Source organism: Coenobita brevimanus, chromosome 89 (assembly GCF_032717465.1).
Source record: "Coenobita brevimanus isolate Jiangsu-jjx chromosome 89, ASM3271746v2, whole genome shotgun sequence".
Classification (NCBI taxonomy): Eukaryota; Metazoa; Arthropoda; class Malacostraca; order Decapoda; family Coenobitidae; genus Coenobita; species Coenobita brevimanus.
In genome coordinates, this window is record NC_137042.1 from 20,285,658 (window position 1) to 20,356,778 (window position 71,121).

Sequence of the window (71,121 nt, forward strand, 5' to 3'; positions counted from 1 at the left end):
ATTAATGCTCAGCTATTCGTGACAGTCACCACCACACGTTCAAATTGGAATATTATTCTGTTGTTAATTGCTAGAATAGCCACTTGCTTATATAGCGATTTCAGCACGATGACATTAAGTTTATTCTGGCTACTACCAAAATATTTTTATTAGGCTTAGGAATTTATCGAAGGAATTAATGAAGACTCAAATATTTAACCCCTCCAGATCTTTAAAAAAGATAATCCCAAGGATTTTTATTCTTTTTTGGACACAGCAAGAATTTAACAAAGAAAAATGTCATTTAGGTGAGTGAGGGGGAGAAGTGTTGTTTGTATTGCTCTTGTCATCTCTGAACGATTTCATTTAGCTTTGACGTTACCTGTTATGGCGAATGGTGCCCAAAAGTCTTCATTACTCATTTCAAAACAATGACTTCTCTGAAAAGTTGTTCTTGTAAAAACTGACGATATTATTCTGGTTAAAGAAGACGTGTCCCAGTGAAATTTCATTATGCACTTCAGAACGATGACTTTTCTCAGTATATGTTCTTGTAAACGCCGGACGATTTTATTCAGATTAAGATATTGCTTCTCAGAGTAAAGGGGTTCGGAAGGCTTCAATGTCCCCTTCAGACGATTGCAATAAGCCTCGGGGAGACCTCTCGCTGTCAGAGGGTTTTATCTCAGCGTACGCCCGTTTCCTGTCACGTCCGAATTCGCGGCCGACTTATTTTATTCCTGCCATCGCTAGAGGATTTGGTTCAGCTTAGGAGAGACGTTTTTAGTGGGACGATTAATCTCACCACGCCCGTGTATTCCGTCTCGTCCGAATTCGCGCCCAATTTACGCCCAATCTCCAGTGAGCTTCTGTTGCTTGTCCATTAGCCCCTTCAGCACCAGGGCGCGATTTCTGTCTTCTTGCTTCAACCAGACGATTTTATTCAGTTTAAGGGAGATTCCGGAGTGATATGGGGTGTTTTTTTTTTTTGTTTTTTTTTCACTCCCTTTAGAATTTAGGCGTCAGACTGTGGACGGATCGAGAGAGAGAGAGAGAGAGAGAGAGAACGTAGAGTCAGCATTAACCCTTTCGTCACCAGGAGCTCTTGTTTTCCTACTAAATCGTCTCGTGGTAGAAAGAATTAGCAGGAAGCATTAGGTCATCGCGTTGAAATGGTTGTGTAGGTATTCCCAGGTACCATGTACGCCTCGTTGGGTATACAGGTACACTACGTTCAAAGCTACGCTCAAGTTTACGCACAGTGTTACGGCCGGGTTTAGTCTCTCTCTCTTTCTCTCTCTCTCTCTCTCTCTCTGCTTAAATCTTTTTACATGATCTTTGTTTATCTGTTTATATTTATCTGTATCTAGCTGTCTATCTTTTGTCTATCTCCATCTATCTCTTTATCTGTCTCTCCGTCTGTCTATCTTTCTGTCTGTCTATCTGTCTATCTATCTGGCCATCTATCCTTGTCTATCTTTCTATCTCTCTCTGTCTGTCTGTCTGTCTGTCTATCTTTCTATCTCTCTCTCTCTGTCTATCTATTTATATGTCAACTTATCCGTCTCTCTGTATATCTGTGTCTATCTGTTTATATCTTTCCGTCTTTCATTCTGTATATACTCGTACTCTCGACATGCTTTCTTCAGATTCGGATTCAGTAACAAAATACGAGAGCATGCTTTTTGGACACCCTGTATGTCTGTATCTGTTGCCTGACGCCGCATTCTGTAAGGGGTGATCTCGAGGGAAAGGACTTAAAGTTTTGTTATTTTAATAGTACCCAAGTAAACCCCACATAAATGAATAAATAAATAAAATACTGCTGAACTTACGACCAACTAATCTCACGTCCGAATATTACGCCCAGATTTACGCCCAACTCAGCCCAGGTCCGAATACTACGCCCAAGCCTACTGCCAACTCAGCCCAGGTTGGGAAATTTTACGCCCAGCCATATGCCGTAAAGTCACCCCCAAAAATAGTACCAAATTTGCGCCAAAGAATCCCACGCCCAGAACTTACACCAAAGAAACGCCAGAAAAATTGTCCCATATATTCTCATGCCCAGAAATTACGCCCAGATACTGTATGCCCACGTCCGAAAGTTACGCCTATATTTACCCATATTCAAAAGTTACGCCCAGTCTTACGAAGGAGCATGTTTTTTTCTTTTCCGAAAATCATCTCGTGCGTCCGAAAATTATTCCGTACGTTCGAAAATCATCACGTACGTCCGAAAATCATCACGTACGTCCGAAAATCATCACTTACCTCCGATAAGCATCACGAACATCCAAAAATCATCACGCCATCTCGATCGAGTCCAAATCACACCGAAGATCAGACATATAATTTGTTCCACCCTCCTGCACAATTTCTACCTGCCTCCACCCCCGTGCTCTCTCTCTCTCTCTCTCTCTCTCTCTCTCTCTCTCTCTCTCTCTCTCTCTCTCTCTCTCTCTCTCTCAGTAATTGGATAAACAAGGATAAAGAGTGCCACTGTTTCAATGGGGCTTTTACCCGCATCCTTTATCGCTCTCCAATTATCTACGTATTTGATGAGCGCTAAATCGTCCATACGCCCAATTACGCCCGATTATGCACGCCCAAGATTACGCCCATTTACAGTGGTTTTGTTGGGCTACATTTGAATATATATAGCCCCTTAAACACGAGGGGATTCTTCGCAAGCTGAGTAAAATGCAGAAGTCACTCCAAATCCTTCCCACCTATGCCCAAATTTCCGCCCACATGCGCCCAGTCTTCACTACCTCAGGCCAAAATATTCATCAGAGTACGCCCAGGCCCTCATCCAATTTCCCCCATATTCCACACACCCACTTATGCCCTAGTCTTTCATCTACCTACGCTCAAATCTTCGTCCACGCACACTCAGATCATCATCCACTTACGCTCAGATCTCCACCCACCAATGCCCAAATTTCCACACACTCACCTCCAAATTTCCATCTACTTCTCGCTAAATTTCAGTCTTGAACATCCACATTTCCACCCACTTCCACCCAAGATCACTTTCACATACGCCCGAAATTCCATCCACAAATTTCAAGTTTTTCGCCCGTGTTGCCCCTTTATGGGTTGATTCTTGCTACCTCTTGAAGATTTTATTCACATGAAGTAATGACCTCTCGTATTGTAGGGGGTAATGAAGGATATATCTAGCCCTTCCATTCGAAAATTCTCTCCCAATTCGAAAAAATCGCAGGAGATAAATAGAACAGTTTCAAAGCCGCCGCCATTGTAAAAAGTTTCATCCAATTGAGGTGGCGAGCAGTTGAATGGGTGACCGTCCAGTGTCTGTAGGCGATGCGACATTAACGTTTTGGTTTCCGGGATTATTTAAAGGCCTTAAATGAAAAAAAAAAAAATCTGGTGTTAGCCTGAACAAATTGCCTAATCGTGTCTAGACCAGTCAAAGTGGTTAAGAAAATATATTGTATCATAAATGAACCCTTTGACCGCTAGGGACACTCTAAACTGCATAAAACCATTCTAGATCGATATATAGCTTTCATGAGTGTCAGTATTACGCCCGTAAAAAGGCGTCAGGTTTTCCCAGATTTACGATACAGACAGACACACACACAATTATCTTCCCGTTCCGTCTGAAGAAAATATACAACTGCAGAAATACGAAGAAAATCCTATCTTTACTCATTTGTATTTTAGACGGTTCGACTCTGGCCTATTAACTAGTCGACGGATCTTCATTAATTGGTGTCCAGTTCGCAACTTCTTCTTAGAGGGATAAGTGGCAATTCTAGCTGCACGAGATTGAGCAATAACAGACAACGCTGGGTGATATCCATATATCCAAACCATACGTGCTCCCTACGTGCCAAATGGGTTGGTGGAGGATTAGTGCCCCTCCCTGTAAAACAAAAAACTCAGAGTTGCTGGCAGAGGGATTGGTGGAATTTCTTTCTCAACCGCCTGTAACAACAGGAATCACCTGCTTGTCCTTCCTCAAAGCCAAGAAACCATTTACAATGCTGGGTGGTATCCATATATTGAAACCATACATGCTCCCTACGTGTCACGTGGGTTGGTGGAGGATTAGTGCCACTCCCTGTAAAACAAATAACTCTAAGTCCTTGGCCACCCCGTGAGGGATTATGGCGTCTGGCAATGAATGAATGAAATGAGTTTTCCGCTATATATTCGTCAAATTTGGGGAAGATCCTTGTGTCTCTCTCTGTTCCTCTGTATTTAAACTGCTACCCACACTCACACTCACCCTCAACCTAACATCGTCATACCCACACTCATCCTCTCCGACACCCACCCTCACACCTACTCCCACACCCGGAACCTTATCCACCCTTATACCTATATCCACACCCACACCTGTCCTCACGCCCATACTCACTCCATTGCCAAGCTTTCTCTCGCGCTCACACCCACACCCATCCCCACCCTGACATCCATATCCACACCCACCTCATACATCCATACACACCCACACCCACACCTTCACCCGTACCCACCCATATCTCCAGCTTCCACCTTCACCCCCATACCCATCCTTGCGCCTACTCGGTCACAACTACATATTATCACACACACACACACACACACACACACACACACACACACACACACACACACACACACACACCGCTCGCTGGTGCAGTGGTAACGTTCCCGCTTGCCAACTGGTGGACGGGAGTTCGAGCCTCGCTCAGGTTGCGAAAAGTTTCACTGACGAAGTGGGTGGTTACTGTCCCCCTTGAGCAAGGGGACGGGTGTGTGCGTGTGTGAAGGTCACAGCCTTGCCCTTAGATCGGACTACATGAGCTTTCAGCTCCCTTCCGGGAGGGTAAAAGCTGACGATCACGACCATCAAGTGATCCTGACCGACCCGGTGAATTACACACACACACACACATTCTTTCCATTTTACGCGGCAACCTCTGTACTCCAACGCTCACATAATCCATCATCCACGCCCGAACTCACCCTGATAACCCCATACCGATGCCCAGATCCGCCCAGGCATCGTCTCACTAGCGGCCACACTCACCTTGTCATCCCTGTATACCTTATCATCTACGCCCGAATTCGCGTCCTTTGTACGCCTGAATCCGCCCACTTGTTACTCCAAATCCACTCACTCATTACGCCCAAATTCTCTCCCTAATTACTCCCGAACAGCCCCTTTATGTACTACGTTACCAAACCCGCCCATTTTTCCTTCGTTTACGCCCATACCTGTCCTCCCATCCAGCCCAAATACTCCTCTTGCACGCACAAACCGGCCCGCCCATCCCGCCCACCTGTTGACATTGACGCACAGAAAAGCCAGATTCATTTTAGATTTTGCTGTTTGCCACTATTTCTTGTTTGCTTGCCCGTTTCTGTGTTTGTTGTTTGTTTGTTTGCTCGTTTGCGTGAGTAATAGCTGGTTCCTTTTGGGAGTAGGAAGCTGGAATATTGGTGAGGAGGTAGCCAAGATAAATATATGGATGGATAGATACCGTAACCAGGGAGGGAGATAGATTGAGAGAGAGAGAGAGAGAGAGAGAAGAAAGAGAGAGAAGAGAGAGAGAGAGAGAGAGAGAATCCTATTTCGCGGGACTCAGATGCTCAAAAGTACCCACTTCTTCTTAGTAATATAATTTGCATACGATGATAAACTCTGACCTGTTACGTAAGTCCAGTTTAAATATCAACATAATTTACACGACTAACAAGCAAGGGAACTGGGACGTGCCATATTTTGCAAGAGTAAGTTAATTGGGTAGAGACGCTTGGGTCCTCTTTTTTCACGTGATGATGCAGTGTTTTGAATTTTTTAGTATGAGCAAATTTAGTAGTTTTCGAATGGTTATGGATTCTCCTCTCTCTCTCTCTCTCTCTCTCTCTCTCTCTCTCTCTCTCTCTCTCTCTCTCTCTCTCTCTCTCTCTCTCTCTCGTCAGTATTACTCACTCAGCCTGTTCGAGGAAAAAGACGCAAAAAAACAAAAAAAAAGGTGTTAGGTGAAATCCAAATTGGTTTAATCCATCAGTTCCTCATCATCTCCCCAATCGCCATATCAGGATCACAGAGGCCAGGGATTAGGGTATTGAATTCAGACGTTTGAGGAGAGAGTAACCAGTCACCTATCCCTGAGCCTCATTATGTAAGCTATTGTGTAAGAAATCTCAGCTGCCCCTTGGAATGAACCGTGATATATTTTAGTGTCTTAACCCGCTGTAAGTTTTGAGGTATATGTCTTCATTGTGGAGTTTGGTTTAGCCTTACTCTTTCTCTCTGTCTGTGTATCTGTTTGTTCGTCTGTTTGTCTCTGTCTGTCAGCCTTTCTCTGTCTGTTTGTCTGTTTGTCCTTTTTCATTATATCTAACTGTCTCTGTCTCTCCTTATAATTATGTGTTTATCTGTCTTTATCTGACTGGCTGTGTCTGTATGTCTCGTTGTTTTTATCTGTGTCCGTCCCTGTCTTTTTGTCTGTCATTATCTGTGTGTGTGTGTGTGTGTGTGTGTGTGTGTGTGTGTGTGTGTGTGTGTGTGTGTGTGTGTGATAAAAATATTTGAGGCTTACAGGCATCAGAGAAAGATGGCATTAAGTGTTATTGAGAGTACAGTACGCCAGTGTTCACTCGGGCTCCATAATTACACTTTTGACACGACATCACCATCATCATCATCACCACGTAAAGATCAAAACCAGTAACAGTGCTTCAGTCCATATTCATAGTGTTGGCATATTTCTTTACGTTTTGACACCAGTAACTTTGTAAAGGGACCAATGACCTCTCGTACTTAAACACTGTTTTATACCTTAATTCCACCCCTGAGACGTAGGAACCTGAGGCTAGGCACCCGTAGTCCAGAACACTTACGGGTGAGAGACCTACCTACGCTCCTTACAGTATTAAACGATTCTAGCATCCAGTCGCCTCTAGGAGAACCTAACCACAAGTATGAATTGCAAAGCGTGAAGGAGCTAGACGCTGGACTTGACCCTTTCACTACGATGATGTCTTTTAGTTATCTTTGCTACCTTCAAACATTTACATTCAGTTTAGAAGAAGCCTTTGGTTATGAGGGGAGTTTAAAAAAATCAAATATAAACCTGTTACACCAAGACACATACCTTAAGTTGCATAATGTTTTTTGACACCAGAAAAACAAAAAAAGAAAGAAAGAAAAAATGTCCTGTCAGTCCTTTACATTTCGTTTCATTTCTCAGATATCTACTAATTTGTTTATTTATTTAACTGTCAGTCTTAATCTGAACTTAGTTAATTTTTTACCATTTCTCTCTTTATCTTGTTTATTTTCTCCTCTCCCATGCTTTATCACTCCATCTTCCTTCCTGTTTCATCTCGCCCTCCTCATCGGTTATTTTTCCACTTCTCTTCATCTGTTTCATTTTGAATTATTTCCATTACATATTATTTCCTTTCTCATACCTCCTGCTTTCATCTCTCTCTCTCTCTTTTCCTTCTTTCTCCTTCCTTCTTTACTTCTTGTTAGTAAGTCCGTCTTTATTTCTCATCGCACCTTCTTTTATCAATCTTTCCCTCATCTAACTCTTCTTTCTCCTTCTTCCATCTGTCTTTCCATCTCATTCTTCCTTCATTCATTTCTGTTTCGCCTAATATCTTCCCTGTTTCCCTCCTCCCATTCTCTGTTTCTCATATCCTCTCATTTTCTTCCATATCCTGTCATTCCCTCTCTCACTTCATCTCCCCTTCGTCATCACTGTTTTCTCCCTTCTTCTCCCTTTTTTACATTTTCTTTATCTGTTCCTTCTGTATCTCTTCTCTGTCTTTTATCTTGCTTCTTTTATGTGTCTTCGTCTCTCATTTCTTTATTTTCCCATTCTCTTTCTTTGCTTTTTAATTATTCCTTCGTTTTTAATGTTCTCCCTCCCCCTCTTTTTTTTACCCTCTTTTCTTATATTTTTTCTTTCCCTACTGGCTCTCTCTCTCTCTCTCTCTGGTATTGTCAGACCGCCTTAACCCTTTGACAGCGAGAATTCCATTTGGCCAAACTTAAAAAACAGCGTTTGGTGTTAAAAGAAAAAAATATATATTCTGAGTTATTAGCCAAAATCGAGATGGACTTTTTTTCTTTTCCTTTTTAATAGTGAGATTCTCGGAGTTTTAAAAATCGTATGACACTAGACAGTGAAATGCTAAGTTCCTATATTACGTGATAATGATGCTTTATTCCCTGTCGTAAAGAAAAAAGGGAAAGAAAAAAGGAAAATCACATATACGTAGCCTTAACCCTTTCAGTAACGGTGTTGGACTTCGCACAGTATTCTTTTTGACACCAGACGATTTCATTTAGCGTAGAGAACATATGCTCTTCAGATTCTCATGGCAAGAGTACTGTATTGAAAGAATTAACCCCTTCAGTAAGAGAGGTCTCTCTGAAGCTGAATAGAATGGTTTGATGTCGGCAAGAAAATGATAAAAAAAGACGTCATTGTACCGGAGACATTTATGGTTCGTAGCAGTTACAACTTTAGGCTCGTTTGAGCCTGAACCCGGTGGACTGCAGGCTGGAACTACCCTTTTCCTGCAGTGCACCATCCTCCATTTGGAGAGATAGGGAAGGGAATGAGGGACGTCTATACCAAGATCTAAAGAATACAAATAGAAGGCATGTGGGAATGCAGTAGGTCATTTTGGAACGTTGGTACCCAGAGTATCGAAGGGGAGACGAGTAGGATCAAGGAATAATTATGGGGAAGGAGGTGAAAGAAAACACATGAAGTAGAGTTGGGCTTTATTCCTGACTCGCTTCGCCTCTGGGTTCTTTAGTTCCCCTGAAGAAGCCATTGGTAAAAATAAGTCGCGAAAACACTCGTATCTACTATTTAACTCGTGTTTTCCACCTCCTTCCCATACTTTTTTTTTTTTTTACGTGTCCGACTCTGGGCAAAGGCGTCAGGGCCTATTTCTCGGGGGCAGTGACCTATCCCAAGGCCCAGAAGTCCTCCTACACCTCCACATGTCACCACTTCGGCGCTAACACCCACCGTCCATATTGAATACATGCTAGGGCTGTCTCATACAGGACTGGTGCATTGGTATTAGGGGGGGTATTTTTACGACATGTCGGCGGGTCATCTGGTAGATCAGGAAAGTCTGCTTTTAGGAAATTCAAATCCTTAAACTGTTCCCTGCCCCAGCCGAGATTCGATCCTGGGTCCATTAAGACTGCAGGCCTGTCAGAAACGTCTCTATTAATGATTATAGGGTGATACAGATAGCCTATACTCTGTCCAGTTTAACCTGGCTTAAAATTACCGTCTGTACATAGAAAGCTGAATAGAAACAAGAGTTTAACACTAAAGTATGGTGCTAGTCACAAAGAATTGTTATGGAAAGAAAGTAGAGTGGTAGTAGTGTTAGCACTCTCATTAAGCCATGGAAATAAGCTCCGAAAGGGTTAAAATTTCCGCTAAATTAAAGTGAATGAGCTGAAGCAAAATATGTTGAATAAAAAATATACTTGGAAAGGCTGCTATGGCTCACCCTCAGCTGGAAGAGAATACTGAAGTTGTCTGACCATGTGAGTGTTCATGGTGACAGTATTAACACGCGGGTTCCTATTACTGACTCAGCTGAATAAAACTGTTGACCCATAGCTGGAATAGAATGTTAGAGTTGGCCCGACCATGCGAAGGTTAAAACTTTGGGAAATCAGATACATAAAGCCTACCAGTCGCAGTGCCAACTCTCATCAGTGGTTACGCTTTTTCCTCGAAACCTTTGACATTTGACAAACTTATTAAGGATGCCGTGAGCATGGACTTCGCTCTCCATCACACATTCCAAGAACAGTCGGTACGTCTGTAGGCCTCGGGAAGGAGAGAGAAGGACAGGCTTACTCTGAGAAGTCTGCCAGACTTTTCAACGGTAGGAGAGAAGGAAGTTGAGTTTATCAGTTAGAATAAATATTGTCAGTGGATGAAGCGGAGAACGACAGAACAAATGAACGAGAAAGGCACAAGCAATGATAGGTCAGACAACAGCTGAAGACGTAGGAAGCTGGAAAACCAAAAACAGCCTCGTTAATGACGTATGTGAAGCTCTTTGAAAAATTCTTGAAGTAAAGGAATTGTTTTGTTACGACAAGGAGAGACGAGACAAAAAACATTTGGTAAAGAAAATCGTCAAGAGAAGGAAGACTTTAAGTATGTGAAAGTTCATTATGTATAATTTCGAAGAAACTTTGATTATAATTACAATAAAACCCCTTAACCAAAGAGTGTATATCCCTCACAGAGACAGAGGGGCAAGAGAGACAGAGAAAATACCTAAACCCACAAGGAGCTATCCAACACCTCACGACTCTGTATCATTGGCCACGTCATCCACATTATCGACACTGGTTTTCACCTGTCTACCTGGCTGCTTACATTCCTCCCTATCTAACCTTATTGACAAGATTACCTAAAAGCTGAGTGCGTGAACAATCATGGGAAACAGAAGAGGAGGGAGAGTGGAAGGCAGGAGTCGTGTCCAGATAATTGGTGTAAACAGTGCATGAAAGGTTAACAGTTTGGTCAGTTTGGCGCGCGCTGCCTTGTACCCTGGTGACTTCAGAAGAGGCTGTGAATGCACAAAGATTTCAGCATTCGTACAGTCACTTGACGAAATAGACTTGAGTGTAATTTTGTATCTAAAGCAAAAGTTTCTGTTTATTTGCTCTGCGAAATCCACCTCTCTCTCTCTCTCTCTCTCTCTCTCTCTCTCTCTCTCTCTCTCTCTCTCTCTCTCTCTCTCTCATTCATTAGGTAAATTTATTCACTTTCCCTGCTTTTTGTCGGCTATGGCTCCACTGACTGCCTCTTCGTTAGCAAAAATTTCTTATCTGTGTAGGTCTCTCTCTCTCTCTCTCTCTCTCTCTCTCTCTCTCTCTCTCTCTCTCTCTCTCTCTCTCTCTCTCTCTCTCTCTCATTCCGTTATCTACCACTTAACTCCTGTAACTCTTCTCCATTTAGTTATCTACAAATCCCACTTCTCTCTGTCCTCTCCCGCTTCATGCACTCTCACTCATTTCATCAGTCTCACCTTCTCCCTCATCACTGACTCCCTCATTGCTTTCCCCTCTCCACCTTACCCTTACTTTCCAGTTCTCCTCCCAGCCTTACTCTCCTTATTCTCCGTCTCACCCTTCCTTAGTCCTCCCGTTCTTAAATTCCTCCTCTTCCCCCTGCTTTCCCTGCCTCACATTTCCCTCCCATCCTCTCATTTATCCCCTCCCGACTTACCTTGCCTTCCTCTGTCTTTTTACTTTCCCTTCCGTCTACCTGTTTTCCATTACATTTACCATTTTACCCTATCCCTGCCCTCCCTTCTTCTTTATTTACGTTCCTCCTTGTCCCTCTTGCCCTTCCTTTCCCTTTCTTACCCTACTCTCCTCCTCCTGCTCCTTGCTTCCTTCTTTCCCCCTCTACTCTAACTCCACCCTTTCTCCCTTCACCTTACATAACTTCCTTCCCCTTGCTCATCCTGCTGCCTGCCTCCATCATTCCTACTAGCTTTTCATCAACCTCACATTCCCCTGCCTGGCCTGTCTTCCATTATCTTGAGTCCCCCTCCCCTCCCCCCAGCACCACACCCACTCACACCACGCCCCGCCCCGACCCTGCCCCTCCGTCCTCTCCATCCCTCCATCCACCTCCTTCCTTCACCCAGTCCCACTCTCTCTACAGCCTTTCTCTTTTAACTGAAGTGATTGACGTGATTGTACTGACAGGATCTCTTGTAAGTGGTGGGGCAGAGGTGAGAGAAAGGTTATTTAGATAGATTGATAGATAAACCAGCGGTCATTAACAGGAACTAGTTTTATTTAGTCGAAGCATTTGGTCCCATTTTTGGGTGTCTGGCTTCATGGTCAGCAGTCTTGAAAATCAAATTCCAAATGGTTTAGCATGTGAGACGGAGCCAAGATTTTGAGGGACTGAATGATCTGTAATTATATACGCTCCTCATGGAGCAACACAGGATCGGATGATGATGGTGATGATTATATCATCATCATCATCATCAGCCGCTTGGGTGTCCACTGCAGGACCAGCCTATCCCTACCGAAGTGGGGACGATACAGCCAGTGTATCTCTACCCAGTGGCTTAGGCTGTCTGATTGAAGTTGTATGTAGGGTGAGAAGTGCCTATAAGTGTGATTGTAGTGTTGGAGTGGCTTTGGATGTATGTAGTCTGTGAACCAAGTGTAATCGGCCCGCGCAAGCCGACTGGGTGCAAGCATACTTTATAGTATGCGACACTGGTTCAACCACAGCACCCTTTATGTCCGCCAAAGCAGTGCGTGGCCAGAATAACGCTCCCAAAGTTTATTACCCTGGCGGGGCGCGAACCCTCGTTCTCCCATGTGCGAAAACGCACACTCACCACTGTACCACAGAGGCTCCGATGATTATATAGATAGATAGATAGATACGGTATATATATATATGTATGTATGTGTGTGTGTGTGTGTGTGTGTGTGTGTGTGTGTGTGTGTGTGAGAGAGAGAGAGAGAGAGAGAGAGAGAGAGAGATTGTTAAGCAGTTACAGAAATTGTATACAGTTTAAATAGTCACGTTAACTTCTAATGATGTCAGAAATACTATACCAGCGGTTAATGACCACTTTTATCAAGCTGCCATCTTTAAATTTCCCTGCATCCTATGATAGACTGCAACAGTTTTCCAATCATACTACATATAAAATTTTTACGGCTTTTTTTTACTTTTTGTGCATGGCTGGTAGACTTTTTTTCTCTCTCTCTCTCGCTTTGGTTGAAGGGGATGATGGGCGAGGGGGAGCCTTCTGATTTAATTGACAGCCTCTCTTGTATTCCTCAAAATTATCCTTTGCAGTACAATGGCGCCTTTTGTATTCTTTTCTACTTGCCCCCAGAGATCTGTATTCAGTTTTTAAAATAAACTCTTGGCTGAAGGGTGCAAGCTTCATTAACCCCTTCACGACCAAAGATCTCCCTTTAACCAAATATAAATCTGTTGGCAAGAGCAAGAAAAGAGAAATTAAAACGTCGGCGTGTTGAAGTTCTTAAGATTCATTCTGTGCTCTGTCATAGGTAACATCGTAAGAATCATTACATGTCTTCTTTTTCTTTTCTTTTTGGCCTTATTTAACTGTATTCATCTTTACGTCTTTGCCTCATGCCTGACTTACCTTCTTTTCTCTCATCTCTGTGTCCTTACTATTTGTCTCCTCTTTTCAGTGCCTCATTCTTTACAGCTCCAGTTCATCTGTCTGTATATTCCACTGTCATACATTCATGCTGTTTCTCTGTCTTACTTTCTTCCTAACCTCTCTTATTCTTTATCACACTGCAACCATCTGTGGTGTCCTCACTCTTTATCACACTTCCATTCTGCTTTTGTGTCTTTCAGTCTCCCTCTCTTCATGCCTCACCTTTTGCTCTTGTCACTGCCTTACCCTGTGCCCTTCATGGTGTCCTACTTGCTGTCTTACTCGTACTGCCTAGCTCTCTGCCTTCCCCTCTTCCTGCCTCACCCTTCGCAACCACCATTCCAACCTCTGTACCTCCCTTCCTCCCTGCCTCACCCTTCGCAACCACCATTCCTACCTCTCTACCTCCCTTCCTCCCTGCCTCACCCTTCGCAACCACCATTCCTACCTTTCTACCTCCCCTCCTCCCAGCCTCACCCTTTTCAGTCACTTTGCCGACCTTTGTCTACCTACCTACCTGCAAACTAGTCTAACTCCCATCGTCTGTCTGTCTGTATATCTGTCTGTCTTTCTGTATGTTGCAAGAGGCCTTAATCTCGTAAGGAGTGGCCACAAACAAATTGCCTCCACGTCACCCTGTCCTATTCCATTTGGCCCCCCTTCCTCCAGCTCACACACCCCTCTTTCGTTACATCTCTCCACTCCATCTCTCCAGCTCATTCTTGGTCTACCTCTCCTCCTCCCCCCATCCACCTCACCCTCATACACTCCTCTAGCCAGTCCTTCCATCTCCATCCTCTCCACATACATTTAAAAGTATTTTTCTTAACACTGTTTATCGCATCCACAGCAGCACCACAGCGCTTCTTCTCAATTTGTCGGTCTGTTTCTCTGTGTAATTCCCGTCATGCCTACCTTAATTCCTTACCTATATCCTCCACCTTGTTTATCTACAGTATGTTTTCTTCTGCCACTTAATGCCTCCGCCTTTATCTTGCGTCCTACCTTACTCCTGTTATCCAACTGGCCTACCACTCTCATTTTGTCTTTTCTTATACCTTCCTTCCCACGTCACCTTCATCCACCATGCTTACTTCTTCCTTCAGTCCTGCTTACTAATCATCCTTCCATTCTTCATTCCATTCCACCTCACCTTTATCATCCTGCCTACGCCTACCTGCCTCATCCTTCTGCCCTGCTCCCATCCTTCTCCCACTTTACCTCCCTTTAATCAGCTTCTCCACTTGCCTCACCCTTGTTAACCACTTTGCCCCCTTGCCTGCTTCACCCTTATCCGTCTTGCCTGCCTGTTTGCCTTACCTTCATCCATCATCCTCCCTGCCTGCTGTCACTTGCCTCACCCTCATCCATCTTGCCTGCCTACTGACCCTCATCATTATTTCCTCCTGCCTCACTCTCATCCCTCTTGCCTCTCTGCTTGCCTTAGCCTCATCCATCTTGCTTCCCTCCTGCCTCACCCTCATCCATCGTGACTGCCTACCTGTCTGCGTCACCCTTATCCATCATGCTGCCTGCCTGCCTCACCTTCATCCATCTTACCTGCCTGCTTCACCACTCTGCTTGGCCCTTACCTCAGTTCGCACAGGACACTCCAGCCTCCTCACCTCTGTGTATGTTAACCTGGCACACTTAAGGGTTGGCCCATCATGCTATATGCACACACACACCTTGTAACAATAATACCGACACCGCACACTGCCACTATCCCTCACACATTTCTCCTCCTCACATCCCCTCACACTTCCATTTCTCCGTTCTTCAGTTCCTCTCTCAGATCCCTTTCTCCCTCTCCTTTCACACACTTGTCTGTCCTCTTGTTTTCCCTCTCTCTCATCTCCTTTGTTCCTTTTCTTTCACACTCCTCCTGCATTCCCTCTCCTTCATTTCTCCTCCCTTCTCTTCCTCACTCCTCCCTCCAGTCCCTGTCTCCTCTGCTGCCCATCTCTCTGCTTATGGTGTATGTTATCCCTGCATACGTAAGGATTATATTATCATGCTATATACACACACACATTGTAACCTTAATGCCAACACCACACACTGCCTGTCATCTCTCTTTTGCATTTCTCCTTTGCTGTCCTTTTCACATTTCTCTCCCTCCGTACACTCTTCTCCCTCCTTTCTTCCTCTCTTCTCTCCTTCCTCTCTTCTTCCGCTCTCCCCTCTTCCTCATCCCCTTACATTTCTCCAGTTTTCTTGCTTTCCAATCTCCTTTTTCCTTCCTTTCTCGTCTCCCCATCCCTTCTCCTCCTCTCCTTCTTTCATCCTTACACCTCTCTGACCATTCTCAGTCTCCCTTTCCTTCAGTCCTCCTCCCCTTCTCCCTCAATTAGCTTTCGTTTCTCAGTTTTCCACTCTCTCTCTCTCTCTCTCTCTCTCTCTCTCTCTCTCTCTTTCACCTTCTCCTTCTCCTCCTCCTCCTCCTCCTCCTCCTCCTCCTCCTCCTCCTCCTCCTCCTCCTCCTCTTCTTCTTGTACTGTCAGTCAATGTCATTCCAGAGTCCTTCATCCTTTCTCAATCCTATCAGCGCTATAATGTCTTGTTTTTCAGCTTAAGGAAAATCTCTGGTAATGAAGAGGGTAATGAAGAAGTTACATAATCTTAAAGTTCGAAAAATGTCCCTTAAGGTAAACATGCTAAATTGGCGGTACTAAAACTTTAAGACGTCATCTTACTGAAAGGGTGAATATGTTGTTTAGCGCCTTTTTCTCCACTGGTCTACAAACTCTGTGTGTGTGTGTGTGTGTGTGTGTGTGTGTGTGTGTGTGTGTGTGTGTGTGTGTGTGTGTAAATGATGGCACGTTGATTTGAACACGATGCCTTTTTTTTATTATCTTTTCTCCACCATCATTTTCTTATACTCTGCCTTGGAGAGATTGTTTGAGCTTGTGGAGATCGATGTAGCCTTCCTTAACCCATCCATTTTGTTTATCCTGTATTATTTATTCATATCCATCACCCACTGTCACACCCGCGCCCACATCGGCAGACTGAGCCGTTCCCTCACAACACACAAGTTTCCAGTGGAGTGGTATTTAGGGTCTGTCCTGTACAACCGAGTGTAAAGCAAACCCTAATCTTGTCAGTGTTTGTGTAGTGTAGATTATACCCAGCCTCACCAAGGGGACGCATAGGACACGTGGACCAGAGTAGACGTAAGTGGGTTCATAGTTTGTTAGTCCGTTCAGTACGAGGATGTCCTTTTTCGTTTTATTGTTGCTACTTTCAGACGATTTTTTCCTGGTGATTGAGAGAGGGAGAGGAGGGGGAGACTGTAAACGAATTAATGAAGGCTGAGTCTGACTCCATCACCACAGACGATTTCTCCAAAGTTAACAAAATCGTCCGGAGGCAGCAAGAGTCAGCCAGGCCAAGCACCATTAGACGATTTTACTCAGCTTGAGAGAGGGATCTGTTCAACCCCTCCGTTCGAAAAGCCCATCACACACCGAATAAAATCGTCTGGCAGTTAACCCCCTCATCTACAGGACGCCATTTGGAGTACGTCTTATTCCTGCTGTAGTCAGACAGTTTTATGCAGCTTCAGACAAACCCCTTCTGCTGAATTTATTAGTAAAGGCTCTCCAGTTTGACAATCTCTCCTTGTCTAAGTATTAAAAACAGAAGTAAAATAAGTAAAGATGACTTACTAGGACTAGGCGGGTTTACAAGTGAGGAAGATGTGTTGACTTCTTGACTCTGGGATTTGTCTCGACTGAAGAAAATCGTCTGGTGTAGGCAAAATAAAGGTGATAATTCTTGCGTGCATTACTACCAAGGAAAGGGTTACTCAGGGTTCTGCTTTATGTCTTCTTCTGCCGGGAATTCTCACAGCACAACAAGTTCCTCTGGTGTAAACTTGAATACAGAAAGCAGCACTCAAACCATCCAAGCGCCAAGCTGTTGTATTAAGGGCCGAAAATTTGTCTTTACCCTCTAACGTTGCCTCTACACTGACTTTTCTCAAATTCCAGTTAAATCAGCTGACCCTCAAACCTTTCGCCAAGTTTGGTCCAAATCTGATCATAACTGGCTTACCTGATGTCCTTAACCCTTGACTTATTTTCTTCTAAATCGAATCTCTTTATTTTGGGCTGACCTTCAACCCTTCGATATACTTAGGTTCAGATAGAATGGAAATTATTTGTACGGTGGAATATTGGACCTTGATCTTTGACAGTTTGTTCTCAGAATTGAATTACTTCCTCCTTGACTTACACTCACCTGTTTCACAAAATCTAATCTAAATTAGATCAGAACTGTTATTAGCTGATTTCCCTCTGGTCCTTTTGTTCTCGAAAACTATAGGTAAACCCCAGGCAGACCCTCAAACTTTCCAACGCTTGGTCAGTATCAGATCAAAACTATTAGAATTATTTTGTTCACACACTAAAAGACTGACAGAATTGTACACACAGCATACACACACCGGGCAAAACATTACTCCTGCCAAACTATCGCGCGCGGGGGTGCTAAAAAAAAAAAATGCATTACCCGCAAGATGGGATTAAGTACGCAAACTAATGAAAATACTGCCACGTGGCCCAAGCAGGCGGTATCAGAACACAATGTGACGTAATTTTATTGACGTTAACCAAACCTCCGTGTTGTACGAGAAACAATATTGTCCCCCCGTGGTATATATAAAAGACTTCAAATCAGTCGGCTTCTTTCTTTTACTCCCTTTGCATTTTCCATTCAGTATCTTCCCCCTCCTTTCTCTTTCAGTCTCTCACCTCCTTTCTCTTTGTCCCTCCCTTCTGCCTCCTCTCACACTCTTCTCCATCCTCGCACTCATTCTTTCAGTCCCTATCACTCTCACATCACTCACATCCATTAACCTCACTCACTTTAACTCCTCGTCCTTTTCTTCCTCTCATTCTCTTTCCTGTAATAATTTTCCCCATCTAATTCTTCTCGATCTTCCTGACCTTCCTGATCTTCGTCTTAGTCATCCTCCTTCCTATCATCCCCCTTCCGCTTTTTCCGCTTAACTCCCTTCATAAGTATCGTATTCATTTCCCACTTCCTTCACCTGTCTCCAAACAAGAACTCGTGTGTGTGTGTGTGTGTGTGTGTGTGTGTGTGTGTTCAGCATATAGCGTTCTGTTAAATGGGAATCTAAAAAGGTCATCGGGCCATTTGACTATTTTATTATTTTATTTTCATTGTCGTTTTAGGGATGGGGGTTCAGCGTTAATAGTGCCAATTGTTGAAGCTCCTGATGCCTTGAAAATCTACCTTGAAATATGGTTTGGCTGAACGTAGAAAAAAAAAAAGTTTTGCATTATTTTGATAAGCAAATTTATTCATGAAATTAAGTTTTGCATTGACGTATAGAGGTCAGACTAGGCATGATTAGGTGGTAATATGGTGAGATGTGGTATAATAATCACGTATTATAATAAAGCACTTGTTTTTCTTCATAAATTTGTAGGTTTTAGGAAAAGTTGATGCGAGGCTTTGTTATCGTTCTCATTGTTTTATTATTTTCGGAATGAAGTGAGTTGGATGTTGAAAAGTTATGAAGAAGGAAAGGTTGATCACTTCACTTCGATTACGTATTTTTCACACTGTTCTTGCCTTCAGTCCCTTTTATTTAACTCAGGAGAGACTTCCCTTAATGAAGGAGTGAAATACAGCCTTCAGTCACCCTTTCACTACCAGGGTGTCATAATCTGAATACAGTCGTGTGGTGGTGGCAGTAGAAAAGTGTAAAATGAGATCCCTGGGCTGAACGGGTTAAGCCGGGTGATATAGCGGCTTTATGTTGATGGGAGAGTGAGCAGAGAAAGGCCGAGAACGAGGTGAAGGGGTAAAGGAAAGAAGAAGAGGGAGGGCAGCTTGAATAAGGCGGCAGAGAGGGAAGAGTTGTAGTGGAGTGGAGGTGAGGGAGAGATGAGGAGTGGTTGTAGAGTGAAGATTAGGGAGAGGAAATGAAGTGGTAGCAGAAGATGAGTGGCAGCCAGCTGGGAGGATTGCAAGTGTCATTGTCCATCGCAGCCTGAAGGAGCTCGGAGGTCTGAGGTAGTGGATAGATAGATTTGTAAGTAGATAGATAAAGATAGATAGACAGCCTTGTAGAAAAACAGAGGTTAATCAATACATGTGTGAGCAGACAAGCAGATAGAGAGAACAGATGTACAACAGATACATAAATAAATTTTAGACAGATATGCAACCATTTGTTGATAGATATACAAGGAGGAGCGCTCAGAGACTGCGGCACCCGCGACCACCAGCTTGTCTAAGGAGCAAATATTTGACTCGGCCAATGACCTTGGCCATTGACATATTGCCATCAGAATCGAATTTACTTATCCTTGCGAAACCTTTACCGTTTCCACCAACTGTGATTAAAATCAGATCAAAGCTGTGTGAGTTGACCTTGTCCAGTGACATTCCACTGCAGGTGGCTCGACGCTAAGTGACAAGCCTGATGGTTTCCTGTAACTCAGGAAGCAGTTTGCAGCGCTGGGTGGTACGGTGATGTGGAACCCACTGTGGTGCCTCTATTATCTGGATGTTCATCCGGGAACCAAACTTCCATAATCTTTCCATCTCCTCGCTGTCACGAGGCGCTGCCTACCACAAGGGAGCATCGGTTCACTGCACGAGGCGGCCCCGTTGGGGCGATTGTTTGCTTATGATTGATGGGTCTGCTCGACCAGACAAACCGGGGTAGCTCAACAACAGCAACAACAACATATTTCAACCTTTTCATCAACTTTGGTCTAAATTGGATAAAACTGTATAACTTTACCGTATATTACTAAGTCAGCGTTTGACCTAGTCATGTGACCTTAATCTTTGACCCAGGCTTCTCAAGAACAATAGACTTACTCATGGGATATCCCTTAACCAGCCACCAAGTATGGTTAACTTTGGGTAAAAAGTTTTGGGGATTAGTTCACACACACACACACACACACACACACACACACACACACACACACACACACACACACACACACACACAGACGCTCTAGCTTCGCGATTCGCGGATATAAAAAACATAGACATGTGAATGAAATGGGTAGACGCCATACCGACAGGCAGGTGGATGGATGGATATATGCTTGATGCATAATATAATCAGGACAGGCTGGTTGTCTTCATTTTTTCCCATTTTCTGTGTGTGTGTGTGTGTGTGTGTGTGTGTGTGTTATTTCATCATCTACAAACATGAAGTCATCTTATATGTATGCATTTATTCATTATTTCACTCACATGATTGTTCTTTCACTTCCAGAGAGAGGCGGGGGAGGAAAACAGCCACAGCCGCCTACGCACCCACACACACACCCACACGCACTCACACACGCACACACCAACCTCGCACCTTCCCTACAACGCACAGTAACTTTTAGCAATTAAGTAACCATCAACACACACCTATATACTCTTTCAGAAGCCCCTATTTCACGTCCCATTTTTGACAAGGAACCCAGCACAGTAAAGAATCGCTAACTTCCTTTCCCAAGCCAGGTTTATTAAAGCTTATATACTCACACGCACGCTCTCTCACATACACCTATTTCCTTTCAGTCTATACTCACGTCCATATCCACATTCCTATTCACTTTTCCCTGTCTTTCTCCATCCACTCCATCCAACTCGTCCCCACCCTATATCTCTCCATCCATCCTACCCTTTCCCTCCATCTCTCCCTCCCTCCCTCCCTGCGTGTGATGCGGTGTTGGGTAGCAGTTTGTGTGGTGGTGGTGGTGGCTGTGGTGGGTGTGGTGGTGGTGGAGCCGCTGCCGCATCACCACAAGAGGGGGATGCGCCTGTGTTCCGCCCGCGACGTGAAGCTGATCGCCACCTACGTGTGTAACCTGCACCGCCGCTCCGTGCGTTCCGTGGCGACGCAGGACGAGGACGAAGACGACGGCGACTACATGGTGCCAGGTACGTGAAATTAATGGATAGTATGTTATAAAATCTCATCTACGTGAAAATAAGGGTCAAATAGGTAGGCTAGTACGTTGGAAAATTGACAAGGACAACGTTAGCTACGTGGTACCAGGCACGAGAAATTAGTTGAGTGGAGGGTTGTAAATTTTATTGCACACAACATAACGTAAAGATAACAAGCAGAAAGCACACCAAGAACAGGACTGGACGTGAAATTGACAGAAGTGTTGAAAGGCTGTGAATTGTTTGATACATGAAGATAATACCAGTAAAATAATCTAGAAAGAGGGAGCGGGAGAGGAAATAGAATCTAAATTATCTTGTACATGAAGATAATTGCAGCCGTAATGAAGGTAGCAAGTAACAAGATTGAAAACAAGATTAGGACCCGGAATTACGTGGAGCGAGGTACGTGGGAATAACAGCTAGTAAGAGTGTAAACTGTCTTGTACAAGAAGAAAATAGCATTCGTTATAAAGATTTAGGAAAAAAGATTGATTAGGAACTGAACAGAACAAGGAATAAGACTACTTGGTGCCAGGTACTGTATGTGGACTTAATGGACAGTGGGATGCATGTTGTCTGGTACGTGAAGAAAATAACAGTCGTAACAAAAATAGGTAAGTAGACACAAATATAAATGAGGAATAGAGGAACGTGATGCCACGGGCGTGGTATTAATAGACAGAAATGTGTGAATTACCTGTTGCTGGAAGTTAAGAACAATTGCAACAAAAAGATTGGCTAGGTTGGAAGAAAAAAACAACGTGCGGGAAAGAGTGACGTAGAAATAATATAGCCTATATAGAATGATGTAAATTGCTGTCCGTGGCTATTTCCGTCCAAAATAGATCCACTACATTACTGGATCTTCTCGTCGGAGGGAGAGTGTTAGCCAGAATGAACCCTTCTCCTCATTGGCGAAGTAGAATGGGGAAGTATAGAGAGTGATGCATGTGAAAGTCGAAATGTTGTATTCCCTGTGTTTGTTGGAGTCACGAATCTGAATAAAAGAATCGACAGGGTGCTAACATATTAAAGGACAAATTACCAACGCCGTCCTTAAATGTCCCCCTCGGCGTGTGCTCGAACTCAAGACTAGGGACTCATGCATCACGAGACGGGTACGCTGACCACTGCTGCTGTACGTAAAGATGGCAACAATTATAGTGAAAATCTAAGCAGAAAACGAAGAAGTAGAGTGGCCGAGAAATGAAACTGCATGTTAATGGAATAAGTATGAAATGGTGAGAGCTTTAGTGACGGAGATGCGTGATGGGTTTAGGAAAGGGAAGAGGGGTGGACGGTTTATATTGTAACTGTGAAAGCAATGATTGACAACCACGTGAGAAACAAAGCAGAAGAATGGAAAGTTGCATGCGCCTTTTACAGATTCAGAAAAAAAAAAATCATAGCTTTTGAGTGAGTTTCCTGGCAGAACTGTGGCAGGTTATTCCCTTCGCCTCGATAGCGTCTTTTTCACTTAGTTCGTACTGACTTCAGACGATTTTCCTCAGCTCAGGAGAGGCTTTTCCATCTGCAGAGGTTAGGTATAGAGTTGCCCCTACACTGCTCGGGTGCTTTCGTAGGCCAGTGGTTCATGGCAATTTTCTCGGGAGTCCACGGGAACACTGTAATTGTACCTCGCTCGCGTACACACACACACACACACACACACACACACACACACACACACACACACACACACACACACACACACACACCATAAAGCGTAGAGTAGGAGGAACAGGTTGGAACGGTGCTCCACCACTGTTTATAGAGGTGGAATGTTGTTCCACTGATTTTCGAACCGAAACTGGTAAATTGTAGGGCGAGCATGAATTTCTTTGATCATCGCTCAAGGGTAATCGTGAAAATTTTACATACCATACCAAATGTACTGAGCTTTAAATAGTTAACTTGAAACGTGAAAAAAAAAATCATGGTTACATGTACTAACATTTATAAATATACAAAAAGAAAAAAAAGAAACCGCATCTGGATATCGACGCATTAACCCCGATGTGCAGCATCTTTGTTGCGTTACCTTCTGGCGGTAAATGATTCTCAAACCGGCATTATTATTTGATGTCTTCTTTCTGTATAGTATCTCAGATATAAAGTTGTCTACAGCACATTTTTTGTGGTCTGGTCCGTGGACTGAAACGAATTGAGAACCACTGCCTCACTGTCAGTAAAATCGTCTGGTAGCTGCAAAAATAAAATAATAATGACGTCCTCGGCTTGCAGGGGTTATACAGGAGCAAGTGTGGAGTGATTGTTGGTCAGATTGGTGGTGGTGCTTGGGTGTGCGTATGGAGGGGAACAAGGACGGCAATTAGAGTAGACGGGGAATCGGGGCATTTTTGTGTGAGCCGTGCTCCAGGTGGGCATGGTCCTTGTTCTCCTTTACTGCTTAATGTGTACATGGTGTGGGCGTCCTCGGGGAGGTTAAAGTGAGAGTGGAGAGATGGAGGGTGAGAGAGTGGATGTGGAAGGACAGTACACACCATCAAATAAGTATTGCGTAGAGGGGGTCCAATGTGGAGACCTTGCAACTCTTCTTTAATTATTTACTCTGCACATTATCCAACATCTCAGTACCCTCTTGCTTGTTACTGATTTAAACCATGTCGATATTAAAACGATTTATGTAACAGGCATGAGAATGTCAGAGCGTAATATGAAAAATAAATCGCTTAGAAAGAGGTACAACGAAGCTTCTTGTACCACCCGTGGTAGAATGCAGTCGATTCACATAAATAATCATTACCACTTCTTATGTCGCAAGAAGATTGGTCAATTTTAATGTGATTGTGTCTATGATAATAATACCGTACATACTATATACAGGGTAGGACATGCGACAAGCAAGCGATATAGCTAATCTTCATTAATGCAAAGCTGCCAGAGTAGGATACGTCCAACGTGCATTTACAATAGCCATCATTATTTATATCAAATTGTTTCATACAATATTTGCACTGATACAGTTTTTATCAGGTGAACAAAGGAAAGCAGACAGCAGCATATGTGTTGATCCTTTCTAGGCTGTTTGTTATAGGAAGGGTACAATTACCATATCTTTGTGAGGATGAACGATAAGGACAGAATATGAAGGCTTCTCTACAAACTGATCCCTCATGCCGAAGCTGGCTGGAAAAGGTAAGAATGATCACCATTCATTATAGGACAACTATCTCGGAAATATCACAGTAAATGGCTACTAGGAAAATAAAGTCTACCTTGTTTTAATCTGCAAGGGAAAAATAATATCAGGGTAACAGTAAGTGTCTAACTGTGTTGTGGCGTGGCTGTAGCATCCTTGATCTTGAATAGAGAAGAAATCGATGTCAGACAGATCATATAACACAATTTACTCGTTGACCTGGCGATTAGAATCTAGTTTATAAAAATCCAAGCTACTTTAGAGGGTAGTAGCGTATAATAGTCTTCCTAATTGGAAGACAGGTAGTTTTGTGTGTTCATCCATACATCGATCAACCAATCCTGCGTCGTCCCATGAGGAGCGTAGGGGCCTGGCAAGTTGGTCCTGACATTTAAGATGGGAGTGGCCAGCCTTACTCATCCCTGAGGGGCATTACCCCAACCACTCCTTGGATATAAACCCACACCGGCTCAATCCGATTGGGGCGCCGTAATTACCTACTAAACCACCAGGCGCCATGAGTAGTAAATGGTTTCCTGGTGTACAGGAAACCATTTGGCTTGTCACTTAGTGTAGAGTCACCCATAGGAAGAAGGAAGAGAAAAGAATGAAGGAAAGAAAGACAGAACAGGGAGTGTAAAGTCACCCGTAGGCAGAAGGAAGAGGAAAGAATGAAGGAAAGACGGAAGAAGAGGGAAAGGAAGAGAGGAAAGGGCAGACACCCAAAGCAGCACTACACTGAGTGAATGGATGATGAGCACCCCCCCCCTACAGTGTTTACAGTTCTATTAAAGATGTGCTTTGCTTCATGTGACTGGAAATGCATTCCAAGAAATTTAAAATCATTAACTCTGTCGTAAATCAGCTTGTTAACGGTAAAAGTACTATAGCTGTTTTGTGTACTTCCAGTAAGACACACCGATCCTCTTGACAACATTGCCACTTCAACAATGCTCTTTAAGTTTCTGGAGGAGTCTTTATTGAGGATTTTTCTAGATAGGCGTGAGAACTGTTATAAATTTACTGCTGACAAAAAAAAAAAAAATCTTTGAGAGGGTTTGAAGATACGGAGGGAATGGAGAATGTAATGAAGTGAGTGGGACAGCTGAAAGAAGAAAACCAAGAACAGTGTGGTGATAAGGAGGGAGGGTACATGAGGGAGGCTGGCGTGTCAGGGGAAGAAGTGTTACTGTTGCGTGGGGAGTGAAGTGCGTACGGTTATTTTGTCATTGCCACCTCTCACAGGAAGCAGCGGTGGGCGAAGGTGGATTGTTTGTTGACGATAGTGTGTGGCGAGAAAAGAGGAAGGGAAGAGAGGAGACTGTTATATAAGGAAGGAGGAAGAGATGAAGAAGGAAAAGAAGTCTGGTGGGTGAGGGAAGAGGAAGGGAAGAAGAAGAACGATATATGTGGGAAAAGGAGAGAAAGAGTAGGGGAGGGAGAGAGATTTATAGGTGCGGGAGAGGAAAGAGATTGAAATGGTAGGAGAGTTCTGGTGTGGAAAGAGGAAGAAAACTGAAAAAAGCGAAAAGAGGAAGGGAAGAGGAAGATGATTGGAAGATGAGGGAAGAGGAAGATGATTGGAAGATGAGGGAAGAGGAAGAAGACTGAAAGCTGAGAGAGGAGGAAAGGAAAAGGAAGAAGGCTAGAAGATGAGGGAAGAGGAAGACTGTTGAAAGATGAGGAAAGAGGAGGAACACTGAAAGGTGATGCACGAAAAAGGGAAGATATCAGACTAGTAGTAGATTAAGGAAGGGAAGTGAAAATGTGAGACTTGTAAATAAAGCGGAAGAGAACCCCATCACCATTTCAAAGTGGATGTGGGCAGTAGCAAAGAGGTGGTTTTTCAGAGACACCTTATATGGCTGTCAAATTGAATGGCCTGGAAATGGAGTGTGGAATGGAAATTTAAGCAGAGTTTAGGACGTAGAGAGGCGTAGGATGTAGTGGCGTAGGATGTACAGTAGAGGCGTAGGATTTAGAGACGTAAGATGTAGAGGCGTAGGATATAGAGGAGTAGGATGTTGTGGAGTAGGATGTAGAGGCGTAGGGTGTAGAGACGTAGGATGTAGGTGCGTAGGATATATAGACGTAAGATATAGAGGCGTAGGATGTAAGTAGGGACGTAGTATGTAGAGGTGCAGGATGTGGAGACGTAGGATTTAGAGGCGCAGGATGTTGTGGCGTAGGGTGTAGAGGCGTAGGATGTAGAGGCTTAACATGTAGAGGCATTGGGTACGTAGGAAGCAGAGAGGCGTAGGATGTAGAGAGGGGTAGGATGTAGAGTGGTGTAGGATGCAGAGAGGCGTAGGATGTAGAGAGGCGTAGGATGTGGTGGCGTAGGATGTAGAGACGTAGGATGTTGAGGCATGGGGTGTAGTGGCGTAGGATGTAGAGAGGCGCAGGATGTAGAGGCGTTGGATGTAGAGGCGTAGGATGTAGTGGCGCAGGATGTAGAGACGTAGGATGTAGAGAAGCCTAAGGTGAAGAAAGGTGTCACTGTATTCAGTCCTCGAGTGAGAAATTGTCACGTAGCGGCCAGGGAGGGACAAGTTAACATATTCAATACAGTGACGTCATTTTACTTTTATATTTCCTATCAGAGAACCATATTATTCAGTTTAAGAAAGTTATCTCGTAATGGCAGAGCTGCAAGTACTTATGAACCCTCTCAATACGATAATTTTTTTTCTTTTTTTTTCTTTTTTCTGGCTACCCCGAACGATTTTAAACGGCTTTGAAAAAGAAAATACTCTTAGTGAAGGGATCTAAAATAGAAAATCTGCCTTTTGGCTGACTCTGACAATGAAAAAGGATGACTACTCGACCAGGAGCCGGGGCTCGCATTCATAAACCTTCTTGAGCCGAACTTATGAATAAAATTACTTATTTACCCTTTAATTTTCTCTAATGAATCTACCAAACACATTACAACCAACCGAAAGTGAGTTATTAAAATGAGAAATATATGGCCAAACAAAACTATTTCTGATAACGATTAACTACTGTGAAGACTTGTTTATCGAAGCAATTGGCTACGATCTTTATGAATACGGCCAGATATAGAGCATCCCCACATCAAAAGAATGAAGGATGACGCACTCAGGGTGGATAAATAAAAGATCCATTTCGAAGTCGGTTATCAGGTTGAGTGACTGGGGTAGCGGGGAGAGAGTGTTGTGTTAGGGGGATTACGCCGATAAATGGTTTTTCGGATAACTTGATGCCTGTTAAGTGTAGTAGTTTAACGGACACGTAGTCTGAAGTAAGAGAGAGAGGCATGGGTTTAATAGCGACTGAGTTTTGTGATATAGAGTACATTTACCCTGGCACGGTCCAAACAACTCTATTATTCTATTTCAGCTAAACGACGATTAAGTCATCGTCTAATTCTTAAGTTGACATAAGCATCTGATCTGCTCAATACCTAATAAAATGTGAAGGACAGTAAACAAGACTGAGAACTTACATAACGATATCACATCAGTCGCCTTCTTGCTCATGAGTGGAACAACCATGTCCAGTCAGTATTTCCTGCCTACTCTCCTCTCTACCTCAGAAAATAATCTACCATTTAAGTTCATATCATCCTCATCCTTACCTTCATCCTTATCAATATCCTTCAGTTCCATTATTCATTGGTCTCTCTCATCGCTTCTAATTCATCCTTTCGCTAAGATACTGAACGTAGATATTTTAATTTCTTTATTCCCAAAGGATTTTATTGTACTATCATATTACCGACACGCTCATTCACTTTCCTGCTGAGAGTCGTAAAGGTGGCATGATAAATTTTTTAGATAAGGGCTCCGACGATATGTTGATAAATGAATATACAGATAACTAGACTGATAGATAATTAGATGGATAGGACTGGGAGGAGAAACAGCCCGAGTTAAACACACAAAATTTGCACCGATGGAGGCGATTTACACACACACACACACACACACACACACACACACACACACACACACACACACACACACACACACACACACACACACACACACACACACACACACACACACACACACACACACACACACACACACAGGACATGGATGCGACAGTCAGTTCCTTAAACCCTAGCAATCCCTCAGCGTGAATACAATGATAAAGCTGTTTCACGCACGACTAATATAGCGATATTAACGAGAGTGTTTTATGGCAGTCATTTGCTAGTGTGGAATATCAGTGAAGCCTGTTTATGAAATGCACAGTATCCGACTTCCCTATCCCAGTCTGTTATTGATTTGATGTCTTTGAGGTCGAGAGGCAACTTCTCCAACCACCTGACCACCGCCTACCCCTGCCGTGTGAGCTTAAAATTTCTAAACGTGAATGATGGATGGACGGGCAGGCATGGAGCAGGGGGAAGAGTGTAGTGATGGAGTAGGTAGAGTGAGTAGGGTGACTGAGTAGTAAGTAGGGTTGGGTGGGTGGGTTGGGTGATGGAGGGGTAGGTAGGGTAAGGTAGGGTGATGAAGTCGTAAGGGTACGGTGGATGGGTGATGGAGTAGGTAGGGTGAGTAGGTTGGGTAGGGTAAGATAGGGTGGGTGTTATTGAGATGGAGATATGATTTAGCTCAAAGGGGGTGTAGTGGTAGATAGAGGCGACAGGTGGCGTCTACCTGCGTTACCCTGCGTCTATCCTGCCATTTGACGTCCAACAGGTGCAGACACATGGCAGGTGTAGAGGCGTCCCTGTGTTGGCGTCATATATGCAGTATTTCATTCCCGATGCTGCTGGAGAGGGACTCCTTCACATGGTGGCATTGATATAACTGGGCGTCTTCATTGCCCGGTTATACTGTACAAACGACCCTCAACTCCCTTCCTATCCCCCCAAAAGAGGGTGGTAGGCAGCAGGATAAAGGTTCACGTTTCAGGCGAACCTTTGGGTATGACTACTACTACTACTATTACTACTACTACCACTACTACTAATACAAATACTACTACTCTACTACTACTAATAATAATAATTATAATAATAATAATAATACTTCTTCTTCTTCTTCTTCTTCTTCTTCTTCTTCTTCTACATTCCTAATACCGCCAGACGATATTGTTATCTAATTGAAGACATTACAATAAGATCCTAGTACAATGACGTCGTATTGTATACCGGGTACCCACAGATGATTTGATTCAGCTTAGCTAAGACCTCCCTTACCGAGGGGATCAGAAGTGATTCTCTCTCTCTCTCTCTCTCTCTCTCTCTCTCTCTCTCTCTCTCTCTCTCTCTCTCTCTCTCTCTCTCTCTCACCTTAATTCATTCTCGTACACTGTCGCTTAGCTTCTTGTCTCCGTTGTCAAATCACCTCCCGCTCCCTCTGTCCTCCCCTCCTCTCCTCTCCTCTCATCTCATTTCATCGCGTCTCGTCTCATCTCTCTACCTGTTTTAGCTGCTTTTCCGTCTCCTCTCTTCCCTCCATCTCTCCTGTCCCCTCTCCTCCTCTTTCTCATCTGTCTGCTTCTGTTATACCTGCTTTTCTCTCTCCTCTCCTCTCCCGTCCCCTCGCTTTTCCACTCCGTTGTTATATCACCTGACCGACCTTCTGCCCCCTGCTATCGCCTTACACTCAGCGTTAATCAGAGCACCAGTATGAATGTTGATGAGGCAGGAGGAGGGGACGTAGGAGGAATTAAGGCAGAGACAGGAATAGAAGTATGAGGATCGAGGAGTTGAAATCTAAAGATGAAGAGGCAGAGGTGTAGACGGCTGGATAGGTGGGGTATTGGGCTAATTAATGGTGAGATAGGTGGAGGGTTAAGGTAGGTTAGGTGGAAGGTGAGGTGAATAGAAGGTCAGGTAGGTAGAGAGTTACATGGAAGGCCAGGTGAATAGGTGGTTTGGTTAAATGGAGGGTTATCCGGATAGATGGTTAGTTGGATGGAGGATTGGATGGGTGGATGATTTGTTAAGTGTAAGATTAGGTTAGGTTGGGTGGAAAGCAAGATGGATAGATGGTTAGGTTAAGCGGATGATTAAATGAATGGAAAGTTAGGTTAGGCAGAGGGTTAGATGGATGGATAGGCTAAGCTAGGGAGTAGATGGGTAGATAGTTAGATTAGATGGACAGAAGGCTAGGTTAAGTGTAGAGTTAGATGGGTAGATGGTGAGGGAAGTGGAAAATTTAGGTGGATAAATGGATAGAGAAATAGAGGGATAGTGTATTGATAGTCAGGCCTGGTGGATAAGTGGTTAAGTTAGATCGATGGTCAGATGTATACATAGAAGGGTGGAGGATGAGGCTAGCTAATGGTAAGGTAGGTGGAGAGATACACCGATAAATGGTTAAGGAGGTGGAAGGTTACTGATTAGGTTAGGTTAGGTGGGAAGCTAGAGAGATAGATGGTACAAGGTAGATAGAAAGTTAGAGAAATTGATGATTAAGTACATGAATGGTGTAAGTCAAAGGTTAGAGAGAGAAAAAATAGTAGAGGGATGAAAAGTTAGGTTAGATTGATATTAATAGTCGATGGTTGGGTGTTGAAAAGTTAGATGGAGGAAAGACTAGCGAAATGAGAAGCTAGAATAATGAAATACTAGGAGAACTGAAGATTGATTGGTTGGAAGTGTGGAAGGGTAGGTGGGCAGAGGGTATGGTTAGTGGAATTACAGGATGATTCAAAAGTTATGGAGGTACAAGGGACATGGCGGGAATAATTTACCAACACGACATGGTTCGCTGTCAGTTTGATTCGTTCGTGGGGTGCTCTCTCTCTCTCTCTCTCTCTCTCTCTCTCTCTCTCTCTCTCTCTCTCTCTCTCTCTCTCTCTCTCTCTCTCTCTCTCTCTCTCTCTCTCTCTCTCTTACGTAATGAAGAATAGTGCTACTGATGTGGAGAAGGTTTAAAATATATGAATGTCCTTGCAGATCAATAAACCAACAGCGACAAACCTAACACATGTCGCCTTCACATCCATAGCCTCGAGCCACGCATACAAAAATGTAATGGCAAAGCAGCAGCATAAGGCCTGGAGAGTACGTGAAACTGGAGGCAACGTAGGAGGAACATAGATGGAAGAATACATAAGTGAATGGGTAGAGAGATGGAGTGTTGTATGGTTGGAAGAAGAGATGAATTAAAAACATAGAAAAAAAAAATGGAGAGATGGAAAATAAACTGAAAATTGGAAAGATAAAACGGTGGAAGACTATAAATATAAGGATGGCTAGGCAGGTGAAAAAAAAAAAAAAAAGAGTGATGCAAGAGTAGATTGATGTAAAATGAGACAGACAGACAGATAAATAAACAGATGAAAAGGTAGACGGAGGGGTTGAAAGACACACACACACACACACACACACACACACATGAACTGATAGAGAACTAGATGGTTAAAAAAATCAGTGGGAACCTAAGTGGAAAGAAATCTAGAGAAAAAAATAACAGACACGTGCAGTATTAGAAAAGTAAACAAGAGCAGCCGCACTAAACCAACACACAAACACAGCCAAAAAGTGTAATTTCTTTCCCACATCCACCCTACACCAGACGCTCACACCAACGGCAAATAAAAACGTTTCCCGTGTTTACGTTGTGACATCATACTGACGAAACGTTTGATGGACAAATACACAAATGGAGATGGGGATTGTTGCTATTATTTTTATCTGCCCCTCCAGCGGTTTGTTTTTGAGATCACTTTGTGTGTGTGTGTGTGTGTGTGTGTGTGTGTGTGTGTGTGTGTGTGTGTGTACGTCCTTTTTGATAATATTCTAGCGGCAGTTCCCAGTGGTTCAGGTAGGGCTAGGAATGGAAGAAAGGTGAGGAATGTACAGTGAGAGACAACCATCTTCCCAAAGTTTGACAGATACTTTACAGAAAACTCGAACTATTTGAAACACGCACTGGAAGAGATAGGGTTTTCAGTGCATTTCGCCGGTTGTAATTTTTTTTTTTTTTTTTCAGACGGAACTGGGAGGATAGTTGTTTCATTCTCTGTACCCCTTTAATACTGTAACGACTTTGTACATTAATTTTTTATTCTTGCTACTTTAGACATTTATATTCGGCGCGGGGGAGATCTTTGTTAATGGAGGGGTTAATGAAGGATGTGGCCTAATACTGATACAGACAGACATGCAGTATATATAATTTCTTCCGTTTTAAATGTCTTCCCTAAAATGCACAAACTCCTCTGGTGGAAGCACATGTAGGTTTTAAATGACGTCCTCGTAGTGAATGGGTTAAGAGGAGGTCCAATGCAGTTCTTGTCACTATCCCTGGGCCAACTCTGGGATGAGGCATATGGCATTTGATTCATTTTTCAGTCCTGACACCTTGATTATTTTTTTAAGGGGTGTTCCTTTTGTTAACGTGTGTGTGCGTGTGTGTGTGTGTGTGTGTGTGTGTGTGTGTGTGTGTGTGTGTGTGTGTGTGTGTGTGTGTGTGTTGATTACTTTGTCTCAGATGTGCGTGAGTTTATCATCAATTGTATTTGGTATTTTTGTTGTTTTTGTTATTGTATTAGTAGCAGTAGTAGTTGTTATGGTAGCAGTAGCAGTAAGAGTTGTTGATGTTGTTGTTGTTGTTGTTGTTTGTGCCTCTACATGTTGACAAGGGACAGCAACAGGTGGGATTCAGCAGCGTTTTCACACTACCTCGCTTGTTGCCTGTGTGTGTTTGCTAGAGGGAGGGGGAGGAAGGGTGGTGGGAAATACGGTGAATTTTGGAGGCAGAATATAAACTGAAAAAGAGACAGAAAGTGTTTGGTGTTAAGTATTGTTTGTTTGATTCTGTCCCTTAATTTATGTCCTTCTTTCCTTCTCTCCTCAAATATTCCTCTTTTGTTGCGTGGGTGTGTTTCATTGAGAGGGTGGGCAGAGACGAGGTAAAAAGATGTGTGATGCAGAAAATGTGTGGTGTTTTCTGTGTCATTTCCCTCTTTCTTCCTTGTCTGTGCCCTCATCTTCTTTCTCTTATTTTCTTCTCTGGCTATCTTCTTCATTCAGGTCTAAGTCATGTTTTTCATTTCATTTTTATTAGTTGCTTTCTCCCTGTCACGCAGTTTCCCATATTAACATTTTTGCAGTGAAGGACATACTTCAGTCTTTTATTCAGCCAAAGACCCAATGATTTTTTTAGCTGCGAGAAATCCTCTTAATCAGGGAGTTAAAGAAAAAAAAAATCTCTCTAATTCCTTTCCATTTACTAAACACGCGTAGGCATTTTATTCACCTCAACACCAAGCCATTTTATTTAGCTGTTTAGTGTACGTATCTGTTAAACTTTATAATTTTCTGCCCATCTTCTCTCCTTTCTCATTCATTCCCTTCTTTCTCTCATTCATTTTTCTTCAATATTTTCTCATATTTCTTGCTTCCCTCCCTCCCAATCTCTCATCCCTCCTGTTATTCTTCCATAGCTCATACTTTTCTTTCCCGAGTCCATGCACCCTAGTTCTAAATCCCATCACTTTTTATTTCCACTCCTCCTCTCTCTCCCCTTCCTCACCCACGCCCATGCCGGCTCTCCTCCCCACCGTTTCTCCTCTCCCCTTACCTACTGTGACCTTACACTCCCACTTTCTACCCCCACCACCACTCCCTCTCACTCGTCTCCTTCTCATCATTTACCGGGCCCTTGTCCATCCCTTTCCCCTTGTCCTCACTCGCTCACCTTCCACATCCTGACATCCCTTAGTCCACCCTCACTGCTGCCTACACATCCGCCCACTCTCACCCTTCCTCTCACCATGTAGCTACCCTTCCAAGACACTCCTCCATTTCCCCTTCGTTTCTCTTCTTCCTCCACCACATCCCCACCCTTTAATCCACCTTCACCACCGCACACCACAGTCCCTTTTTCACCACCCATCCCTTTTTCTTTCATATTTTCCTCGCTGCCCCTCTCTTTTTATTTCCTCTCCCTTCTCCACTTACAGCTCTCACTACCCTTTCTTCCTCTTTCTCTCTTCTCCCTCCCCCCCCCTTCTCTACCGTTCCTCCCTTCCCCCTTTCCCCTCTTTTCTCCCTCACCCACCCCCCACCCCTACATCTGGTGCCCTAGGGAAAGTTCGTCCTCAGCTACTTTATCCTATGCCAGAGGCGAATTTAAGATTATGGTAAGTCGAATGTTAAGAAAATTGTAAGATAATTTTTAAGTAATCTAATATATATTATTTAAGCACTCGTCCGTAGCAAATAAATACTGTACTGCTTTTCTTGTTATTATTCGTTTATATATATATATATATATATATATATATATATATATATATATATATATATATATATATATATGGTAATTTATTGGTTTTTAAAATCAGAATTTGGTAAGAGGGCTGTGTGTGTGTTTATGTGTGTATGTGTGTGTGTGTGTGTGTGTGTGTGTGTGTGTGTGTGTATTTGGAGTAATTAGAATATCACTTAAGTTTATGAATTACAGTTGTGCATAAAATCCCATGCAGATTCAATAACAGTGATTTACTTTAGCTTTCTCATAAAGGTGCGCCAACAGGGCAGCCATAGAGAGAGAGAGAGAGAAATACCTCAGAAATGGACGCCATTTTCCTACGTGGTGTATGTGTTTTACTGTACACCCACAAAAAAAATATTTGTTACCCTTGTGGTGTGATACAATATGACATAAGGACCAAGGGTTCTGAACTGCTACCAGTACCAAATGAACACAGTTTCACTTTTACAGATCATTTCAGTGTTCATCGCACCCAGAGGTAACGATAATGTTTTTGGTGGGTGTACCTGTGGGACGGCACCTTAAAAGCAGTTACTTACCTGTGGTCGACGGGTCTGCTTAGCCAGACAGACTAGGGTTAAAAAGCAACAACAGCAACTTTCGCAACGGGAGATTATTCCTAAAATGTATAAACTCGTATGGCGTTAGTACGAATATAATACACAAAACCTTTCGTCGACCGCATATACCAGCATCTAGCCGGCCTGAATGTTAGCCTCCATAACAGTCAGAAAAGATGCAATGCAAATGACCTATTGTGTTCATCCGTAACATAGATAAAAGCCTAATTAGCACACGGGAAAGTATAGCCTGTGCCGATGGGCGTTGTCGGATGGTGTGTAAGGTGTAAGCCATAAATTACTCCTGCAGTTTCTCTGGGACATCAAAAAGTGTGTAAGTACGGCGGGGAGGAGTGGTCGGGATGTGGGAAGTGGCTCAGTTTGATGTCATTAGAGATTATCCTGGAAAGCATAAAAGTTTGGCCTATTTATAAGACTAAGTAATTCCACGAATCGCTTTTGATATGTTCACAACCATATGTATATTAGACGTTGATTTTAACTATGAATATACCTCAAAAACACTAAAGAAGAGAGAACAAAGGCACCTTCTTCCCTTCCCCCCAGGTAAGTCATCAGCAGTTCGACCTGATCTTTTCGTGGGTTTTTTGCCACCGTACGTCATCCACAACACATTAACATGGTAATGAACCCGTCACAGCCACACCCAGTTTATTCACCACAACGAAATACGGACATGCGCTGGTGGAATTTCAGTGAGGTACATTAGGAGACAAAAGTTCGCCTTATCTTTCACTTCTGCCTCTCAATTTTCTCTGTGCGCTAATATTCCTAAGCTGAGAGAGGCTTGGCATATTCCCCTGCCCATAGATGATTTTTTCTAATATGATGCTTCAGGTTTAAAAGTGGCGGACATGTCTTGAGTGTAAAATAGACGCAGTAGATTACAAGGCGAACCTTTGTCTGTAACTGAATATAGAAGTCTTTGGATGAACTGTAGGATTAGGCGTTTGGGAATAGATAGGTAGATAGTTCATAGTAGTAACTCCTTCAGTATGACTACTTCTTGTTTACACAAATTTTGACTATTTTATTCAACTCGAGAGAACCTTTTAGTAGTGAAGGGATTAATGAAGACTGAGTTTAGTACCTCCAGCTCTAAAACTATCTCCCGGGCTGAAAAAAAAAATCGTCTGGAGGTAGGAAGAATAAATGATAGATGTCATCGAATTGAATGGAATGATCTATTTTTAACCAAGAATTAGGTGGAGAGATATGGTAAGAGACAGTATATGAGGGAGGATGTTGTGTTATATTCAGTGGAACAGAAATGCCTTAAAGGACTTGATGATATCGGGTAGTGATAAATACATACGTGCATAAACAGATTGACTGATTGACTGACTGGCTGATTGATGATACAGGTAGATATATAGATGCATAGACAGACAAATAGATATAGGCCAACAGACAGACAGATAGAAACGCGAGTGTATACATTCCCACACCCGGTTTAACCCATTTACTAAGAAAGATTCCCTCAACTTTAGTCATCTGCCGCTGGGAAGAATAAAATAAGAGAAGCTCTACACCAAGGGCCGTATTCTCTAACCTTACATCGCGAAGGGAATCACAAGTCTCCGGCATGTGACAGTCATTTATACGAGCCAGGAATTGGATGAAGAGTGTTTGGCTTTTCTGCCTGACTCCTTAATGCGTTCCGTATCATGACATGTAAACTGCACAAATCTAATACTCACACCGTTTCTATAAAAATAATGACCGTCGGGAATTATGGGCTGGTCAACACCTTCGCCCTTCCACTGTTGAGAATTTAGCCTTAAGAACCAACAGTGAAATAATATTACGCAGTGTCGAAGGGAGGCTGTGAGGACGAACCTAACCCCATCTCCTATAGTTTTTTTTTTTTTTTCGGGGGGGGAGCTAATGGCAAACATTTATTCAGCAACCGACTGATCTCTCAGGCTGTTTGAATTAGATGTTATCTCCGTTAGCCTTTTTTATCCCGAGGACGACTTTTGTACTTTATTCGGGATAACGTTATGTCATTTTATGCAATTTCAAAGAGAAGCCATTTGATTGAAAAGGTGTGGGGAAATGTGCAGTGACCGGGGATGTGACAGGCTGGAGGAAGGTTTAGCAAGTTCATCAAACATCTTTTTCTTGGCGATTTAATTTACACATAATCATCATTATCATCATCATCATCATCATCATCATCATCACCACCACCACCATCATCATCATCGACTTTTTTCCTCCCCGTGGATGGAGTAAGGATGCGTTTAACACCTACGTAGCAGACATCACCCAGAAATATGCTGGTACGGATGAGGCGAGCGAGAGAATCCCAGCTTAACCAGAAGGCGGCTCAAAGTGTGCTGTCTCATTTGTCGTCTTCAAGAGAAACTCATCAGCTGTTCCCTTGTGTGTGTGTGTGTGTGTGTGTGTGTGTGTGTGTGTGTGTGTGTGTGTGTGTGTTTTCATCATCTGGTTCTCGCAGCTCGGAGAGGAATGAATGGACATGAAACTGAAGAATTAGTTGATAGATGCGGCGCAAAGTACTCCACACACACTCACACACACACACACACACACACACACACACACACACACACACACACACACACACACACACACACACACACACACACACACACACACACACACACACACGGTAAGAAAAAAGAGGCGATATTCTCTTTATAATCATCCTTTCTGTTGGCTAAACCTATCAACTTTCTTTACACTTGTCTACATTTTGTCTTCCTCTCCTCCTCGTTCATATCACATCGCCATCTGTTCATGCCTTCGAGTTTTTATTCTTGACATCTTTGTGTGGATTTTTAAATATTACATCGTCCTTTCCCTCTATTATTATAAATTCTCTCACTGCTGTTGGCTTTTCATTAGTGGTAAGATAAATTAAATCTTTATATATTTTTTTTCTCTACTTAAACGTATGGAATTTATACTGAGCCCTCATCCTTTCAACCTTTTTTTTTTTTTAACTGCCTGCCGTCATTGTCTTTACCTTTCCTTTCGTAACACCTTGATGTGAAATTTACCACATTTTTCTGACTTCCTTTCCATCTTACTTAATTCCCAGTACATTCTCTTCCTTCAGCCATTCTTATTTTCTCATTTATTTTACACTGCGTCCTGCTTCTTCCTTCGTAGTTTTCATAGGTGAGGACTTGACAAAGATCTCATTTTCTGTGTGTGTGTGTGTGTGTGTGTGTGTGTGTGTGTGTGTGTGTGTGTGTGTGTGTGTGTGTCTGTGTGTGTGTGTGTGTGTGTGTATACCCTATATTTTCACTAAAGCATTTACAGACGACTCTCAAACACAATGACCATAATTATTCCAATATTATCCTTCAGTTTCCTCCTCCTCCTCTTACTCCTCCTCCTCCCTTCACTAAAGCCGGAAATAGATCTTCACGTTTTTCTGCACGTCTTCCCGTCACATTTATTTCATACTGTTATCTCTTCCTTCAGTTTTTCTTTTCTTTTTCGTATTTTTTCTGGATGCAGCTGGAGCAATTGGTATAGCTGGACTGGCGGGGAATTTTTTTTCTTTCTGGTCTTCCTCTGTCCGTTTTGTGTTGGTTCGATATTTCAGCCTCGACGTACAATACCTTAACCTGCCTGAAAACCGCATCACCTGGCCCTAGGCATACACGGCTTTTTAGCTAAGGGTTGTCTTACATGTGTGCCCCCTTCCATCCTTCCTTTGTACCCATAGACGCAGTTCCTAAGACTATAATCTCTCTCTCTCTCTCTCTCTCTCTCTCTCTCTCTCTCTCTCTCTCTCTCTCTCTCTCTCTCTCTCTCCGCCAGTAAAAGGATCTGTTTTATTATTGATACTGGATCGGGCCATTTGAAATCATACACAGGGGTTCACTGGTGATATTGGTCAGTGTGCATAATTGAATGCTTTATTGGAGAATGGGGTGGGCGGTGGTCCGTGTGTGTGTGTGTGTGTGTGTGTGTGTGTGTGTGTGTGTGTGTGTGTGAGAAAGAGAGAGAGGAGCTGTAGGGATGTGTATCGGCTGTATGAAGATTGGGTGATGAGAGAGGTGTATATGTGAGGGGTGAGTGAACTTTGTGAGGTGATCGGAGTGTAGGGATGAGAATTGTGGCGTGAAGGGTGAGTGTGAAAGGGGTGAGAGGACTGTAAGGGGTGAGAGGAGAGTAGGGGTGAGGGCTGTTGAAATGAGGGGTATGGATGTGTGAATTAGGGATGAGGGAAGAGAAGGGAGGGAGCAGTGTGTGTGTGTGTGTGTGTGTGTGTGTGTGTGTGTGTGTGTGTGTGTGGGTGGGTGGGTAGGTGGGTGTGGGTCTGGGTGTTTAGAGAGAAAGGTCAGGTACTGGCTTCATCAATTATCAGACTTGCGATCACTTCACCTTCTCACTAATTAGCTATAGGAAATTCGAGCCAGGCTCAGGTGACAGGTAGATTAACACAGAAGGTTAGTAAATGGAGAAGAATATAGATAATAGATAGACAGATAGGTATATAGATGGATAGATTAACTGGTAGATAGACTGACTGATAGATAAAATGATAGATGGAGAAGTAGGTAGAGAGATAGGCTGGTTGATGGAGAGGTAGATAGATACGTAGGCTGGCAGGTAGGAAGGCTGGTAAGTGAGGACTAGGTAGAGTAATAGATGGAAGAATATGTAAGTTGTAGAATATATAAGCAAGCTGGTAGATGGGAATGAGAGAGAGAGAGAGAGAGAGAGAGAGAGAGTGTGTGTGTGTGTGTGTGTGTGTGTGTGTGTGTGTGTGTGTGTGTGTGTGTAAGGATTAACTATAACTCATTCTCACTGACATCCCCCTCACCCTTATATCAATCAGTTTGACCTCTTGAATCTGTTGGTCTTTCATTTTTTATTTTGGTTTATCTCGCTGACTTCAGACGATTTTACTCAACTTGGGACAGGCCTCTCGCATGGAAGGGTCTGATGAAAGCTGTATCAAATCCTCCCAGTTCAAGTCTCCACAAAGCTAAACACATTCGTCAGGAACTAGCAAGATTAAACTTTTAGAAATGTGATATCTTGATGAAGGGGTACAGATGCGTATTCTAGGCGGCATAGGAGACTTCGTGCCACATTCCTCTTAGCGCTTATTATGCGTATTATATCTTGGTATTGTCTGGTTGATGTGTTTATAGTTTCGACCTGGTTTGCCGCAGTAACGAACGGGAAGAGAAAAAGGTGATTTAATCTAGACAAATTGCTGTATGCGAGGTTCTGACTCCAGCAGATCAGTTCAGCTCTTAGTCAGTCTGTTTATCTTTTGAGTATGTTACCTTTTTATTAGTTTATTCTTCCTACTTTCAGACGCTTCTGTTAAACTCTGGAAAGACCTCTTGTACCGAAAGGTTAATGGTGGCTGTAACTGACCTCACCATTTCGAAATTCTAATCTTAATGAATAAAATCGTCTGGAGACAGCAAGAATATAGTAAATATTACATCTTACTGAAGGGGTTAAGGCCATTTCAGTACTTCTTAGGTAACGTCAGACCTATCGAACTGTTTCATGTCAGTACAGATTTATTGAGGTCACGGCAATTAAACCGTTTGCAAAAAATAAGCCTCATAATTACAGTGCCTTTGATATATGACTAATAGAAAAAAAATCTGTGTGTAATCCAATATGACCACTAATTAAATCACCTGTATAAATGTAGAAACCATCATGAATGGGATTTCAGGATCTGATGTCATGTAGTAAATCACAGTTCGATTATTTCTGGGGGTCCGTAACAAATGATTCTCACTGGGGGAGCAAAAATGGATAGTGTTGTCGGAGTGTTGGACGGGTCGGAATAATGGTAGGTGATATGAGAAGGTGGGACGAGTACACCGTGTGCAGACGGGCGTTGTATGACGGACGGCGTTAGTAGTGGGAAGATTTACTTTAGAAATTGAATGTGGAGTGAGGGCAGAAAAAGGATGATGTGAGGAGCAGTTATGGGTGGGACGGGCTGGCAAAGTGCTGGATGGTAGGGTAAGGCGGAAGTTGTAAACGCAGTGAAGCTATATGGAATAATTATGCTGATATGAGCATGGTCTCAGTGGCACACCCGTAGGGGTGGTCGAGGTGGCATTGGCCATCACTGAAATATGCCTGGCCACCTCAGTGGCCATCACAAATTTTCGAGGAAGTACCTCCATATCCCACTTATAGAGACCACCTTGGGCAATCCAATAATTGGGTTTGGCCACTCCATTTTTTTTTTATTCTAACTATCCCATTGACGTGGTGAAGGATTAAGTCAGTGTTCTGAATAAATCGTAACTTCAGTATCAGGAAGAATGTAAGCACATTGTACTCGTATATTCCTGAGACCTTGCAGTTGAGGTAAAAAAACAGAGAATTCGCTTCCTGGGAGTTGTTTCCCACAAACATTTGATCCACTTCTGTTGAAGTCCAGTTGTTGTGGATATTTTATAAATGGAGGATGTCTTTAGGCACATGGACTTTTTTTTTTTCCCCTTTGTTTTTCCTTCCTCCATTCATTATCTATTTAAAGAAAAAAATAAGAGACGCCATTGTACTCGGGGGGCTAAGCATCCTCTCCCCCTCTGCTGCTGTTCGTCGGTAACCTCGCCATGTTGTTCTTGCCTTCCCTGCAGTGTTTACTTTGGTTTACCTGAGATTCCTAAATGAGCCACAGAGCGTCTAACTTACCCACTTGGCTTCATCCACGTAAGCTGATAGATAGGCACACACACACACACACACACACACACACACACACACACACACACACACACACACACACACACACACACACACACACACACACCTATCGCGTAATTACCAACCGATACACACCGGATCAATACCAATTAAAATGATCTACATGAGCCTGAATTATGACGCCGCGGCATCACCACACGCGCCGGAAATAAACACAGGTCGCGTAATTTAGTTTCTGGTTACCTTGGGCTACATTACAGGTGTTTCGCCGGTCATTACCTCTCTACGAAAACAAGGTCGAAATATTAACTAGATGGCTTTCGTGCGTGGCTCGTTTGGGGGTGTTTGTTTTTAGACACTTCTCTCTGATTTAATTGGATGGATGGATGAGTCGATGGCTGTTTGTTTGTTTTTCTCTCTGTTTGTTTTTCTCTCAGTTTTCCATTGTGTGTGTGTGCTTGTCTGTCTTTCTGGCTATTTTTCTGTGTCTGTCTGTCTGTCTGTGTTCCTGCTTTTATGTCCTGTTGGTTTGTCTTCACTTTGTTGCTTCTGTTTTCCTCTATCGGTATTTTTCTGTTTACGTCTAATTTCCTGTCTCTGTCTATCTGTCTGTCTCTGTATGACCTCGATATCAAGGAAATGGTGGTAGGACGTAACGAGAGAGAGAGAGAGAGAGAGAGAGAGAGAAATTACCTTCTTGCTGCTTAATCTTGTCTCACGTGCACTCTCGAAATCCATCCCAGTCCACCATTCCATCACCCGTAGCTACTCAATTCGCTACCGTACATCCTCATTCTCACCCTGCCTTTCGTCTTTCTGGCCACGTTGCTGTTATTCACCCACAATGGCATTCTTCGGTTCTCCATTGCACACAGCATTTTTGTATGACCCGGCTGTTTATCCCTTTACAGTGCGAAGAGGGAAGACGTGACATTTTTGCAGTATTTGGACCCTGAGATCCATTAGTTTACTTGTTCACCTACGACACTCCGGGCTGACCATTTGTCGCCATTTCGTCACCGGTATATGGGTACGAATACAATGGTGCCATTAGCAAGGGATATCACATTTAGATCTGGAATTTTGATGAAGTGAAGGTGTTTTTATGGCGTGTCCGTGGAGATGTTTGGAATGGCGGTTAACACAGCGGGTGTCTAATGCAAATACACAAGCTATTCCCTGCTGCAGCCTGGATCGAACTCACGACCACAGTGTATGTGTGTAATTCACCGGGTCGGTCAGGATCACCTGATGGTCGTGATCGTCAGCTTTTACCCTCCCGGAAGGGAGCTGAGAGCTCATATAGTCCGATCTAAGGGCAAGGCTGTGACCTTCACACACGCACACACCCGTCCCCTTGCTCAAGGGGGACAGTAACCACCCACTTCGTCAGTGAAACTTTTCGCAACCTGAGCGAGGCGCGAACTCCCGTCTACCAGATGGCAAGCGAGAACGTTACCACTGCACCAGCGAGCGGTGTGTGTGTGTGTGTGTGTGTGTGTGTGTGTGTGTGTGTGTGTGTGTAGTGAGTTTTAAGACTTTTAACATTTTGTCTCCAGTCACTGTTCATAACCAGGAATATTTGCATTGAGACGCCCAGGTCGACAGTTTGTTGTACGTTCTGTAATAAGAGGGGAAAAAAACGTGTGTGAAGTACATGCGTAACACACCAATTACATTTCATCCAGGTGCGTAATAGGTCTGGTTTCTCCTCTTAGGCCACTGATTCTTACCTGTGAGCCCTAAGATTACATCCCAGGTTTAAGGGAGTCGTATTTGGGAGGTCGTGAGGCGTATCGTGCATCCATACATCTGGCTGTCAACATGTTTGTGACAGATACGTTTTTATTGAAGCGATTTAACGCCCCAGCTGGCATAGTATGATCGATAAGCCTCCAGTTGCGCTATTGGATTCGAATCGTTGCCCAGGACCTGACCTTCACCCTGACTGGTGTGGGGGTGAAGAGTGGATGACATGCTTGCTGAAGTTTACTTGTCGATAAATGTGCAGGAAAAAGATGGTGACTTAATTTCATCACTCGTTTATCTCTAGGCAGCGCTGTGTGTGTGTGTGTGTGTGTGTGAGTGTGTGTGTGTGTGTGTGTGTGTGTGTGTGTGTGTGTGTGTGTGTGTGTACTCTTTATGTCTCGTACTTTAGTTGTACCCTGACGCTTACATCATTTTTTGTCTCCATTCTGAGCTAATGGTAATGGGAAAGAAGAGAGAGAAAAGGGGGAGAGGAAAATACGACTAAGATTAGTTGAGTGATATATGAGAGAGAGAGAGAGAGGGAAGGTAACAAGTGGAGATATTCCTCACCCATCCCGTCTCTTGACTCAATCTGCATATATCTTACCTCACCTCACCTCACCTCCTACACCTCATTGCTCAGTCACCTCCTCATCTCTTACTCCTCGTTCATCCTCTCTTACAGTTCTAGACTACACCAAGATAACTTACACAGTATGTTAACAAAACTGTATAAATGAGACTGCAGAACCGGTGTGGTACTTTGCACCTTCTCTCAAATCTCACACCTCTCAGCAAACTCATCTTACTTCTCAGTCCTAGCCCATCATCTCTTTTACAGGTAAAGACAAGACCAACCCTGTGACAGCGTACTGTAGACAGGATAATACATCGTCATCATCATCATCATTATCGTCATCACCATCAGTATCATCATCCTGTATTTCATTTTCATACCTAAGAATGGAGTGAGAACGCGTCCAGAAAACAAGGATCAACAAAGCACGAAAGAGGCACGGTTTTACCAAAACAGTAGTATTGAAATCATGAAGGCAATAGTTTACATTGTAGTTATCTGCAATCATCCTGTCGTGAACAACATACTGACAAAACAGTAATATTTAGTTCATGTGACTCGTACTGCCCCTACTGTAACAAGTATGGCTTTGAATCCCTCCTGGTGCCTTCATTAACATCCCGGCAGATTTCTTCATATCTTCCGACAACCATGACGCGTCAGCCAAAGAATGGTGACAATTTTATACAGTAGTTCCAAGACAGAATACTCTTGTTCAGTACATTAAATCAAGGTAAAATCATGAGCTGATGTTGGGCAAAGACAGTAATGCCAAAGTAAACAGGATTAAAGACTGACCATCATTTCCAAAGGCATGTAGGATGATCCCCCCCCTACCCCCCCCAAAAAAAAAACAGCACTCTAAACTTCTCTATTCTTATATGAGAGAAAAAATACTCTCCACGTATTTTCCGTGATGTAGAAGGTGTCCAGAAGGGAGTGGAATGGAAGTTAATGACGCATTTTTAGTAAACAGATAAGGAAAAGAAATGCTTATAACATTTGATCTCTTCCATTTTTCTCCTTCTTCCAGTGGCTAATATTCTTAAGATGAGAGAGGTATTGTATATTCCCGTCCATAAATAATTCTTTTCGTAATACTGCTTCAGGGAGGAAAGTGATGGACATGCCCCAGGCGTGACTTAGACGCTGCAGAATAATAGACGAACATTTTTTCCCGACAGCTCCTTAGTTCCTGGTTCATTGTAGAAATAGGAACAGTGACGCTAAGACTGGAGGAGACAGAAAGGAAAAGGAAATGGGTAAGATTGCAGTCAAGAAAGGTGGCGAAAACTCAGACGAAATGGGGAGAGACAGTGAAACAAGGAGGAAAAGGAGATAGCAGAACACCCGGGAGAGAGAGAGAGAGAGAGAGAGAGAGAGAGAGGCTCATATAGAGGGAATAATAGGTGCAAAGCAAAGATAAAGGTATATGGAGAGAGACAGAGACCCACACACAGAAAGAAGAATAAGCACAAAACAGACATCCAGACAGACAGACAGACCAACTCACACACAGTCCAGAATCGGTGTAAAACAGACGGGAAGGATGAAAGACGGAGCTCCCTTTAGAGAGAAGGATGGATGCAAGAGTGGCTGTGCTGTGTGTAAATCTCTCTCTCTCTCTCTCTGTTTACGTTGGAATTACAGACCAGCATTTTGCCAGTCCTCATAATGGCGAGAGATGAGATGGAGCCAGGAATTGCTTTCTCAGTATTTCTGGTGGAGGCTCGTAGACGCTAAAATAAGGGAGAGAGGGAGAGAGAGGGAGAGAGGGGGTAGTATAAGTGTGTGTGTGTGTGTGTGTGTGTGTGTGTCTCTCTCTCTCTCTCTCTCTCTCTCTCTCTCTCTCTCTCTCTCTCTCTCTCTCTCTCTCTCTCTCTCTCTCTCTCTCTCTCTCTCTCTCTCTCTCATTGAGCTGCCTCTTATTCTGGATTGGCTTTCTCTTGGGATATGCTGTTTCCTCCCCCCTCCCAGTAACCGTGATGGGTTGGATTTGTGAGATGGAGATGGGTGTGGGTGTAGGTGTGAGTGTAAATATGAGAAGGGTGTGGGTGTGGGTGTGGACGTTGCAGGGGAGAAGGTTGATATAGGTATGGGTATGGGAAGGTGAGTGTGGGTGTGGAAAGGTGGGTGTGGGTATTCCGCGTGTGTAGGTGTGGGAAGGTGGGTGTAGGTGTGGGTGTGGGAAGGTGGATGTAGGGGTGGGTGTGGGAAGGTGGATGCGTGTTTGGGTGTACAAAGGTGAGTGTGGGTGTAGCAGGGAGGGATATGAGGTTAATATACTAAATATCCTTATTGCAACTAAAAATTGTGCTGGAGAAGGATACCTCAACGCGGTGGCACCCATATAATCTGTACAGAAACGCACCTTACTCCATCCCGTCCCTCAAAGGAGCCTGGTGGGCTGCAGGAATAGGGCAGCTAAAGCCTGCAGCCCACTAGGTTCACATCCAGACAAGACTGGAGCCACAACAACAATAACAGTTAGTGGAAAAGAAGTGTTCCTAAATTTTTTCCTATTTTTCCTTGCACAAGTCTTAACAACCGCCTTCCTTTATTGTTAAGCTGTAGCCGTCAGTTTCAGGGCCTACTGTGCTCCGTATATCACGATATTCCGATACATCAGCCTCTTGGTTGAACTGCCACCGCTGAGGACAGATGTCACAATGTAGAAATCTTTTAAAAGCACGGTACCCTTTGTAGGAAAATGCGTGTAGTGTAACACAACGTTATTATTTTGTAGTGAATACTGAGTGGTCTTTTCAGGGCTATATGTAATCGTAACTCTCTCTCTCTCTCTCTCTCCTTGGAAAACAGCCATCAGGTGAGCAAAGCCAACCCATGCGAACAAGGAAGTTCTGTCATTCAAAATGTATGTATGCATATATGTATGTATGTATGTGTGAGATCTAGTTTCAAACCAAGTGGATCCAGGCATCTCAGCCTGAGTGGTCTTCGAAAATTCAAATTTCTTTTGCATATTTCGAGTGCTTACGTTTCCGAGAACCTCTTTTGTTTTTTGAATAATTACCTGCTAACACTGCATCGTCAGATTACAACAGACCGCTAGTCAGGGAAATAATGACATTCAACTAATATGAAGCCCACGCCTCCTGAAGAAAAAACTACAGATTATGAAAGTTGAGACAGAGGAGATACACAGATATGAATGTATCGAAGATTGTCTTGTTTACTGTATTCCTTTTTATCCGCCCCCCTACACACACACACACACACACACACACACACACACACACACACACACACACACACAGGTTCTCCCGTAGTTTAGGGCTGATTCATGCAAATTAGATTGAACGATAATGAGTCTGAATACATACCAGATATCCATGCCCGGCCGAGTGAAATGTTTAATACCACGTTAAGCAGGACACAAATAAAATAAAAAATCCAAGAAAGGCCAGATGACAGAGTAGAACAACGACCCTGTGACACTGCACCTGATTCTCACTTTAAAAGAAAAAAAACATGCATCAGGATGTGACATGATATTGAGGTCAGGATCAAGATGGTACCATTGTTTTGATAGTGTGTGTGTGTGTGTGTGTGTGTGTGTGTGTGTGTGTGTGTGTGTGTGTGTGTGTGTGTGTGTGTGTGTGAGAGAGAGAGAAAAAAAAAATTACCTCGACGCCCCACCGTATGCCCCTATCTGAGCAACACGTATTTGACCGTACAAAATGAGAAAAATATACGGTTTTATGAAGAACGGAATAGAGGCAAGTAAAATAGTGCAGAACTGTGAAGAGGAAAAGAGAGGAGAATGGAAGACAGAGAAGAGGAGAGGAGAAGGAGAGGGAGAAGGGAAAAAATTCAAGAGAGCACTGTAGAGGAGACAGGAGAATAAAGGAAGAGAAGAAAGCAGAAAAGGGAAAAGAAGATGAGAGGAGAGGAGAGTGTAAGGGTGACGAGAGAAAAAGAGAAGGGAGAGGGATAAAGAAAAAAAAAAAAGAGAGAGAGAGAGAGAGAGAAGAGTACATACCTTCACCACTGTTGTAGTCAAGAAGCGATTGTGTTTCTAATTCTGTACAGAGGATTTGATACCCTTTCCCGAGGTAGGCAGTACACCTACGAATCACCAATATAGATTGATCCTCTGGCACCATCTCATTTGTGGTATGCTATGGATTTCTCATTCGAATAATAGTATCTGGCATTAGGGAGAATAAAGTTAGATATGTCGTACAATTTGAAAGCAATAATAAATATCACCTAAATTTGACTGTAATTTCCTGAGATATCTCGGGAATCAGTAGACAGAAAAATAAGCAAACTGGAGTCAATGCACTGCTTTTGTATCCAGGAAGTTGTCGTTTGTAAAAAGAAAACGAAAAAAAAAAAAAAAACTACGAAGACGGAGTTTAAAATGCTAATGCCAGTCAAGGGAGCGTCAAGTTCTCCCCGGTGAGTCAAATAAGCATCTGATTTGGTGACGTAAAAAAAACGCAGGAAAAATTCGATCTTCTCTCCTCCTCTCAGCTTTCCTTCCTTATTTCCTCATTCTCTATTAATTCTGCGGCGGTTTATCTTCTCATTTCACTTTACAATTGGTGGTCAGCTGTTTTATATCGTCTTTATCCATTTTTTTTTTTCTTTTGATTCTCTTCCCGAATGAGATGTTTTTTCCAAGAAGGTGACCAGATGCTGATTTTTTCGAAGCTGTGATGAGTGCGGGAGGGATCGTAAACTGGGAAGGGGTAATTATATAACTAGTCTACATGAAGGAAAGTCGTCATTAGAATAACCATGAACGTAGTAGTAATAGTAGTAGTAGTAGTAGTAGTAATTCCCTTAACCCATGCTGGATGTCAGAAGTTTTATCTTTTATAGTCTTGCTGCCGACAAGATTTTATTCAGGTTAGATGTGGCCAGTTGTCATCTGAGGGTAAACGATGATAATTATATAACACATTGCACATCAGTGGTTGTTTCAAAGTGCTGATGGTGGTAGTAGTTGTGGTAAATGTGGTGGTGAAGCTAGTGGTAGTCAAGATAGGTGTAGTGGTAATGGTGTTGGCGGGAATGGTAATGGTGGTGGTGATGCTAGTGGGTGATGTGGTTCTGATTCTGTTAGTAGTGGTGGAGAAGGTAGTGGTTGTTGTTGTTGTTGTTGTGGTGGTGGTGGTTGGTGTGGCAGTAGTTGTTATGTTGGTGGTGTAGTGGCAGACAGGTATTATTACAGGCAACCTCGTTGCCCTTACTGCTCTGGTCGAGATTGACAAACAAACTTACGATCGATTCCCAGCCGTAACTAAGATATGTTATTGCTGGAAGACCAAAGCATATGGGAAGATTCTCTCTCTCTCTCTCTCTCTCTCTCTCTCTCTCTCTCTCTCTCTCTCTCTCTCTCTCTCTCTCTGCCATATCCTTCCTACTAAAACAAACCGTAATTCACAAAAATAGTCGCGATCGATTCTCTTTATAATTACGAATCAGGATAATGATAAGAATTAGTTATTAGATTATTATTATTTTTTATTAGTTACAGCTTCACCACATTTTTTTCAGGAGGGAGATGATGGTGATGATAGTTATAATGATAGTAATGATTAGTTATTGTACAGCAACCTTATATTACAACCTCACCTCATTTATTAGTGAGAGTAATGATTGGATGATTATGATGAGGATGGTCGTGATGATAGCGATTAGGTGAGAAAAATGGTCAGGATAATGATGATGATGATGATGATGACGTTGATGATGATGATGATGATTTGTAACATTGTCTCGTCTCTTTATTTGCTGGCGTTATATCCTGAGAATTCATTGGAGTTTGGTGTGGACAACAATACCGGCAAGCGACCGTATCCCGGCTCAGTGCGGTCCTTTGTTTCCTAATCCACCTCCCCACCTAATTATCTTCCACCTCTCACCCCGCCTCCACCCCATCCCTCCACCACACACCCCGCCTCCACCCCATCCCTCCACCTCACACCCCGCCTCCACTCCATCCCTCCACCTCACCCAGTCTCCACCCTCTCCATACCCTCCACTTCGGTGTTCATCATACCTATACTTTGCTTATGTTCTTTTATCTGCTCGCTTATAATTCTTTAGCCAGTTTCCTCTCCCTCTCCCTTACTGCCATTTCCCAATCCTTTGCTTACCCACACAATTTTGTACACCCCACACCCTTCTCCACCCACTCATTCCTTCACCCCTACATCATTCCCCATCCACACACTCAACATCCACACACCTTCCCACACCCACCCTCTCCTTCTCTCTATTATCTGAGCATTCACAAAGGATCTCAACCAGTTCATACGATAACCAAGCGTCCATAGCAGTTCAGTACTTTCTTGAATGTTGTAGTTTCGTATTATTTTTTTCCGTGTTATTGCCTCTAGTTTGGGTGTGAAGTATTAAGTAGCAGTTTAAGGTAAATGTATGTATATTTAAGTTTTGTACTATTTTCCGCGTTACTATGCACTCCAGATATTTTGCGAGGTGTTAAGTATCTGTTTGAGTTAAGATAAAAGTATGTGAAAACTATCTTATATAGAGCTTCAGAAAGTTTATGAATACGGTTGCTACCCTGCCCTGCCCTGCCCTGCCCTGCCCTGCCGTGGCCACAACAGCGCGGGACATGACGGTCTTAAACGTGACACCTGCCACAGCCATTACGCCTCCACACCTCACTCACCGTCCCGCTCCACACGCCCCATCAACAATAATAATGCCATGCTGGAATTTGAGTGTCTGGGATTTTCTTGTGACCGACCATTATTGTCTTCATTTCGTCTTTTGCATCACTTTTTTAACACTACCTTATCCCATCCTAGCGTGAGGAAAAGAGGTCAGGATGATGATGATGATGATGATGGAGATGATGATGATGATACTTACTGGGATACGGCTAAAGGATTTTGCCTTGGTTTTATAGGATGTCCTGGCACGAGCTCTAAAGGTTTGTCTTCATTGTGCGCTAAACTAGTGGAATTCCTGCATTGTTTATATGGCACGCTAGTGGGCTTGCGACACAGTATTGGAACGATGAACAGCACAGATTAAATCCCACATATTATCTCCCCCTGATACACTGGGACCCGACCTTTCATCAGAATTATTAGGTCAGTGCTTTACCCTCTTCACTACTCCTTCCCGGGGCTTGTTTTCCCTTTGGCGATATTGGTTGTTTTGAGGTTTATTGCTTGCAGATATTGGGATCTTTCGTGCCCCTTGTTTTCACGGGACGATATGTGGTCAAGCGTTGTTATTATTACCTTCCTATTTGCTCATTGTCAACTGTGTCCCCTTCTCTCCTTTTCATACTTCTCGTCCCTCTTCTCTTTTTCCTCCTTTGCTCTTTTTTTTTTATTCTCTCTCTCTCTCTCTCTCTCTCTCTCTCTCTCTCTCTCTCTCTCTATTGGACGATTTGTGGTCATGTTGAATTACGTTCTGCGCCTTTTTCCCAGTCCTTTCCCTCTTTTACTTTTCCACTTCACGTGTCGCTCTTTTCTTTTTTCCCCTTTTTCCCTTTTGGCCTTTTCCTTTTCCCCTGTGCCCTTTAAACATGCACTCTTATTCCCTTTTCCCTCTTTCCCTGTCGTTCTTTCTCCTTCCTACTTACCTCCTCGTCTCCTATGTCCCCTTCCCCATTTACTTTTTTCCCCTTCCCTATCCCTCAGTCTCCTCCATCTTTCTTTCCCATACCCCCTCTGCTTTCTTCCCCTTTTCCTTCCCCCTTTACCACACTCTCTCCCCACTTCTTCCCCTCTTCCTTGCCCCATCATCCTCCCTTCTCCTTACTCCTTCCCTCATCTCCCCCCCTGTCTCATACTTCCCCAGCTTCTGCCCCACTTCCTTCTCCTGTCTTTCCCCCCCATCTTCATATTTTCCTCCCCTTTCTCCCCCTCTTCCTCCCCTTTCTCCACCCCTTTCCTGACCTTTCCTTTATATCCTCAGATATGGATGGCAGTGACGGTGTGGTACTGCCGTGGCAACACCTACCCTGTGGCACCCCAGGTAAGTGCCACCAATAAGATAGATGTAGATATAGATAGATAGATAGATAGATAAATAAATTAATAAATATATGAATAGATAGATAAATTGATTGAACGATTTGGTGAGGGTAATTATATAACTGATTGATTAAGTGACTGATTGTATGACTGATTAATTGATAAGCAGATAGATATAGACTGATCGATTGATAATTGGACTGGTTACGTGTTTCATTGGTTAATTCCAGGGGGATAGATAAACGGAATTGGACTGCTTGACAGATCGGTAATTTGACTAGACTGAATACTTGTTTCTCTAAATGATTCGTGGAAAGGTATGTAGTTAGATAAATAGATGAATCATTGTTAGACTGATAAGCGAAATACATGAATGTAAATGTTGACAGAGTATGCATTCGTAGTTTTCTGTGCGTTAATGTGTATAACTTTACGACTGTGTGGATAGGTGTGCAACCGTGTGCATGTGAGTAGGCATGAGACTGAGTGCTTGTGGGGGTTCGTAAAACTGTGTGTGTGTGTGTGTGTGTGTGTGTGTGTGTGTGAGGGGGAGAGAGAGAGACAGAGAGAGAGAGAGAGTGTGTCCTCCACTTAACCCCTATCCTCCTTGTGTGATGGATATAGGTGTGGACTGTGGGGCCGGGTCGTCAGCACAACTACCCCCACCAGGCCACAGAGGGCACGACCACCTCCAGCAGGCACCTCTACACCACAGTACGGCCTTCTTAGTAGCTTTGTTTTCCTTCCATTATCTTCTGTGTTTATGTGTGTTTTCCCTCCATTATCTGCTGTGTTGATGTGTTTTCCCTCCATTATCTTCTGTGTTTATGTGTGTTTTCCCTCCATTATCTGCTGTGTTGATGTGTGTTTTCCCTCCATTATCTGCTGTGTTTATATCTGTGTTTTCCCTCCATTATCTGCTGTGTTTAGATGTTTTCCCTCCATTATCTGTTATGTTTAGATGTGTTTTCCCTCCATTATCTTCTGTGTTTAAATGTGTTTTACCTCCATTATCTGCTGTGTTTATGTGTTTTCCCTCCATTATCTACTGTGTTTATATGTGTTTTCCCTCCATTATCTGCTGTGCTTTTATGTGTTTTCCCTCCATTATCTACTGTGTTTATATGTGTTTTCCCTCCATTATCTGCTGTGCTTTTATGTGTTTTCCCTCCATTATCTACTGTGTTTATGTGCGTTTTCCCTCCATTATCTGCTGTGTTTAAATGTGTTTTCCCTCCGTTATCTGCCGCGTTTATATGTATTTTACCTCCATTATCTGCTGTGTTTGCATGTGTTTACCTTCCATTATCTGCTGTGTTTGCATGTGTTTACCTTCCATTATCTGCGGCGTTTTTGTGTTTTCTTTCCATTATCTGCGGTGTTTATATGTGTTTAACCTACTTTATCTGCCGTATTTGCATGTGTTTACCCTCGATTATCTCCCCTCGATTCTCTGTGTCTTGTACCCATAGTCTTTTCGGCTTAGAAACTTCCGAGCACCTCTTCCTTCCCGAATTTGCCAGCACCACATTTTCCTCTCGTGGTATGGATAACTCTAGTATTTTATTCCAGCTTACACCAGACATCTGCATTCAGTTGGCTCACAGGAACGTCACTATTAGCTCACCTGTGTCGGGAACCTCAATTAGCATTTTGTTCCAGGTAACGCCGGACGATTTTGTTCAGCTGAGAGGGAGTCACAAGAGATGGAGAAAGTTACTCTTCTCTCCTCTATTTTGCACAGAAGCAGTTTCGATATTTTAGCGATATTCAGCAAAAACAGACACAAGAAAAAAAAAAATCTGTGTGTAATATGCTGTACACAATTTATATAGCCACCAAACGTGCTAGAAGGCCTCCTACCTTGACGAGAAACTTTATCTGTGTTTGGCTTTACTTTGTTTATCTGGTTCTTGTTTCGCTTGTGTGCCTCTTTACTTAGTTTATTAGTATCTGTGCATTACCTCGATTGTTTAACTGTGTGTGTGTTTGTGTTATGCCGCCCTTATGTACCCCATTATTTTATTTCAGTGTTATCGTCATTTGTCTGCTAACCCTTTCATTTCCAGCTCTGTATTTCACTTCGTTCGTCAGCCTCTTAAGTTTGGATAAATGTGTTCTTTATTTTTTTTTTCTGTTAAACCCGTCACTGAGAAGTATTTTTTCCTAAAGAAGAGAAAAAAAGGTAAGTAGTGTCATCGTGGTGAAGGAGATGATTAAATGCTTGCATGTTTCTATGTAGAGGCCTGGCTTATTGATGGGAAATAGGGTTAGGATGTGTTAAGCATCAGTAACATATAAACCCACCCCAATCGTCGATGGGAGACTATCCTTGCTTGTCTTCTCTTGGGTCATACCAGCCTAACTCATGGTCATTAGTGAGACATGAACCTAAGCCCGTCTGTTCACGCCGTAACTGCCCCCTGACTATCCCTCACCTTTTTCTTGATTGCCTGTCTACACTCCAGCACCGTCTCAGCTTTCGGTCTTCCTTTCCTCACTACCTCGGCCTCCACTACTTACTGAATTCCTAGGTGACTTTCCCATTGTTTCTTTTTTCAGTATTATAAGTTTTCTTACTGCTCTTCACATCATACATTTAACTTATTTCCCCCGCTCTTTTGTTCCTTAGTGCCTTATAGCCATATTATGGTTTGATGTTAGTTCTTCGTTATTCCCTCCTTCCTTTTTGTTTCAATAATTAAAAAGTCATGTGTACCGTATCTATTACACTACTGGTCCTGTCCACACATATACCTATTGCATACCTATTGTAATTCCTGATCTGCAGTGGTGGTGGTTGTTGCCTTGTTGGTAACATCGTTCATGTTACTGCCACTAAAACTATCACAACTTTATGTGTCGCTAATTAATACGGTAATTGGATGTTAATTTCCACGCAAATAGATGTCATTGTGTTGTGATTGAGTTAACTTTATTTCTCGAGCGTTCTGCGTGATTCTAATTAGTGACGCTGACAGGTGCACGTCAGGCTTAGTGAAAAAATTATACTGTATATACGGTATTCAGTATACGGTATTCATATATATATATATATATATATATATATATATATATATATATATATATATATATATATATATATATATATATATATCTTTGCAGGACAGTTATTGGCAGGCTTGGTGAGAATAATTGTAATTACAAAAAATATTCATCTTGCAAAACAGCGGTAGAATAATAATTCAGAACCATAATGTTATTGGTTTTGTACTGTAGGATGGTCCAGGTTACACGTAAGAGATCATCATCATCATCATCATCATCCTGCTTCTTTTTCCCACCTGCAGGAGGGGTAAGGTAGGGTGCAGAAAGAAGGGAAAAGAAAAAAGTGATAATGGAAACACTAATGAACAGCATACTTAATGAAATAAGCCACACACCCATACACTTGTCATTCAAGCCCCTGGAATCCTGGCTCCACCTTATAATACGCCTTCCAAACTTAATCATTAATCATAATTACCTTGCAGAGAGTCAGTCTAGCGACTGTCAAGTTAGGAGAAAAAGAGGATAACTATAAAAGCTTTATACATAAATAAAGATAGACAAATAGATAGCTAGGTAGGTAGATGGATAGATATAGTACAGCCATTGGGATATCACATAACCTTATCTCACGCCAAGACTGGACTTAAACTATTCTGTTAGATGCCCACCGACCCTTACTGATGCTTAACTACCATCATCAAACCTACCTGCATTCAACAGCGTACACAAAACCTTCCATAAATCCTCTCTGTTTACCTTGTTTTATACATTTGCGATATCCATAAATGCCATAAATACCTTATAGTCCTTCTCACAAACCTTCTGCACTGTCTCTCCTGTTGCAAATACTTGATCCCCCCAAATTATTCTCGTTGCAGGATGGTTCTCCTCTCATCGCCTCGGGACAGAAAACGGGATTGCAGATCAACAGGAAAAGGAAGAAAACGACATTGCCAGCGAAGTCTATAGGGAAGACTCTAACAGTATCGACTACGACGCCTCCCCATCCATATCAGGCTCCTTCCCTCTCTCGGACTTGCTCTCCGAAAAAATAAGCAAAATCCTACAAGCGAGTTACCAGAAGTACGCCTCGCCTTCCTTTCTTCACCACCCCTCTTCTTCTTCCTCCTCCTCTTCCTCCTCCCTCTTCCCAGCTAAAGGCAAGAGGGACAAGGAGGTGAGCTGGCCTGTGGTGGTGCCCCGGTCCTTGAGTGCAATCAGACAGGACTGCTGCATGAGGGAGTGTAGTGCGGAGGACTTCTTCGGCGCATGCTCATAAGGTGGACGGGAAGGGGCGAGGGTGTGGGGTGGAGGGGATGAAGAGTGTTGGGCAAAAGGGTTAGGTGGAGAGGGAAGGGTCGCAAGATGTGGGTGGTAGGAATAGGTGGGTTGGAGAGGATAGAGAAAATAAAAAATCCGGATAAAGAAATTTAGGATTCTGTATACATGTAGAACAGGACGATGAGTTGTACTATAAGAGACTGGGAGTGTGGGATTGCTGGAATTATGATGGGTTTGTCCAAATGTATGTGGAATGGGAGGATGGAAATAGAATGTGGAATAGAAGACATGGTAAAGAATGAGAGTGTGGGATGGGAAGGACAGAGAAAGTGGTATGTAGGATGGGAAGAGAGAAAATGGAAAAGTAGAAAGAGAAAATAAACATTACTTAAGTTATACATAGTAAGGACATGTTTAGAAAAAACGGGGAGTGATGGAATGTATGAAGATTCGAATATGAAAAGTGGAAGTGATGTGAGGGAGTGGAAAAGAGACGAGTGGGATGGGATGGGCAGAGAGGGATGGGCTTGTGAAGGACCTGAAGGGAGGGCGAAGAAGCTAAGAGATGGAAGAGAAGGGGATGGTGGGATTAGAGAAAGAATAGTGGATAAGAACGTGGGAGTTACAGCAGTGTGGGAAAGGAGATGAAACAGAAGGCTGGAGTGACGAAGGAGAGGACAGGAGAGGGGGTTGGGAGGGGTGCGAGATGACGGGATGGTACGTAGAATGCTGTATGAGTAAGAGGGAGGTGGGGGGAGGGGAATAATGACAAGATTAACTAAAGGAATGGAAAAGAAAATGTGATGGAAGGATGAATGAAGGGATATCTAAGAAAAAATAGGTTACGAGATTAAGTTAAACAGGATAGGCTAGGAAAGGGAGGCTGGGGCGAAAAAGAGAATAGGTTAAAACGGAGGGGAGGGAGGGAGAAATGAAGGGAGTAAGAGAGAAAGAAATTTAATACAAACTAAATAGGATTGAGCAGGAAGAAGGGAGAAAAGGGTTGCAGGAGGGAATAGAGTGAAAACTGAAGAAGAGAAGAGGAAAGAATAGGGAATGAGAGGAGAAGAGAGAAGTGGACTGAAGGTTGGTTTAGAAGAGAGGAGGTGAGAGCAAGAGACGAGAAAAGGGGAAAGAAAAAATAACTGGGGAAAATGGAAGAGACGAAACCTAACAACAACATAGGAAGAAAAACATAAGCAAAAGAAGAAAACACACGAAAAAAAATGAAAATAATGAAAGAATATAAAGCGGTAACAAGAAAATTTGAAGTAAAAAAGTAATGAAAGAAATGTGGGAAAACAAGGAAAATGAATGAAGAGCCAAAATTACAAAAAAAAATGAAAACAAGAAAATGGATCAAGATAAACAAAAACAGCTATTATGTTTAAACTTACGGAAATGTTACTTAATATTTGGAAAGGCAAAAAAAGATGACTAGTTAAAAAATAATAAAAGAATAAAAAGAAATGGGGAAACGTATATCAAGAAGAGAGCAGGAAACTGAAAGACAATATGAGCAAAAACAGGAATACGTAAGAAGAGCAAGACAGGGAGGATCAGGGACGAACAGAGTCAAGAAAATAAGAAAAAGAACCAAGATAAAGAAAATTACAGAAAAAAGCAAGAGAGATGAAAGAAGAAGAAACATTGTGACCCATTAGGAGAAAAAAGTTTTAAGATTAAGAAAATAGTTCCATTGATGAAAACCAGGAGGAAAAGTTGAAAAAAATGAAGCCCCTGAAGAAAACCCAGCAGGAAAAAGAAAGGTGAAGTAAAACAAGACCATTCAAGAAAACCCGTTAAAAAAAAAAAAAGGTTGAAAACAATGCCAGTTAAGAAGGCAGTAAAAGATCAAGAAACCATTTCCAAGAAGGAGTATCCGATATAAAATAAAAAGTACTAGAAAAAGAACAACAACAACGCCAAATAGGACAGCCAGACAGGAAAAGGCACAAAAGAAATATAAAAAAAAAAAGCCAGTCAAGAGAAATCCGACAAGAAGGAAAAAAAAAAATTGAATAAGAAAAGCAAAAGCAGTCACGAACACCAAACACGAAAGACAGACGATAAACCACGTAGGAATAACAAGCGAACCAAACTCAACCAAACTATGATAAGCGAAGCAGATTAAACCAGACTACATCATGACCACGAACGAAAAAAAACAACCACTCTCTCCTGTTAGACGTTATCCTAGAGTAAATATAAATAAATATACACAGGTTAGGTCTATAGTACCCTCATTCTGTGTGTCACCTATACATCTGTCTCTGAATTCTTTCCCGGTAATTCTGGCGCGGACAAGGATAGGCTGAAGGAAGGGGTTTAGTGGCTGGAAGGGAAACGCAGGAAAGAGCTTATCCCTTTGACTTAACTGGCGTTCTGTGTTTGTTTCTTCTTGCTACCTACAGACGACTTTCTTCACGTTAGGAAGAATCGAGGCCAGTGAAAGCTCTGTCTAACTCCTCTGGTTCAAAAAATCTATACTGAGGTAAGTAAATTTGTCTGGGGATTGAAAGAAGAAAATACAATCTAGGTCGTCTGTGAAAAGGGGTGAAGTTCTATATTTCCCAGCTTTCCGAACAACTCAGATCAAATATATCGTCCTAAAGATGGGCTTCTGTGTAGTCCAAAACGTTAGAGAAATATAGAAGTGAAACAGCTCCTTCCTCTGTCCCCTCCCATCCATTTTACCCATCAAACACGTCCAAGAAGAGGCTAGGCTGGGTGATTGTTACGTGCTCTCGGAATCGGTATAGTTAATATATTCATTACCTTATTTATTAATTGATTATCACGTTCCGAGCCTGATACCACACAGCCATGAATTTTCCAGGTGGAAGAAAATACCCACATAATTAAGATGAAAACAGTCTTGGCCCAACTTGGATCCTCTTCAGTCGGGTCCAGATTATCGTAGCTTCACTTTGAGCACAATTTCAGTATGTAGGTATAATATTTTTCCATTATCTCGTTGATTATTATTGTATTTATCATATTCCTTCACAGCTGCTCTGATAACGTCGAAGAGGAACGGAACCATTTTTTCTTTTTAATATGCTGGCTTATATCATCAGTACTTATGTCTATGAAGTATATGGATTAATGTTTATTGAATCATTAATTTATGTGTTTATATCCAGAGTGAGAAGTGCAAGAACGAGGGAAAAGGCTGAAAACTAACTTCCGTCACGTCTTGACTTCCGTTGTCGAGAGATTTTGGGTCTCGTGTCCAAATCGGGTTAGACATGATATTTTCCCATTTCTTTGATAATTTAGAAATCTGTCAATACGTTCCTTGTAGTCAGAAATTATTTTAGGTTATTGCACGTTAGTATTTTAAGTGTAATTATGTTGTAGTAATATTTGAAATTAAAGTTAAGTCGAATTTGTTACAACCCGAACTCTCCCGACACCCCCCCTTACCTGTATAATAGTAGAGTTATATATATTTTGTGATTAATTTAGAGGCTGGTATGTCTGTATGTATATAACAGATATTATAGAAACATATATCAGAGGGAGTTGTCCGGGTTTATTTTTGTTTGCTATTAATAGTCTACTCGCCCAATCCTCCCTCACCTCAACCATCCAGTCTCACCATAAACCAACCTAACCTAAACTAACCTAACCTAACCTAACAACCCAAACCACTTCAGCACAACTAGAATCTTGCCTAACTTAAACCTAACTTAATTTAACTAAATAGAGCCTAAACTAACCTAACTTCACCTGTCCCACCTCACAGTAGCTCAAGCCAACCCACTCCATCTATAAACAGATTTACCCAACCTTACACAGTACAACCCAACCTTGCCCAACCCAGTCCTGACCCAATCTAGTGCATTTATCCTAGTCCAACCAGCCTTAGCCCATTATAAATTACCCTAACCTCACTCCACCCCACCCTGCCCTAAACTCACTTTTCCTATTAACCGAACCTAGTTTATCCCACCTAAAATTACACAGCTCAACCCATCCCAGCTCAACCCAACCCACCCCATTCTAATCTGCCTGAATCCAACCCAGCTCGTTTCACCTCATCTAGACCCTTAGTTACCTACACAGACCTTTACCCAACGCTGTCTCACCTCGCTGTACACGATAATTTTCCTCTTAAAAATATTCCATTCCACTTTACCGCCCCTCACCTCATCCATCCCAAATCCACCTCACTTCAGCTAACCCCACTTCACCCAACCCCACCCCACCCATCTCTCCCCATCCTACCCAACCTCATCCCACCTAACCTCATTCAGCTCAACCCAAACCATGCTGATCCTATCTTGCATCACCTCACCTTACAAGACCTCACCTCGCGCACTTCTGTTCTGTCCCATCCCAGCTTACCCTGTTTCACTCTACCAAACCCAGCCTCACCCCACTCCACCCCATTCTGTCTTACCTCACTTAATTCCATCCCATCACACCTCATCCCTTACCCACCTCTTCTCACCACCTCACCTTGCTTCATCTTACCTTACCATACCAAACTGGACCCAACCCTTCTGACTCTACGTTACCTCGCCTAACCCCAGCCACCCCACCCCTGGTCCCCTGTGGTGGTGGTGGTGGTGGTGGTGCTTCTGGCTGTGGCGGCAGGTGTGGCGGAGCAAGACAATAAACTCAAGTTGATGATTCTTCTTTCATTAAATCCCTCTCAATCACTCGGCTCATTGTCTGGTCTTTCATTCCATCCCTTTCTCAAACATTCAGGTTCATGTCTTTTCATTCCCTGTTTTCATTCCATTGCTTTCTCAGGCATTCAGGTTCGTACTAAATCTTTCATTGTTTTCACTCAGTCCCTCTGTCACTCAGGTAGATGCCTATTCTTTCATTCCATCTGTCTCGGTCACACCAATTCATGCTTCGTATTTCATTCCGTTCCTCCATCAGTCATCCAAGTTAATGTCTAGTTTTTCATTCGACCCTTCTCTCAGTGACGATGTTGTGGTTACTGATGAAGTATGTATTTACTTGTCTTTTTACCATATTTTAAGGTTATGGTGAGTATTCCTACCCTCCCCCTCTTCGCAGATGACTGGCTGGATGTAATTGTGGGAAATTAATTCTACTCTTCTTGTTTATTCCACATCCATTAAAGTATTGTAACATTACGAGGTAGGAAAGGACAGTTACTGAACATTGTTGGTGATGAAAATAATAGCGCCGATTAATGTTACACCTTCCATTCCAGTAGCCCCTCTAGGTTCACCCAGTCACAGCTCAGTATTCATCTTTGGGGTGTGACTCATTCTCACCAAAAAAAAAAAAAAAAGAAAAAAAAAGAAAGAAAAGAAAAATATACTGACTAATTTTATCACCTCTGGGACGTTTGAACTTTGGATTATATTTTCACTTCCTTCATACGCTTCTGTTGAGCAAAGATATACCGGGTGGCAGAACTTCGGTGTTGTATTCCGCATCACTTGACCATTTGCTGCAGCGGAGAAAAACTTGATGCAGTCAGAGGTTGAACGTGTAGGCTACTCACATTTTTCTGTATCCATTAATCTTTATCAATTAATTTTGTAGATGTGGCATTTCGTGAAGCGCTGGCGCCATTTTTTAAGTATTTTCTTTTCTGTACGTGTTTTCGTGTCGAGAAGTATCACAAACTTATTTTAATTAGTATTAACATTAGTAAGTAGTAGTAGTAGTAATAGTGTAGTACCATAATTATTGTTGTTATAATTATTCCTGCTGCTTCTCCCACGGCGTCCCCCCCTCCCCCGCCCTCCCTATTATCTGCACCCGTCTCAGCCACCGCACATTGTTGACTTCCGCAGAATAGGCTGGAAATTTCAGTGCGGGTGGAGCGGCACCATGGCTTCGTATTTGTCTTGGTTTATATTTATTTCATTACTTATTTATTATATGTAGATTATTTAGCTGATTGGATTTACTAATATAGTATTTTGCCTTATTCACTCGGGCCATATCAAACAACCTAATCTTGTCTAATTATGGTAAGAATTTCGTTTTGTCTTGGGTTAGCCCTTTATCGTCTAATGGAATATGACGTTACATTAGCATAGATCGGTACTGGGCGGGAGTCAGTGAATATGGCTATGGGTGATACACTAGCCACAGATTCTGGGCTGATCTAGTGCTCGTTACTACTAGAATAGAGACATGCAGCGCCTGACACGCCAATTCATGCAAGGAGTCACGCCTGTTCTCATTTAGCAAGCGGGTACAAAACACCTCAACTGATGTACACAGATATTCATTCAGACGAACCAGTAGATACGAACTGTTAGTAATAGATTTAGTGAGGGTACTTTCGATGGTTCGGACTATTAATATGCATTTTTAATATGTCTTCAGAATCCCCAGAACGATTATGAGAAACAAAAAAATAAGAGCACACTATATGAGTACACCGACAGGATAGCAAAGTGTGTGTGTGTGTGTGCGTGTGTGAGAGAGAGAGAGAGAGAGGGAGAGGACTGAAATTGCTTCATAAAACCATCACTCAAGAATGTAAACAGAGTGACGGGCGAGAGTGAGTGATGATCATAGGATGGGAGATGAGGACAATACTGATTTACGTCACGGCTGATGTTGTCCCACAGGATGCACGTTACAGCCGATAATTTACTAGATCGGTGGTGTCATGGTATAATCAAGGACAAAAATTCATCTATTAATCCACTGCGTCAACGTCACACTTCAGTTTTTTCCGTCACATTCTTCCCCGACGCATCATATCAAAGAGAATCATTAACGAGCAAATATACCAAGCTTCTCTCAGATTAGAATATTAACCAGCAGAGTAATAGAGGAGTAGAAAAAGTGAAATATTAAGAGAACTTTGTCCCCTACTGGATAGTGCTGCCTCAGTCCTATCCACCCTACCTTTTGCCTAACCCACTTTTGAGCGCTGATGCAATGGTTAGCACATCGAATTTGCAATTGAAAAAAAAAGGGGGGTTGTATTTTCGGATCGATCAAACTGTTCTGTACAATTAAATTTCCCATTGTTAGTTCACCCAGCAGTAAAACTGGGGACTTGGGTGTAACTTCAACCACTGAGAGAAAAAAAAAAAAAAAAAAAACGTTCGCCTTAATGATCCGAGGATACTCGGTAGGAAAAAATATTCAGTACTGTATTCCTTCATTTCTGAAGGCGTGATTGGAGAGTGAAAAGAAATGTGACTTGTTTCAGTGGGCAATCTGCTGATGGGTCCTTGTACAATGCTTGCATGTTTTCCGTTTCTGGCATGTCAATTATTCTCAACACATGTACAGCATGGGGTGTGGTAATGATGATTATGAGGAGGAGGAGGAGGAAGTGGAAAGAAGAAGGAGGAAAAGCAGGAACAGGAAAAGAAAGAGGAGGAGGAGGAGGAATTCGGTAGGTCGAAGTAAAAGATCAAGAAATTATCATTCTTTGTCTAATTTGGAAGAGTATTTCGCTGTGCGTCCTGCTTTCTTTGCTGTGGAGACTGTGAGGCCAAGGAGGTGAGGGAGGAGGAGGGGGAGTGAAGGAAGTAGAGGATACACACACATCCTTAGCCCCGTCACCCAGAGAAGGACATCTTTTCTGATTTTTGGCATCATGTCTATTTTTTGCACTTTGGATAGACCTTTTCGAAATGGAGGGTTTAGGTATGGTATCACTAACCAAACTGATAATAGTAAATACAGTACGTAGAAATTGGACTGAAGTTCAAATAGAAGAGAGAGAGAGAGAGAGAGAGAGAGAGAGTAGGGAAATAGACAAAAGGGTGAAGAATGCACGAAAGAGAAACAAAGGGAAAACATAAAAGAAAAGAAAGACAGATACAAGAGAATGAAACGGGAAACATGAGAGGGGAAAAAGGCAGATTGAAAGTGAGAAATGACAGACAAAAGAAAGAGGCAAGAGTGACATGAAAAGACACCGGTAGAGAACAGAGATAGAAGATAAACACGAGAGTTAAGAGAGAGAAGATGGAGAAGAGAAAAAAGGAGATAAAAACGGTAGACACAAATGACAGAAGAAAGTGAAATGAGAACAAACAAAATACACAAAAAGAAAAGAATAAAAAAAAAGTGCAAACGCAGGAGTGCAACATGGAGACATAAAGACCCTGTAGCACTCATCAGCGACCGAATTTGCGTAATATAACACCTTAACTCTTTTTTAATACGATGATGTCTTATTTCGGCTTATTGTTGCCACCTGGAGACGAATTTATCCGACTAAGATGAACGAAATCGTCTGCAGATGTGAAAATCAGATAAAAAGATGTTCTCTATCGGAAGTAGCTTATATTCCCTTGTCTGGTATATAATTATGTCGACACAGTTTTCACCGGTGCTGTGCAGGAGGATATCAAGAAACAGGGGAAAAAACTCTCTAAGGAAAAGGTGCTGTGAAATTTTGAAAACCAACGAGAATATAACCAAGACACGGCTCTGTATCGGTATCCTGAACAGACAGAAATGGCTAAATGAACACGGTAACGCCTGAGAGGAAATACTGAAGTGACACCCTCGGAGTCAGAAGGGAGACACAATCAACAACCAACTTTCAGATTTCACGTCAGAATAGGTTGGTTAAGTTATATCCTACAAAATTTACTTAACTTCATTTTCCGTACGATAATGCCAAGTACTCATTAATTCGTAAGACTGAATGTTGACATCCATAAAAAGTTGAAGATAAATGCTAATGCACATTCTTTTCTTATATAACGAAGAGCCGTAGCCCCTTTCAGCCCAGTAGATGGCCTAGCATGGTCAGATTAGATGGGCATCATTACCACGATCAAAGTTTGGGGTTTTGCCTTCCCTTTGACGATTCAGGTTTAAATATACGATCTTTATATTGAGATCTGTAAGTCGCTGATGCATTTCCTACGCCCACTCCCTCTCCGTATTCCCTCTTCCATTACTCCTTCCTTCCTCGCTTCCCTCGCATCTTCCTGTTCCGTCTCCTAATCCTTCGCCGTCTCCTTCCCCTCCTCTACTATTTATTCTCGTAGATTTTTTATTCCTTGTTTCACCCTTTCTTCTTCCTCATCTTTCTCTTCCTCTTTTTCGTAATACTTTTTCCTCTCCTCTGACTTCTAACCACCTCCTTCCTTTCCTTTTCTTTTCTCTTCCTCCTTTCCCCTTCCCTCTACCTTGTGTTCGTCCCTTCATTTTTACCTATTACTCCTTCATTCGTTTCATTCTCATTTTTTTCCCTTTCTTTTCACCCATACATACTAACTCTTTCCTCCCCACTTTCTCTTTTTCTCCATATTCTTCCTCTTTATCACCTCCTTCCTCTTCTCCCTTTCCCCCCTCATCTTTCCCTCTTCGTCTTCTCATCTTCCGCTTCCTCTTCTCTTTTTCGCATTTTCTGTCCTTCTGCGTCTTCTCTTTTCTTTCTTTCATCCTCCCTCTTTCCTCTTTCTATTTTTCTTGTCTCCTTCCACTTCCCTTTCCTCACTACCCTCCAAATTTCCTGATACTAATTCTCGTCTCATTTTCTTGCCCTACTTCCCTCATCTTCTCCTCCTAATCCCTTCTCTTCCTCTCTTCTTCCTCATCTTCTCCTCTTCCCTTCTCTTCTTCCTTTTCTATCCCTATTTCTCGTTCTCCCATGTTTTACTCCCTCATTCTCTCCTTTTATAGTTTCATTCCATTTCTCCTCACCCTTCCATCCTCCTCCTCCTCCTCCTCCTCCTCCTCCTCCTCTTCCTCCTCCCTCCTCTTTCCCTACCGACCTCTTGGATGTCAGAAAGGTCAACTAAGGTTAAACAGATGACCTTTGATCAACATATTGGACCAAACAGGGTAATGAGTGTTGACTGGCTGAATGAGAGAGAGAGAGAGAGGGGGAGGGAGACAGACAGACAGACAGACAGACAGGTAAACACAGGCAGCGACAGTGTGAGAGGGGAGGTTGGCACTGAGGGTAAGAGTTGGGGAGAAAATGAATGAGGTGTGTGTGTGTGTGTGTGTGTGTGTGTGTGTGTGTGGTGGGTGGGAGGAATGACTAATTGCGTAGGTGAGAGGGCGTGAAAAGAAGTGAGCGTGTAAGCAAACTGAAAGCACTGTATATCAAGCGGAAGAAAGGAAATAGATGAAAGAGAAAACTCCCATGAAGACTGATGAAAGGAAACCGAATAAGTGAAAATAAATAATAATGAAACAATAATGGAGGGATAAAAAGGTGATGGATTATCTGGTGAAACGTAATGTGGAAAGTCGATGAGGCGGAAAATTGTACGATGTGGTAAGGTAGGGATGAGAAGAGGAAGAGGATGGGAAGAGATGGGGAAGAGGTGAGGAAAGGGAGATGAAGAGGAGGGGAAGAAGAAAGGACGAGGAAGGAGAGCGACTTTATCCAACCTGCTCAAGTATTCAGCTGCCAAAGTATTAATGATGGCGAGGGTGAGGGGTGAAAACGTGGTGACGAGGTAAATGTGAGCTATAACTATCCATTCCGGCTCAGAAACTTTCGCCGAAGCTGAATATAGTCGTCTGGAAAATGTAGGAATATGATAATTAGTATGTCATGGCAGTAAGTTGATTCCCCATTTACCTGCTGGAGTTTATCTCTGTTAAGTAAATGAGCGCAACAGTAGCCATAAAGAAAATCTCTCGTGTTCTGTTTAGGGGAATAATTATCGATTAGTGATAACCATTTACCCGCTGAGAGTCCTTCTGCTGAACAAAATCGTCTGCCATTGTCCACAGGTCAGTTATTGTCTGGAGAATTGTTCACATCGTCAACGAGATGGCGTAATTGTTGATTTTTTTCTCATTATATTCAACAGTTGTAGTCAGTTTAGGAAGGATTTTTTCACCTGTAGGAATTAGCTACGTCCTTCATGAACTCCCTTCGCTGCGGGGAGGGTCTGTTACGCTGAATAGAATCGTCTGGTAGGCTGTAAATAACGTACACTCGGGGTAAAGCCTCTAACCCTTTCGTCCGTTCGCTTCTGTGTACCGAGTGAAGAATATTGGATGGGAGTGAGAGGGGGGGGAATGGGAGGGGACACTATTTCTCCAGCCTGCAGTGTGATGATGATGATGATGATGATGATGACGACGACGATGATTGCGCGTTGTGAAGAAACCCCAATAATAAAGAGAGGTGAGAGGGTCCTCGGAGAAAAATGAGGGACAACGGAAGACAGAAGATGGAAGACAAACTCAAAAGACGAGTGTGGGAGAGGAGATAGGGGAGACGCATATGACAGAGTAAGATAGATAGATAGAAGATAGATATGTAGAGATAGACAGATAGACATACATACAGACAGCCAAACAGACAGACAGGTAGATATGTAGAGATAAATAGATGGATAGCTAGATATATAGGTACTCATAGACTGATAGATACCCGTAGATAGATAGATGGAGAGAGACAGACAAACAGACAGACAGACAGACAGAGACAGATAGACGGACAAAGTATCAGAGGTGTAAGGCAGAGGACGACGGAAGAAGAAAAAGAGGAAAAAGAAGTGGGAAAGTATTGCGATGAGAGAGAGGGAGAGGGAGTGCTGAAGTGCTGCTGACGGCTAGACCTTCCCCCAAAACATAGGCAGGCCAAGAATGTGGTTACCTGCAACTCCAGTCTCTTACTTTATAACTTTACTAACCAGCTTTACTATTTTCCATCCCTTACTCTCACCTTTACTGGCATACCTTACTTTTTTCCTTAGTAATCACACTCTTGTGCTTATTTTCCCCTCTTAATTTTGGTGACCCTTCTTTCTTTCCCTGTTCATCTTCATTTCTCTTACAGTCGTGTCTCTTACTTTCCCTCCTTCTCTTGTTCTTAGTCTTCTGATGATATTCATGAACAGTAATTGTGACATGCCACATTTTTGCCGTTAGCGCCCTGCACAACTAGATTTCCATAATTTGTGTATATGCTTAGTGACAAGTGAGGAATGCAGTGAGATTATAGGCGTTACAGAACCATGAGTCGCACACACACACACACACACACACACACACACACACACCGCTCGGTGGTGCAGTGGTAACGTTCCCGCTTGCCAACTGGTGGACGGGAGTTCGCGCCTCGCTCAGGTTGCGAAAAGTTTCACTGACGAAGTGGGTGGTTACTGTCCCCCTGGAGCAAGGGGACGGGTGTGTGCGTGTGTGAAGGTCACAGCCTTGCCCTTAGATCGGACTATATGAGCTCTCAGCTCCCTTCCGGGAGGGTAAAAGCTGACCATCACGACCATCAAGTGATCCTGACCGACCCGGTGAATTACACACACACACACACACACACATACACACACACACACACACAGTATACCTTGTCGCAGTCTATATTCTGGCAGTATAACCTAACCTAAACATGACACAGGTAACATGCTTTGGCGAAGTTGTCTCACACCCCATCCTGAGAGTCATGTCCAGATCGCAGTACCGTAGTTATTTATGCAAGTCAGCAGCTTGATATTAGAGAAAACACTAGATAAACTAAGAACCAGATACCCTAAGATAACTTTTAAATGCAGACTCAGATACTTCTAATCCTGCTTAGCTCGTGTAGTCCAAGTATTTATAATGTGAATAAAATCGCCAAGCGGTAGCCAAAATAAAGTAGTCTTCATCGTATTAAAGGGAAAAACAATAAAGTACTTTGCTGTAAATATGGAGTAAAGAAGTCTATTGATCAAAGCGTAAGAGGGAGTGTACGTAAATGGTATAGCCGCACTGAGAGAAGGAATTTGAGTAGGGAGGTGAAAAAAGGGGGTATTTGTGAGCTCCAGAGTGACGGGCGTCATGAAAGGTCAATAAAATGATCGAGCACAGTGCAACTGTGACACGACGGTGGTGGGAAGCTCGTGCGGGAGGTGAGGATAAAGTCACCACCTGTTGCCTCATCTGCACATTCCACATCCCTTAACCGTTCCCCACAGAGCCGCTCCTCGCCCGGCTCTCCCTCACAGATTCCTGGTCCTCTTTCCTCCTGCCTCTCACAGATCTTTCCCTTCCCTCCACCCCGCCCCCCACCAGTCTCGTCAAATGTATTCCCTTGATGATATTGCCGAAAGGACTTCAGACTTCATTAAAATACACCGAGTTTCTTTGCCTCAGTCATTTTACATACCAAATAGACCTGCTGCTGCTCTGTCTCTTATACTCAAATTTGTTATGGTTAAGGCAGTTACCTACTATAATCTTCATTCTTGCTGTCACCAGATTATTTTAATAAATTTTGGAAGGACCTCTTGGACTGAATGGATTAATGGACAGACACTCAGACCTCATCATGAGGGCAAAAATATAATATAAAGTTGTAATTGTTCTTGTTGTGGATGCAGCCCCAAGCTCATCATAAAGACCATACCGTATTTGAGGTTACTGGAGATTGTTTAACCACTTGAATACGACGGGGCTTTCCTGCACTGAATAAATACGCCCACAGGTAGGAAGAATAAAGGAGAGAAGGGTGTCGTTATACTAAATACATTAACTGTACACATCTACTGATCACCTCCCGTAGCATCCTTTAGTAACTAGAAGTGTTCATCTAATATTTCACTTCTTGCACTTCTGACTTTCCTCCTGTGGTTAATATTCTTATGCTGAGAGAGGGCCGGTCTGTTTCTTTACTCACACATAATTCTTTCTTTCTTTTTTTTACTGATATCCAAAGGATACGCCGCAAGAGTTCGGTAGACAAAGAGTAACAGTAGGCTAACTTTGGCTCTGTGTCTACTCCGTAATCTGTTGTGCAACCTTGAAATACCAGCACAAAGACATAATATCAGTTACACACCTGAATATCTGCCTCTCTGCCATCTAGCGTACACGTATACTTGTTAAAATGTTGGCTATGAATTACGTACAGTCCCTTACATTACAATCGGGTTCATGTCAGATGATTTTACTGTATTTAAGAGAAACCTGTTGCACCAAAACGGTCAGACTATCACGACTAACTTTTGGCCGAGAATAAAGATGTTCGCATTCTGTTATTTGATTCCAGGTTACGACAGACGATTTTATTCAGTTCATAGAAGTTCATCTCAGCCACAGGATAAATCACAGTACTTTTGAAGAACTACTCTGTATAGCCACCTTTATTGACTACATTAGTGGCAAAATTACTTTACTTTGCATGGTTTAGGTACTAGTATATTATAGTCACATACAACTTGGACCCTGACCCACCACTTTACCTCGTGTGCTTACTCCCGCCCACCCATACATTCCATCTGCCCACCCTAAAACGTCCACCTACTTAGCCTGTCCACCTCCACACAACCACTTACCCACACTCCATCTGCACACCCCCACGCACTCACCTACCCACACACCCATCTACCTAAACACCCATCTAGCCTAAGTCCAACAGTCGATCCCCACCCACCATGTCAACTCCCGTCTCCATTTTCCCATTAATCCCCTCAGGATAAACCAAGTATAGGTCTAGTTCCACATTTTCACTTCCGTAATTTCAGCCCCCCCCCCCAAAAAAAAAAAAAAAAATGTCCATTGTAGGTTTCAGTGCTAAGGTGCACATCTCTGAAACTTATCTAATGGGTCTTCTAGTTTCAAGATCCAAACTTGTTCCCCTTTGGAGCTATGGATGGAAAACACACACACACACACACACACACACACACACACATTTATGCTACGCTGTTCTCTTATGTACACTTTTCAAATGCCACCACAACAATATAAACGCACATCATGTTCAAAGCTGCACAGTACCTTCTCGATTTTGGTATTCAAACCCGAAGAGAGCTGTTCATGGGTATGCTTGGGTCGTGAG

At 42.8% G+C, this 71,121-nt stretch overlaps 1 protein-coding gene across 1 annotated transcript; it reads left to right on the plus strand.

Moving 5' to 3' along the window:
• Positions 1 to 20,900: 20,900 nt before the first annotated feature.
• LOC145411412 (uncharacterized) lies at positions 20,901 to 56,379 on the plus strand. Its single transcript, XM_080281452.1, has 4 exons — positions 20,901 to 21,120; positions 52,030 to 52,089; positions 52,713 to 52,802; positions 55,979 to 56,379. Exons 1-4 carry the CDS (start codon positions 20,901 to 20,903, stop codon positions 56,377 to 56,379), a joined length of 771 nt encoding a protein of 256 aa, XP_080137578.1.
• The last annotated feature ends 14,742 nt before the right edge of the window (positions 56,380 to 71,121 follow it).

Coding starts and splice junctions, on each gene's coding strand:
- LOC145411412 (XM_080281452.1), top strand. CDS start 20,901: ATGCGGTGTTGGGTAGCAGTTTGTGTGGTGGTGGTGGTGGCTGTGGTG. Junction 21,121..52,029: donor CGGCGACTACATGGTGCCAG/GTACGTGAAATT, acceptor TTATATCCTCAG/ATATGGATGGCAGTGACGGT. Junction 52,090..52,712: donor CCTACCCTGTGGCACCCCAG/GTAAGTGCCACC, acceptor TGATGGATATAG/GTGTGGACTGTGGGGCCGGG.